This window comes from Carica papaya, chromosome 6 (genome assembly GCF_054855325.1).
Source record: "Carica papaya isolate Zhongbai chromosome 6, ASM5485532v1, whole genome shotgun sequence".
NCBI lineage: Eukaryota > Viridiplantae > Streptophyta > Magnoliopsida > Brassicales > Caricaceae > Carica > Carica papaya.
The window spans coordinates 27,454,713-27,526,420 of NC_142314.1; the positions used below are offsets into that span (position 1 = coordinate 27,454,713).

A 71,708-nucleotide genomic window follows, 5' to 3' on the forward strand; every position below is an offset into this window, starting at 1 on the left:
TGTCAGTCTGTAGGTGGTTGCACCAATCTTGTCTAAGATCTCAAATAGCCAAATGAACTGGGGATTTAGTTTTTCCCTCTTGCCAAGCCTGCTGCTTCCCTTGAAAGGAGTGAATTTAAGAAACACTCGATCGCCTTTCTCATATTCTAAATCCTTCCTCCAAGTGTCCGTATAACTTTTTTGCCTGTTCTGAGCTGTCTGGATGTTTTTTTTTATTTTAATTATCTTGGCTGTCATCTCCTATACAAGATCTGAGCCAAATAATTTTATATCTTCCACCTCTTCCCTGCAGATCGGTGACCTACTCGGTCGGCCATATAATGCATCATATGGGGCCATGTCGATGCTTGCTTGATAGCTATTATTATAGGTAAACTCTATCAAAGGTAGGTGATCATCCCAATAATCCCCGAAGTCTAGAACACAAGCTCAGAACATATCATCTAAAGTATGAATCATACTATCTGATTGTCTATCGGTTTGAGGGTAGAATACGATGCTAAGGGACAGTTTTGTCCCCATGGCTTACTAAAAACTAGACCAAAATTGGAAAATGAACCTGGAATCTCTATCGGATACCACTGTCACTAAACTCTATATAACCTAACAATCTCCCCGATACATATTCTTTCTAGCTTGTCCAATGGGTCGATCATCTTGATAGCCAAGTAGTGAGGAGACTTGGTGAACCAGTTGATAATTATCTAGATAGAATCAGGTCCTAAGCATGTCTTAGGCAACTCTGTCACGAAGTCTATTTTGATATATTCCCAGTTCTATTCCGGGATCAATAATAGCTGAAATACTCTGTCTGAGCGTTGATATTCTACCTTAACCTATTAACATACCAGACACTTAGAGACAAAGTCGGTTATCTCTCTTTTCATCCCGCTTTATCAAAACCGGAGCAGCATACTTTAATACATTTTAGTACTTCCGTGATGTATGTCGAACTTTGAGTTATAATTCTCTATTATGATGTCCATTTTCAGTTTACTGTCACTTGGAACACATACTATGTCCTGAAATTTGAGCAATCCATCATCAGAGACTCAAAATTCTAGATTTACTTCATGTTCTGCATCCTTCCTGAGAGCTGCTAAGGTGGAATCAGTGGATTGAACTTTTTTATTCTTTGGATCAATTTGGGTTGGATAGTTAGGTGCGGCAAATATGCAACACTCTTTAAGTCCTGAAGTCGTATTTGTTGTACAGCCCCTATTGCCCTAGCATTTAGAAACCATTAAGTGAACCAATATACCTACACGTTTTCTGCTGAGCGCATCGGCTACCACATTGCCCTTATCCAGGTAATACAAAATATTGCAATCATAATACTTACGGAGCTCTATCCAATGCCTCTAATGCATGTTAAGATCCTTCTGAGTTAATATATGCTTTAAGCTCTTATGGTCAATATAAATCTTAAAAGTCTCCCGATATAAATAATGGCACTATGTTTTTAAAGCGTGGATAATAGCGGCAAGTTCTAAGTCGTGGATGGGGTAATTCTTCTCATGACTCTTTAACTGCCTACACCCATAGGCCGACCTTCCCATGCTACATCAGAACACAACTCCATCCCAAGAAGGAGGCATCACTATATATTGTATATCCTCCTGTCTCACTCGGTAAAGCCAACACGGGTGCAATAGTCAACTGCTTCTTGAGTTTCGTAAAACTTCTTTCGTAATTCTCGTTCTATTCAAACTTAACGTTCTTTTTTGTGAGTTGGGTCAAATGAGTGACTAGGTTAGAAAATCCTTCCACAAACTTGTGGTAATAACCTGTCATTTTCAGAAAGCTACGAATCTCCTTAAGTAATATCAATTTCTCCCAACCAAGCACTGCCTCAATTTTTTTTGGAGTTCATTGATACTCCATCCCTTGATATAATGTACATAGGAAGGTAGTATACTCAAGCTAGAACCCATACTTGCTCAATTTTGCATATAACTTTTTTTTCCCTAAAAACCTGTAAAACCTGAATTAGGTGGTGAGCGTGTTCCTTTCTAATCTTTGAATAGACCAGGATATCATTGATAAATATAATGACGAACTGACTCAGGAATTGTCTGAAAATCCTGTTCATCAAGTCCATAAAAATGGCTGGTGCGTTGGTTAGTATAAATGACATGAGTAGGAATTCATAGTGTCCATACCTAGTTCTGAAGTCTGTTTTGGGAATGTTCTCTACCTAGATTTTTACCATATGGTAATCTGAATGCAAGTCTATTTTGGAGAAGACTTGTGCATTCTGCAACTGGTAAAAAAAGTCATCAATCCTATGGTGGGGGTACTTGTTCTTGATTGTGACCATGTTCAATCCCCTTTAGTCAATACATAATCTTAACATCATATCCCATTTCCTTGTAAATGTGACTCCAGTACTTTAGTGAGACACATTATGTCGGATAACCCACTATCCTGGAATTCATTGATCTGTTTCTTTAACTCTTCCATCTCAACACGACTCATACGGTAAGCGACAAACAAGATAGGCTAGGTGTCATGCTGAAGATTTATGATGAACTCAACTTCTCTATCTACTAGCAGTCCGTGTAGTTCATCAACAAATACATTCGGAAAGTCTCGGACTACCGAAATCTCTTGAATGTAATTTTTTTATTAGGTTTGCCTAATGTAGAGAAAACAACTGATTTAAAGCACTATGTAATAAGAAAATTATCATGAGGGAATAATATTTAAAAATTTTATTAACTTGTAAATGACTCTTCATTATAAGGGTTGAATACAAGTTTCTTGTGGAAATAATCTACGGTGGCGTAATACGCCGCTAACTAGTTCATTCTTAGAATTACATCAAAGTCCCCCATGTCAATCTTTATTAGGTCGACACTCAATTTCCTATCTGCTATGTCTATGATACAAGTTTTGTATATAACCTCCCCAAGTTGTGTTTGACTCCCAAGAGTAGATACAAATAACACAGAATCAAGTCTTTCAAGTATTACATTCAAGTTTGGTATAAAAGCATGTGAGACAAATAAATATAAAGCACCAGTATCAATCAAAACATGTGCAAGGTAATTACAAATAGTGTACGTACCCTGTATCACGTCGAGGTTGGCTTCAACATTCTTTTGAGTGAGGTTGTAAGCTCTGTTCGAGATGAGAGGTCTGACATGATTCTGATTTTGCGGGCACTCTCTCGCGTAGTGTTGGGCACTCCCACATATGCTGTAGGTATTATTGAAATGATAATAGGGTCGGTCCCCATGATCCTTGCTATAGTACTGGCAAGTCCTACCGCGTGCTGTTACTGGACCCTGAGGAGGAGCCTGCATCACTGGCCTATGCCTCTTGCTTTGTTGAACCGGTATAGTGGGTGTTGGTCTGCGGTGTGAGACCGGAGGTCTAGGATTCCCCACTGCTTGAGCAAAGATGCGAAGGTTCCTCTTCACTAGTTGTACATTGATTAAAATGACTGAGTAGATACTGAGCTCAAATACATACAGCTGTTGTCTGATCTCAGAACGGAGGCCCCACTCGAACTTCCTTGCCTTCCTGCCTTCATCTATCATACTCTTAAGGAAATACTAGCCAAACTCTAGGAACCTTCAGACATACTCCGATACAGTCATATCACCCTGAACTAGATGTGCAGGCTTCATTTCCTTCAAATGTCGAAGGTACTCTGGGAGGTACTCTACAATAAAAGTCATTAGAAACTATTCTTAAGTGACTGGAACGGGTAGGGTGGCCTAATTGAGCTACCACCAGTGACTTGCCTCACCCATGAGCATGTAGGTGGCAAGTACGACCTTTTGTTCAGGAACTACCCCAAGAGTCGCGAAGATATTCTCTATCTCAGCTAACCAATACTCAGTTTCTTCGAAAGAGGATGCCCCTACAAAAGTAGATAGGTTTAGTCTTTTATACATTTCAATGTAGCTTGGGTCCATCATGAGTGGAACTGGATCCGTAGAAGAGGAATTGAATTGTGCTGTGGAGGGACTAGGTGACCATGTGGCAATACTGGATGATACGTTGGAGGCATTGGATTGTACTGTGACAGTGCCGGATGATACGGTGGAGGAGCATGGTTGTACCGGGGTGGCTTCGGATCTTTTTGCTGCAAGGATGGCTAAAATTATGGCAGCGGGATAGGGTCAAACAGCTCCCTCCTTTCCTCTCGGGCCTGTTGGGCATAGATGAATGTCTCCAGCATCTCAGAGAGTTAGTCAACATCCTCCCGAAGCGAACCATCCTGAGCTGCTCGATTTATTGGGGGCCTTCCTCTCCTCATATCCTTGTACCTGCATTTTATAAGGTTAGGGTTGAACGATAGTTTATATTTGACATTTTTAATTTTTTATGTAATGAATAGTTCTAAGGAACGCAACTCTAATACTAAGTATAAAGGTTTGAGACGTTAAAGGAAATGAATTTATAATTTAAATGTGGAAGCGAATAATAATGTTAGGATTTACATTTCTTACATAATAAATTAGAATGTCTAATAGGGATACGAGAATGGCCATACTACAGTGACTCATAAAAAGAAACAAATAAATGATTTAAAGCAAATAGATAAATGTCATAGAGTTTAACCTCCACTCGCTCTTGAAGGGGTCTGAAAGGTAGACTACTTATAACTTTCTTGCTGATCGGGATCTGGATCCTGGTGCTCTTGATATGAAATAGTTAATAGAATGGTGAGTTACACTAACACAATAAAAATATTACGGTAATCACTGATACGAAAAATAGAAGTTGGTAAAAATCACAAAACAACTAATGGAACCCTTAATTTAAGTAAATTCATTTATCATGAAGAAAAATGTTTATTCCATACTTACCGTTACGAGTTTTTTAAAAATTAACATATGAAAATCAATATCGATATAACTTTTCAAATTTCATGCACAAGTGAAAAAAAAGGGACAATTTTACTTTCTTACCTGCTTACTAGTACCCCTGTGGGTCCATAGGGATGTCCCTTTACGCGTGATTAAAATATCTAATTTTATAAATTAACCAGCTGTCCCCATACCCCGTTCAATGATGGTGCCAAATATTCCATCGCCTCGATTCTTCGTCCGGTATGGGAGTGAACCATATCTCCCAAACTCTTTCGGTATGAGACTTCTCAGCCTCATCCAACTGAAGCAACGTTCACGATAGGGTTCCCTATGTATCGGGTTCGTCTACACTTTCCCAAGATATCTAGTAAGCCTTTCACATAAAGATGCCCATCAACAAAACAAACACTAAGCATAGACCAATCTCTCATATCATATTCACATATTAATTAAATGGTGTTTATGTAAACAATGAAACTTCATACCTTAATAACCAAAGTTACCCATATTAATATTTCGAAATGCTAAACTGTCCACTACGCCTCCCAACAGGATCTGGGTTTCCTGAATTTTTCATGCGAGAACCCAAAATACTCATCAAGCACCTAAAAATACAAAAAAAAAATTCAAAATTAGTGTTGAAAATTTTAGGGTTCCAGCATTGCGGCGGCGCCGTGCTCCAATGTCAACTCTGCTGCCCACGGTGGCAGTTCACATCGGCTTGGCTGATTTTAGCTGGTTTTGGCCGGTTTTACACGCATCCTTGTGAAAAAATACGTAAGGAAGCCTCGGTTGTCTAGAAAAATTAAAACTAAACATACGGACGGGGGATCTCTGAGTGCGGTGACTCTGCCGGTGCTCCTTCGCGGTTGGAGATTCTTCTCTGGGTTACCTGCATAGAAAAGAAAGACGAACATAATGGTCAAAAAATCGTGTTAAAGAGAAACAGAAAGGGGTTCATCAAAGGAATTTTAAGGTTTTGGCCGCAGTGGCTCCGCTAGACTTTGCCCGCGATTTCCAGCTCACCCGCTGTGACTCTTGCTCCAATATGGCCACAAAGAGGCTTGGAATCGAATTTCGAGCGAGTATGGAGAAATTTTACCTTTTTGGTAGTCGGTGGTGGCTCTAGTGCGACGGCGATCAGCGGTCGGCCTTCTTCTCCAGCGTTTAGTTCTTCTTCTCCCGCGGGGGCTAACGGTTAGGATTTGGGTTCCCTTGCGAAGAGGAGTTTAAATACTCATCTCCTCTTCGATTTGTATCGTTCGTTTACATGACATGGAGTAAAAAGAACCATTTGATCGTTTTCTGTTTAGGCTGATGACGTGACCATATCTCGTTTGTCATCGCATTTGATCTCGTCCGTCCAATCAAGCCTAAAAGAAAAATGCATCTGGGTCGTCCACGCATACGAGATCAATTCTGGCCCGTCGGATTACTGGGCACACAGATCGCTCGCGTGGCCCCCGGGATGGTGCCGACGTCAGCGTGTTTTGTCACGCAGTGTGCCCTGATTTCCCGTGGCTACTGACTGGACTGTCCCACGTGGTCGAATTTCTTCTATTTGTATTTTGATCACATATTTCTAATTTTTCTTTCAAAAAACACATTCTGAATTCAAAATTTCACATATTTTTTTAAGATTATTTTCAATTTCGTCATTTATTTATTTATTTTTCAAAAATTCAATAAAATTTAAATATAATAAATTAAATAATTATTTTAATATAATTATTTTATAAATAAATTAATAAAAAAATTATTTCAAACCAATTTTCAGGCCTAAATATTATACAAATCATTCAATCAGATCCTAAATCTGCAGCTATCCCCTAAATAGGTGTCGATTGTGTCACTCCCCGCCCCAAGAGGTTTGTGAATATTAAGACATTTCATTTGAGCAAAATCTATTATTAAGATTCTAAGTACTTTTAAATTATTCTTATATTTATTATCATATAATAATTTTTATTATTTACTTTTGTCTGTCTACCTTTAAAATATTTAAATAAACTTCTCATTAAATTTTCGTTAAAATATTGCCTATGGTTCGAGCATGACATCTCATATCTTATTTATTTTGTTTCTTGCTTCATTCGTTTGTGTAACGCCCGGAAAATTTGTTATTTTATTATTATTAAATATTTTTATTAAGAAAAAAAAAGAGCGCGCCACGTCAGCAGCCACGTCAGCAGACCCAGTCAGCAGTCCTGGCCAACCAGGACCTGCCACGTGGCAAGACCACGTCGACAGGGGACGGGCCACGTTGGTGATCTGCGTACGCGTGATCGAACAGTCCAGATCAAGCGTGCGCACGGACGGCCCAAATGCAATCGCACGGACGGCCCAGATTCAATAAAAAACGGACGGCCCAGATTAAATCAAAATGGACGGCTAAGATCAAAAGGCAAAAGGGTATAAATAGAACCCCCACACCTGACCACAAAAACCCTAGCCGTTTGCCCTCGCCGGAGAAGACGAACCAGACGCCGGAGAAGCAGGCTGCCGCCACCCGCCGCCGCACCAGGGAGATTTTCGACCGTCGATCGAGGTAAATTTCATACTCCTGACTCGTTTTTCCACGCTGATTTCTCCTGTGGCCAAATCGGAGCCAAAATCCCGGTCAAACGGCCGAAAAACACGACCGAAATCTAGCGGCGCCACCGCGCCCCTCCTCGGTTTTTGCCTCCGATGAGGCCCTTCCCGGCCTCCGTTTGATGCAATTTTAATATCACCGTGATCACCATTCTTTTCTCTACAGGTTGATCGGAGCCGAATCACCAAAACACGAACCTCACCGGAGAGCCGCCGCACCCGAGAGCACCGCCGCCGGTAAGCTTCAGTTTTTCGTAATTTTTTGGCCCCCCGAGGCCCTAGGGTTGTTTTATCGCAAGGACCGATGCAAGTGTGGCCGAATTCGGCCGAAAACAGTCGAAAACAGCTAACCCGAGGCGAATCGCCGCCGCAAGTGGCGGTGCCGTCGCCGGAGCACGGCGGAGCCGCCGTGCCGGAATTGCGATATGGGCCAAAAAGGGGCCCTGGGCCTAATTTGGGATTTTTTGGAACACGTGCAGGTACCAGTAGTGCGTTTCAGTTCCCCAGAAAAAATTCAGGGAAAATTAGGGACAGCCTATAGGCGCACTGTGAAGCCGTGTTCGGACCCCGAAACGAGTAAGGACCCCTCACCCTATTTCCTATCACGGTATTAAAGTTCAATAATGATAAAACGGTATTTCTTGGATCAACGAATGTGTGAAATTGGTTAAGGTCGCTAATGGAGCCCGAGTCTAGTGTGTTTGTCGGTTAATTGTTATTTGGCCTATTTTACAGTTTTAAATACAGTATGAGGTTTGATGTTTTCATTTTATAGTTTCGTGTGCATATTTTACTGTTTTATTGATTATGGGTTGAATGACTGAGATACCGATGCTGTATGTTGTCTGTTTGGCATAAATTATTGTTTTGCTTGTTTGTATGTGAATTGATGATGCTGACTGAGGAAAAGGAGAATGAAAGATTATGTAGATTGATAATTGTATAATGTGGTCAGCCTGACTAGATATCCTGAGAGATGGTGGATGGACCGGGTCCGTAGGGAACCCTACCGGGATTGTGGTATCTCATACCGGACGGGGTATGGAGACCTTATGTGTTTTGGCGCCCATACCGGACGGGGTATGGAGACGGCCCGTTTCACCATCATACCGGACGGGGTAATGAGGTTTATAGTTTTGGCGCCCATACCGGACGGGGTATGGGGACGACCCTGGAATCTGATTTCAAGTGTTAAGGGCTAACGGGTAGCGGGACCCCTATGGATTCCCATGGATACTAGTAGGCTGGTAAATGAAGAAAATATGTTGTGTAATGATTGAATTACAAAAGGCGTGATAAGTATTATATTATACAGTTTATATGATTTCATGATGATGATAATGTTATTGCTTTCGTATACTGTTTTATGAATTTCACCGAGGTAAGTGGATGGTAAAGGTTTTATTATTGATAAAAAGATTTGTTGTAAATTATGCTCCATTGGTCTTTTTGTGTTTTCTACCCACCTTTACCTCCGTGACGGTGAGATATCGTGATGTCTTTACTGGGCTAGTGTAGCTCATTCTTTATTTAATCATTTCAGATCAGAAAGACATTGTTCCCGAGCCCGTTCCGCAGGAAGACGACGAAGGGGACGCCTAAAGACCCCATAGTCATATTCATAGCTTTTACTTTCGAGTTTCTCCTTTAGTTAGTTTGATCTTTTATATTTTGAGCACGTTTTTAGTTTTAGTGTAAGGGATGTTAATCGAAATTTTGACTTCGCTTCCGCATTTGACATTTTTAATACACATATTTCATTTTAAATTTCCGGGGCCGTTACCATATTTCATTTTAAATTTCCGGGGCCGTTACAGTTTGTCTCTTGTATATTCTTTTTTCACTTCATCTCGTAGTGAATTCAGTTATTGATCTTATTTTGTTTGTGAGATAAATATAACATGCAAATTTTTAGGTGTCTGACCATGTGAACGTAGCAAACTTCCAAATTTGTGAATGATTTTGCCTACTAATTTGGAAAACATAAGAGCCTTGTCCTTCATTAATACTTTTGTTAATCTTTGCATGTAAATGCAAATATTGAATAGCACGCATTTATGCGCTCTCTGAAATGTGGTGCTCTTTTGCGACCTTTATATCTAAAATGGTTTTTTCTAGAATTGATGGGGGGGATTTCATAATGTTAGAAGGTTAATTTTTCCTTCCAGGTAACGTATACAAAATTTTGGAGACCTTCTTTTAATTTTTTATTTAATAAATTTATTTAACTTCTCCTATAATATTAATTTAAACTTAATAATAAATTTGCAATAATAATAAATACGTAAAATATTTTAAATAAATTTATTTTTTATTAAAATTTTAGAAACAACTATTTATTTTTAATGAAGAGTATTTTATCTGAAAGAATTTTAAAATATTTTAGTAACTTGCCATATATTTCTTTGACAATTCTAAACAAAAGAAGATAAAATAAAATTATAAGTAAATTATGGAACATTTTTAATTTTCCCCTATACGCTCCCGCTAGCGCGTGAAACCCTTTCCCACTTGTTGGTTCTCGTTTATCAGCCAACATGTTTGCACCGACGTTAGACCCTACTCAAATCCATCCAAACAATTTCATATGTCGTTGAAGTTGTTTTTAGAAATCAAGGATTCCAAACAACTACAAACTAATTTTCAATCTAGAGCTTGCTCGAAATCTCTTCATTTCCATATTTGTGTTTAGTAAACATTGAGCTCTAGTGAAATTTGCAGACTGAATTGATTCTGGTTATCGCTCGGTACAGAAGATACTCGATTGAAGATTTGTCACCAGATCTTTGGAACTGAGTTTCCAAAATATTTCTGAGGTTTGTGTTGATTGTATTTGGCAAATGTCCAGTTCTGGCTTCCTGTTTGGGAGCCTAGATCGAGGAATGATTTCGATGAACCATGGCTTTTGAATTCAATATTGGGAAATCCATTTCGATAATCATCGTTTTACTTTGAGTTTCAGCGAGTTTGATGGGACTCCGTTGGTCCAAAGTGGGTTGGACATTTATTGCTGGATTATTTTACAAGTAATTTTTCTTTTCTGTCAAAACAAATATGTTTTGGAGGGAACGCGAGAGGGAGAACAAAGATCAGAATGGTGGACCGCCGTGTGGGCAGGTTCGAGTACTCGTTGTTGGGGACTCAGGTATTTGCAATTATTTGTGGTTTCTGTCTTATTTCATACTAGTGACCTGTAAACTATCAGGTCGTTTTTTTTATGGTAAATCTCAAAGGTTTAATTGCTTCTCTTTTGCATGATATTATGACTAATTGCATTCGACTTTAGTGGATTTTTGGTGGTATTCATGTGTTAACTACAATATATAAACATCAAAACATGCTTAAATGAACACAAACTTGGGCAGATTGAACGATGCGGATTGTATTGTTAACCTGGGATACGCTTCAGGAGATAGCAGAAAATGGATCTGCAATATGGTCCTCATCTAAGCATCGTTTGGGAGGAAGTTACCAAAGAGCAAAATGGTTGTCGGTGGAAATAAGTGAAACTTTAGACCTTTGTCTTTTGCTCCTCAAGAAGCTTGTTAGGCCATAATGATCTTGGGATGCAAACAAATTTGATATCAGATATATTTAATCATCCCTTTGTACATCTTCTAATTTGAGAGATCTAATGTGCAAATGTAATTTCGAAAACTTTTGTTGCTAACTGTCATTTTTGTACATAGAATTTGAGCTGAGGACCTCAATCCTTAACCCTAGCCACCTTTTCATCTGGACTAAGCTGAGATGGCTTTGTCTTGTATATAACTGTTCAAAGCTTGTAGATTTATTTGCTAAAAAAAATGAGAAAGATAAAAAGAAAGAAGGGACTTGATTAAGTTGAAGTTGAATGAAGGTTTTAAAAATAGACTGATTTTCTTCTGCTAATCATTGAATAAGAATTTTCTTGTCTTGTCTCATCATTGTTATTGAGGAGATGCACTGTGGGATTGTTTTATGTGTGGCATAGTAAACAAATATTTGGAGAAAACTGTGAAACCTTAGTTTATGGTTCTGGTCTTGTATTAATTTTTTTTTATTTAGAAGAAAAACTAGGCATGAATGTTTTTCCAGCCATGTACAAAGGAATAGGTTATAAGTTAGGAAAAATATCTAAAAGAGCCAAGCACTAAATAGCATCTATATAGAATAAAAGTTCCATATCATTGTGACTCCTTAGAACTCAAGGATACAGAGGTACAACCTATGGAACATCATATCATTGTGACTCCGGCGAGAGTTCAAATAGAAACCCTTAATAGAGGTGTGGATTTCTTCTAAATATCACTCAAAAAGAAAGAGGGTAACCCTTGAACCAAAAAAAAAAAAAGAAAAAGAGGGTCTAGAACCAGTGAGTTCAAACCTTGGAGAAAAGAAGGGGAATGAACCCTCAAGATATTTTGGTTTATGGCAAAGTGCCCTTTTTAGCTATCAATGAGGGTGATGAATGATGTACTTGTCATATTGATTGGTTGTTAATGTTTTAACTATTTTTTTCCTTAATGGATTAAGTACCTAATTAACAGAGATCCATTTGCCATGTTAATACCATGTGAAAACTATGAGGAATATTTCTGATCTAGTTCCATTTTTTTGTGTGCTAGCTCTGCTTATTAAGTGAAAATGAAGAAGACCTTGTTCTTTAATATTTAATAGTCTGCATAGGTCCTGACCTGTGGAGCTTTCATCAGGTGTTGGGAAAACTTCTCTTGTTCATCTGATTGTCAAAGGTTCTTTCATTGCTCGCCCTCCTCAGACTGTTGGATGCACAGTTGGTGTCAAGGTAATTCCTTCATTCTTTTAAGAATGCTCTGAACTAGAGGAGTTAAGATCTTTGCAATGTTCCGTTCTTTTTTGGTTCATGTGCAGCACATAACCTATGGAAGTTCTGGAAGCTCTTCAACAAGCATTAAAGGTGATTCTGAACGAGATTTCTTTGTTGAGCTTTGGGATGTATCAGGACATGACCGATACAAGGAATGTCGATCTCTTTTCTATTCACAAGTTAATGGTGTGTACTAGGGTTCCTTGCTTTTACAGATATCTTGTCTTCTTAATAGCTGTTTGTATGAACTGACTTTTAAGTAGAGGCAAGAAAAAGGGGAGATATTCAGTCTCAAGTTGTTTGCTCATATGCTTTTAGTTTTAGAAATTTGATGTTGACTTGTTCGTTACTGAACAAGTCAAAGCTATTGTATCCAATTGTTAAATAAATGCATCTGTCTGTGCTCTTTGTGTTTTATCTATTAGTGATTCATATTGCAATTTTAGTTGTAGGGGGAGAGAGTTTGACAACCATGGTGTCTCCTGGCTGTATCTAATAACTGGAATAATGCACTGACCATTCAGGAATAATACTGAAGTATGAATATGTGGCAATAATAGAACACACTATCTTCTGCCAGTTCAATAGATTGGCAGCAGATGCATTTTACAAACTTTTTTCCCTTATCTTTGCGTACTCATTTAAGATGCACTTGGTGTTTAGAGATGTTCATTTGAAAGTCGCTCATTTCTATTATTGTCTAATACTATGTTTATTTCATGAATGTTGGAGGTAAATCTAAATTAAACAGATCTCGATACTGTAGGAATCCTACTTCTTCTAGAAGTCTGATACCTAAACAGATTGGCGTCTTAAGGAAAATCTCCATATAGAATCATAGTTTCCTTTCAATAACTGAAAGGTCTTCTCTTTTTATGAGTATGATTTCCTTCTCAAACTCTTTCTAATTTTCTTATATTCGTATTTTGTTGTTGTACATTATGTACCATGAAAAAAATTCAATAAAATAGAAAATTTAGTTTCAAATTTTCATTGTATCCGAGCAGGATCTTTGAACTCAAAGACCCTTTCTTTCTCTATTGCCGATGACCAAATACCGAATGACCACGACAAGAACTAGTGATCTCTTGGAAGGTACATCTCAGTCAAGTGGAATTATTTTATCAAACCACTTGAATCGAAAATCTCTAAAATTTCGATTCACCAGTCACAAGCTAAATGCAAGAAACTATATTAAGTGGTATCAATCAGTTAAGATGTTTAACTACGGAAGAGGGAGAAAAGAATACTTCATCGGAGAAGTTACCTACTGAGGGCCCAAAACCCAAAGTTCCAAACTCAAAAGACTGATAATAATTTGGCTATGTTGTAGCTGATTAACTCCATAACAAATGATATCGATTAGAATTTCTTGTTGTACGGGATGATATACGAAATTTGTGAAGCAGCTGAGAGTTTTATTCGAGTAAAGAAAACATGTTATAAGTCTTTGTTGTTGAATTTAGTCTCCACGACTTGTAGGGAAGGAAGTCTATCCGTAACCCAGTACTATGATCTGCTCACTGGTAACAGGTAACAACTCGATGTGTTTGAGAAACTTGTGTGGAGCTATTCAATGATGCAAAATGGTGCAGAGAAATTTTAGAAAGAATAAGAATTTTCAAATTTTTTATAGGATTAAATTAAAATTTTGATGAAGCTCGGGAAAGAATATTGAGAATGAAATTGTACTTGACATTGTTGAAGTATTTTTGAAGTAAGAAGAGAAGAAAATAGAAAAAAAAAGGTAATGTTGGGAAAAAGATTCACAAGCCCTAAGCCTAAACAAAGCTTTGTCTTGATTGCTGGGGCCCTCATCCCAATTCATACATCCGACAAAAAAGGGAAGGCCTCGATCACTGTTGAAAACCAGGTCATGCTTGTCATAATCTCTGGAAAATTCATGAAAAGCCTGTTGATTTGAGCATCACAAAATTAGTCACGGAGAAAGAAAGTAGGGGAAATTATGTCTCCATTAATGAAGCTATGTTTCTAATTAGGAATCATGCCTATTTAGCAAAGAGAAGATAAAACCCCTCCAAAACATTTTCCCCTATGAAAATTCTATCAATGACAACATAGGAGTCAGGAAAGTAACCTCAAAAGATAATTTCTTTAGTACTCCCAATTCTATTCCAAAAAGGTAAGATACTTGAATCATTGGCTCATGTACGTCTGACCACATGATGGGAAATAGAACTTTATTCTTAGGATATAATTCATGCAATGAGAATTTGATTGTAAAAATAGCGGATGGATCTCACTCAAGAGTGACCAGAATAAGTGATATCTCTATCCCAAAGGAGTTAACTTTAAAAAGAGTGCTTCATGTATCTAATTTGGATTATAACTTGTCAATAAGGAATTTTACCCAAGATCATAACTGTTTTGCTAAATTTTTCTTAAACTTGTTATTAGTTAGGAAACTTGTCCAAGATCATAACTATTTTGTTAAATTTTCCTCAAACTTATGTGAACTTTAGGATTTGGATTCAAAGAGGACGATTGACAATGCTAAAGTTTCCTTTGGGTTCTTTCTCTCAAGTATAATGGACTTTTTAGGAGACTATCCTATAATGTAGTATGTATTGAGTTTCAAGACAATCCAACGTAGACAATTCTAGTACAATTATGTTATGACATTATTAATTGAAACACCCAAACTTTGTATACTTCAAAAATTATTTCCTTCTCTATTTAGAAACAAAATTATGAAAAGCTTCCATTGTGAAGTATGTCAATTGTCAATACTCGTACTACATATCCCAAGTTGCCCTAGAAAACCTGTAAACCTAATACATCATTATGTTTGGAGACCATCTAGAATCAATAAATAGATGATTTGTATCATTTGTAGATGATTATGTAAGAATTACATAGTTTTTTCTCATAAAACAAAATTAGAATTGACCATATATTCAGAAAATTCAACATAGTCAAAACTCAATTCCAAAACAAAAATATAAGTGCTGAAGACAGACACTGCAAAAGAATATTTTGAAGAAGAGTTGGATATGTATCTTGAAAAAAAAGGAATTGTTCCTCAAAGTTCACATGTTGATACCCATCAATAGAATGAGATAGCCGAAAGGAAGGATAAACATCTTTTAGAATTTGCTCATCTCTCATGTAAAGACTCAAAACTTAAGGAAATAGAAATATCGAATTATATCAATTATAAACGGAAACAATTTAGAATTTAAGGTTTACATTCCTTACACAGTAAATCATGATACTCATTAAGGTTACGAGAATATCTTTTTATAGAAGTTCAAAGTAACGGAATAAATAATTAAAACAAAATGAAATAAAAATCCTATGGGGTTAACTTTCGTTGGACAACTCTGATGAGGTTTAGAAGATAACCTTTATTTGCAACCCTCTTGCTGTTCAGGATCTGAATTTTGGTTTTCTTGATTTGAAATGGTTAAATAAGAGAATGAGTTACACCAGTATAGTAAGAATATCACATTTAACATTGATACGGAAAACAGAAGATTGGTAAAAAATCATAAAAGAATCAATGAAACCATTTGCTTTCTTAAATAAATTCATTTAATATAAAAGAATGCAAGTTTCATACTTGCCCTTAAGAGTTTCCAAAACCGGCCTGTGAAATCAATAACCCGAATTGTATTTTGATTTCATATACAAATGAACAATAACAATAAACTTACCTGCTTACGAGTACTTCTGAGGGTCCATAGGGATATCTCCATATGTGTGAACTCAATATCCAATTTCTCGATTGACTGGCCATCCCCATATCTCGTTCGATAATGGGTGTGAAATATACCACTCCCTCAATACCTCATCCGGTATGAGGGTGAACTATACCTCCCAACCCCTTACGGTATGGGATTTCTCAGTCCCGTTCGACTGATATAATGTCCATGGTATGGTTTTCCCTATGTATTGGGTCCGTACACCCTTTCCCAGGGTACCCGATAAGCATTTCATCCACAGATCCACATTATCAACCAATCACACATCACATACCAACATCTCATCTATACCAATCAACCGTAAATCATGCAAATAGACAACATGTAAAATTAAGAAAATACGATTAGAACATTTATTTTAGACCAATCAACAGATAAGGATAAAACGGTTACGTAAACTAATAATTAAAAAGACAATTAAAATCAATAAATTAAAGTACCCGATATAATGGTAAGCAATTAAGACAATATAGAAATAAATGTACAACACAGATAAACTATACACTGACCAATTTCGGCTTTACTGGTGACTTGTAATAAATTTTAGGATTTTTCTAATTTTTACAAACACAATGTTATTAATTATTAAGTTTCAATTTACCATAACGGGAAAAAAGGTGAGAGATTTTTATTCCGGATCGGTATTCGAAACATCGTACGTTTCACTGCACTTCCTGGCGGTTATGGAGTTTCTTGGATTTTTCATGCGGAAATTAGAAATACGCATCACGTATCTAAAAATACCCCAAAAGGCCAAAATATGTGTTTTTAAACTTTTTCGGCCAATTTAGGGTTCCAGCACGGCAGCGTCACCGTCCTCCGGCGCCGCCTCCTCTCGGCTTGGCCGTTTTTTCTAGTTTAGGCCAGTTTTGACCGGTTTTGCATGGAAACTTGCTAAAAACAAAATTAGGGGCCCTCTGTTGGCCGAAAAAGGGAAAAACTGAAACCTTACCGACGGAAGGGTTTCCGGGTGCGACAGCTCTGCCGTTCCTCCTTTGCGGTCGGGGTGTTTCTTCGACTTAACTTGCATCAGAACGAAACAAGGGTAACGATGATTAGAAAACTGAAGGGAACAGGAAAGGGGAAGGGGTCATCAGAGAGGTTTTCAGGTCGCAGCCACGATGGCGCGATTTAGCTTCGCTCAGGTTTTCCAGCTCACCTGCTGCCTTTTTTGCTATGATATGGGTGTGGGAATTCAATTTCGAGTGGAAGGGGAAGATTTTTACCTTTTTCGACGCAGTGGCATCAATTCAGCGGCGACGGTGTCCCTCTGGCGGTTGATCTTCCCTTTGGCCGTCCTCCATCTTCTCCGATTAGTGGTTGTCGGCTAGGGTTTTGGGGCAGACTGAATCCTCTCGATCTTGACCATTTGTTCGTGTCGACATGGAGCGAGAAGAATCGTCCGATTGTTGCCTATTTAGTCCGATTATGTGTGCAAACTTGGGTTGTCCATCGCGATCATATCCAGTCGTCCGATCGCGTTTGAAGAGGAAACGGATTCGGGCTGTTCGTGTGTGCGGGATGCAATCTGGGCCGTTGGATAGCTCAGACACATGGATCGTTTGCGTGGCTCCTGCATGGAAGTGGTGTCAACGTGTCCGCGGCGCGTGCTGACTACAACGTGCTGCTGATGTGGCCGTATTTTTGAAAATTATGTTTTTACCCAGTTTTTTAGATTTCTTTTCAAATAAGTTCTCCTTTATTTCTATTTTGACCCTGATTTTCGAAAATGTTTTCAAATACATTCAAATTCCAATTTTCAACAAAATTTCAAAAAAAAAAATAATTGTTTTAAATATATTTTTTTATTAATATTAAATTATCTCGGGCCAAATTTCTGGGCCCAGGTGTTATATCTCATGTTTACAACACAAGTTCCAAAATTTTCTGAGGGAAGTCGTTCTAACTGCAACATACTGAAGGTAAACCTAAAAAAATGAAAGGGAAAAAAAAACCTTCTTCTTCCTTGATATTCAAGCACAATAATGTGCTTATTTATAGAGAATTTTGGGAAAAAGGATGCCTACAGCAAAAGTGGTAGCACGCCCCACTACCTGCAATTCTAACAAAAAGGGAATATTTCTAGAAAAAATATTTTCCAATTACAGACTGTAAATAATAAATTAACTTCCTACTAAATTAACTTTTTACACTTCCCCTCAATTTAGTTTACATATATGTTAAGTAAATTTAGATTGGAAATGATGTTCTCAAATATTGGTCTCGGTAGCGCCTTTGTGAGGATATCAGCAACTTGTTGATTTGTTGGAATGTGCATAAGGGCTATGGTTCCATTTTCTATCTTCTCTTTGATGAAATGTTGATCGATCTCCACATGTTTGGTCCTATCATGATGAACTGGATTCTTGACCATGCTGATAGTTGATTGATTGTCACGCCAAATTTTCATAGTAGTGTCAGTAGGTATTTTTAGTTATTGGAGCACGTCTTATCCATATTCCTTCATATATTCCGTGGGCGAGAGCACGAAATTCTGATTCTGTACTACTGCGACAGACAACTGATTGTTTCTTACTGCGTAAAGTTACCAAGTTTTCCCAAACATATGTACAATAGCCAGATGTAGACCTTCTATATGTTTTTGAACCTGTCCAATCGGCATATAAAGACTTCAACTTCTCTAGTCACTTTTTTCTGGAAGAATAAGCCCTGTCCTGGTGTCTTTTCGAGGTATCTCAGAATTCTGTACACTGCTCTCATGTGTATCTCAGTTGGTTGGTTCATAAATTGGCTTACTGTACTAATTACAAAGCTGATATCTGGTCTTGTGTGTGCCAGATAGATGAGTTTCCCAACTAATTTTTGGTATCTCTCTCTATGAACAAGTTTGTTACAATCTTCAAAACTAAGTTTTATAGTAGAATCCATAGGTGTGTCAGCTGGCTTACAGCCAAGCATCCTTGTTTCTTTTAGGAGATCAAGTACATATTTTCGTTGTGTTACAGAGATTTCTTTCTTTGATCGTGCAACTTCCATGTCTAGAAAGTATTTGAGTGCTCTAAGGTCTTTGATCTCAAATTTTTTTGCCAAATATTCTTTAGTCTTTGGATCTCCTTACAGTGATCTCCTGTAATAATGATGTCATCAACATATATAATCAAAATTGACTTCTTACTTGAATCACCATGCTTGATGAAAAGAGTGTGGTCGGATTAACACTGCTCATACCCAACTTGCTTTACTGCTCTTGTGAACCTCTCGAACCATGCTCTTGGTGATTGTTTGAGTCCATAGGGTGATTTTTTATGTTTATACACCTTATGAGGGCTCTAAGATATTTCCTCAGATATTTCAAATCCTGGCGGAATATCCATATAACCTTTTCTTCCAAATCACCATTAAGAAATGCATTCTTCACATCTAGTTGAAACAAGGGCTAGTCAAGATTTGATGCAAAAGAAAACAGTATCCGTATCGTATTATGTTTGGTAACAAGGGCAAAAGTCTCTTGATAATCTATCCCATATGACTGTGTGAATTATTTTGCAACAAGCGAGCTATGTATCTGTTTATATTACCATTAGGATTATATTTGGTTGTAAAAACCTATTTACATCCTATCCGGTGCTTTCCTAGGGGCAGTTCAGTCAGCTCCCATGTCTCATTCTTTTCAAGAGCTCTCATCTCTTCTTGAATAGCTGCTCTCAATTCTAGTATTTGAAGGACTTCATGAATTGTTTTTGGTTTTAGAAAGCTTTTATCTAGTTTACTCACAAATGCATGATATTCTGAAGACAAATTGCCAAATGACACATAATCTTGTATAGGATGATTAATGCAAGATCTGATACCTTTTCTTAATGCAATAGGCAGATCATCATCAGAGTAGGGTTTGAAGCATTAATACCTGGTGAAGCCTGGACAGTTGGAAACAAGGTTGAGTCATGACAGAGTTCGGTCTCTTCTGGTACTTTCCGTTTCTGAGCTTTGTTCCTCCTAGTATAGACATGTAACTCATTTACTGTAGGAAATGTGTCCTTAGTTCCTACCACATTCTGATTCAGTTTCATTTTGTGTGGATAATATCTGTGAAGGGCTTGAGTGGACTGGACTAGATGAAGATATGATGGCATCCCAAAGGTGATATTCTTGAGTAACTTTCTCCCCCTAAATCTCACTTTTGGTATAAAATGGTTGATTTTCGACAAGGTTACATCTATGGTGTTGCAAAACCGACGAATATCCGGAAAAAAACATTTGTATCCCTTTTGATGGGAAGAATACCCAACAAAAATACACTTGAGAGCTCTAGGATCAAGTTTGCCACGTAGATGAGAATGAACATGAACATAGGCAGAGCACCCAAAGACTTTAAGTGGTAAAGAATTTAGAATGTGAGATTGTGGAAAAGATTGTGAAAGAAGCTCATAGGGTGTTTGAAACTGTAGTATACAGGAAGACAGTCTGTTTATTAAATAGGTGGTGTAAGTAAGGTTTCCCCCCAAAACTGTTTTGGAATATGTGTGGTGAACATAATGGATCGGGCAACTTCAAAGATGTGCATGTTTTTCCTCTCGGCTGCCATTTTGTTGAGTAGCATGGCACAAGAACTTTGGTGAATTATCCCATTTTCTGCAAAGTAGTTTTTAAGGGTTGACTCAAAATATTCACATGCATTATCGGATCTCAATACTTGTATGGTAGTATCGAACTGGGTTTTGATCATGGTGCTGAATTTTTTGAAAATTGCACCTCCTAATTTTTCTTTCATAAGGAACATCTAAGTGATTCTAGTATGGTCATCAATAAAGGATACAAACCATTTATTTTTGGTTTAGTGATTCTGGGGGGACCCCAGACATCACTGTGAATTAATGAAAAGGGTTTTGAGGGTTTATTATTTAGACTAGGAAATGAACTTCGAATATGTTTAGAGAATTGACAAACTTTGCATTGAAATGAAAGTAGATTTTTATTCGTGAACAATGAAAGAAACATTCTTTTTAAATTCAAGAAATTTGGATGTTTTAAGCGAAAATGTCATAACATAATTTCATTGTTACTACTAGGGCTACTTGTAAAAACTGAATTAACACATACTGCTTTTTGAATTTGTCCACTAGAGAGGGCAGCTTGAAGTAGGTAGAGATCAGGTTTCATCCTAACACTGCCAATCGTCTTCTCCAAGTCCAAGTCTTGAAATTCACACAACGTTGAATCAAATTTAGCAACACAGTTAAGTTCCCCAGATAGCTTACTTACTGATAGCAAGTTACAGTCCAAATTAGGTACAAAGAGAACAGAACGTAGAGTCATCTTTGGTGATATAATAACAGACCCGATTCCAACCACTTTCGGGATAGACCCATCAACAATTTTAATTGTAAAACACTCAGTGCACGGTCTGTAATCTTGAAATAAGGAAGCATTACCATCATATGATCGGATGCCTCAGAATCAATTATCTAGGTCTGTCCACTTGTTGAGCAAGCTGTAAAACTGAGACTATGAAAAGTCTTACCTTTGTGAGAAATAGTCACATTAGCAGAACTCCTGGAGAATAATTTTTGAAGCATCTCAAGCTGCTCAGGAGTAAAAAGACACTTTTCCGTTGCTGCTGAGGGAGCTTCTTCACTGGTTTTTGTCACCAAATTTCCCTGAAGCTCGGTCGCATTTTCTGGTCTTGAAGGCTTTTGGTCAGCTCGCTTTCCATGGAGTTTCCAGCACCGGTCGCGCACATGGCCGGGCTTCTTACAATAATCACAGAAGGGCCGACCTTTCTTGCTTCGACTATCCAGACGTATTGTGAGGGCAAACGCGTTCTCAGCTGCAGTCGTCGCTGTCTATCATTCTCCCATCATGACTTTCTTCCGACTCTCCTCTCGTCGGACCTAAAAAAAAAACTTCACGAATATTGGGCAACAGTTTCAAGCCCAGTATTCAGCCGCGCACGTCATCGAGATAAGAGTTCAAACCTAGCAAGAACTTGAAAATCCGCTTGCGTTCTGTAATTACTTGAAAGGCTTTTGCATCATCCGTACAACTCTATCGATGCTCCTCAAACATATCAAGTTGTTGCCAACTGCGAGTTAGGATGTTATAGAATTGAGTCACAGTATATTCACCTCGTCGCAGATCATGGAGGGCGGACTCAATCTCAAAAATGGCTGAAGTATTCTCCTTTGTTGAGTAGGACTCTCTTGCGGACACCTAGATTTTGTGAGCTGTTTCATAAAGGAGAAAATTTTCTCCAATTTCCGACAACATGGAATTTACCAGTTACGACATTACAAGGCTGTTCTCCATCTTCCATGTTCGCGCATTGGGGTCAGTTGCTGGGAGCGGCGTTGCTTCACCGATGAGATACTCCTCACGGCCTTTGCCCCGGATGAAAAGCAACACTGAAGATGAATAATTGTTGCTGTTTAGTTTGTAGCCTGTAATCAGATATGAAGACTACTCAACCAGGCCTTGGTTGAGTTACGAAGGGAAGAAAGGCCCCGAAGAGATCTCGGGTGGAGAAGACGACGTTGCACCGGAAGCCATTTGCAATTCTGGCTAACCCGAAAACAATGGGCAAGGATCAGAATGGCTGCTTTGCTACCATGAAGGTAAACCTAAAAAAATGAAGGGGGGAAAAAAACCTTCTTCCTTGATTATTCAAACACAATAATGTGCTTATTTATAGAGAATTCTGTAACAGAATTTTAGGAAAAATGATACCTACAGCAGAAGTGGTGACACGCCCCACTACCTGCAATTCTAACAAAAAAGGAATATTTTTAGAAAAAATCTTTTCCAATTACAGACTGTAAATAGTAAATTAACTTCTTACTAAATTAACTTCCTACACATACCTTATTAATAGAATGTCTTCGTGGGTCATTGAGTTTCAAGCACCTTTCTAAGTCATACTTCAAAGCTTTCCTATCACATGCTTCTATCTACTTTATCAACAAAGTCTTTGGTTGTTTAGCACATACACAATCATCACAGAAGCAAACTAGACTGCAAATTAACTAAATGTATCTTTGTCGAGTACTCATCAAATCCTAAACTAAAAGAGATATAAATGTTATTCACCAGTTATCTAAAAATTCTATAACAATATAGATGACACCTTTCATGAAAACTTACCATACTATAAAATTGGTATTCAGGGGGATAAAAATAGACAAAAATCCCATTTGGGACTCTACCACTAATAATCTTGATCCTCCAACTAACCAATTCGCTCCTTAGAATACACATATCAAGATGATAGACTTAGATCTGGACCCACTCATCGCACTGAAAAACTTAAACTTTGGGTCTATACTGATGGAACAAGAACCAAGAAGAGAAAGAGCCATGACAACTTGATTAGAGTCATAAATATAATCTGTATTTAGATACAGATCCAGAATCACTAAATACTTCAGGTAATACAATTTTAGATCTATCCCTTGATTGCGTATATAATAATGATGGACTTATTGCTCTAAGAAAAAAGAGAAGCATACACTGATTATTCAATTCACAATTTTGTTTGAAAAAGAGGTTTGTCTTCAACTCACCAAATATTTATTAGCAATATTGATAAAATACAGATACTAAAAACAATACATAAAACATTAAAAGTACCCAAATTGGAAACTGTAATAATGGAGAAAATCCAAGTGGGACTTGGCAAATAGAAATTATCACTAGGAAAGCACCTAGTCGGCTGTAAATGGATGTTCACAATCAAGCATAATGTTGATGATAGCATCAACAAGTTCAAAACTTGATTAGTAGTCAAAGATCTTGCTCAATACTATGAAATTTTATTATGAGACATTTGCACCAGTAGCAAAGTTTAATACAATCCGGATACACTAATGTCTCTAGTTGATAATTTGGATTATATTCCAATTGGATGTGAAGAATGGTTTTCTTAATAAAAAACTAGAGGAAGAAATCTATATGGAGATACAATCTAGATTTAAAAGCCAAGTCGTTAATAAAAAGATCTGCAGAATAAAAAACTCTTTATATGATTTGAAACAATCTCTAAGAGTATGGTACGATAAATTCACTAAGACAATCAAAAAGTTAGATATAATTAATGACAAACAAATCATACGATGTTTGTCAAGTATGATTCTTTAAGAAAAATGATAATTTTTATCGTATGTGTAGATGATATAATAATTACAAGTGATGACATAGAGGAGATACTCGGACTCAAAAATATCTTAACTAAATAATTTGATATTAAAGTTCGAATCTTAAATACTTATGGAGAATAAAAATTGCTATATGAAAGAAAGGAATCTTAGTTTCTCAGTGAAAATATGTTGAACCTTTTAAAAAAGACTGGAATGTTTAGATGCAAATCCCCAGAAACACTAGTGAGTTCCAATGTTAAACTAGGAAGTAAAATTGATAGTGTTTAGTTAATAAAGAAAGATATCAATGTCTAGTGGGTAATTGATTTATTTCTCACATACTTGAGTAGATATCAATTTTTCATTGTAGTTAGTCAATTAATGAATAACTGAACTTAATAACTTATAAAGATAGTGTTTCGGATTCTCAAATACCTAAAAATGATAGCTAGATAAATACTATTTTTCAAGAAAAACACAAATCAAGAAATTAAAATATATACTGGTATAGATTGAGCTGATTTTATAATTGATAGAAGATTATATATTAGTTACACTTTTTATTTAAAAAAAAAAATGATTGATAGAAGATTCACTTTTGGATACTATATATATATATGGAGAAATCTAGTTACTTTTGGAGAAGTAAGATGCAATTAGTAGGATCAAGGAGTAGTGTTAAGGTTGAATTTAGAGCCTTAGCTCATGGTATCCCTGGAAGAATATGGGTAGAAAGAATTTGATCAATTGAGAATTTCCTCTTTAGAGCCTATGAAAGTGTTATGTGACTATTAATCCACAATAAGCATTGTAAAGAACCTGGTTCATCATGATCGACCTACGCATTGGGAGATTGATAGACAATTTTTTAAAGAGAAGATAGAGTTAGAAGCACTATCCTTGTAGCACATTTAGTCTTGCCATCAAACTGAATATCTTCACCAAGGCGTTACCTAGGAAAACTTTTGAAAAACTATGTTCCAAGCTTGATTTGCTCAATATTTTTAAACCAACTTGAAGGGGAGTGTAGGAATCCGACTTCTTGTAGAAGTTCGATCCCTGAACAAATTGGTATCTTTCTCAAGCTCTCTCGTATCTTTGCCTATTTATATTTAGTTGTTGTAAATTAAGTATTATGAAAAAATATTCATTAAATATAAAATTTAATTACAAATTTTCAGATACTAAGGAAGATATTTAAAACAAAAATCTGGGAAAAATTCTTTTCTTTGCTTGCTGCCTGTGAATGCTATTTTCTTTATAGATTTCCTACGGACACTATCTTGCCCTTGTATCTGTTGCAAAAACTGCATCCAAATGATTGTTTTCAAAATTTACATGCAGGTGTTATGTTTGTTCATGATCTTTCCCAGAGAAGGACAAAGACAAGCTTGCATAAATGGGCAGCTGAAATTGCTGCAACTGGGTCATTTTCAGCTCCTCTTGGTTCTGGTGGACCTGGTGGCCTTCCTGTCCCATATGTTGTTATCGGTAATAAAGCTGATGTTGCTGCAAAAGAGGGTACAAGAGGAAGCAGTGGCAATCTTGTGGATGTAGCTCGTCAGTGGGTTGAGAAGCAAGGTTTGCTTCCATCAAGTGAGGAACTTCCTCTAACTGATTCTTTCCCAGGCAGTGGAGGTCTTATTTCGGTAAGCATACTGACAAAAGCTGGAGTTACTTTTACTTCTCTATTTACTGCTTCTGACAAGAACTTGTGAGGAAATTGGGATGCATTCTAAATTGAATAACTGTAGACTTAGTTCAAAGTATCTATTTTTTTGCTATGATGTTAGACCCCTAATATTAGTAGTTGTTCTTAAAGAAGGTGGAGGTCCTTGTTTTCATCTTTCATCCGTTGCATCCTTGTGATGTAGCATAGCGTAATAGGGTTAAAAAGATAGGAAAGAGTGATTGACCGTAACATCCAGCAAATGAGGGTTAAGCTCTCACTTCTGCTGATCATTTCTTGTTGGTCTTCTGGCTATGACTTTTTGGGATAACACTGGTTTCAGATTGAGGTTTTGAATGGTGATCATTGATATGGCCAGGGCTGTCAAGTTCCAATGGAGCAATAATGGTAGTGAGTGCAACTAATTCCTGCATTAGAAGCTATGACTAGGTGGAGGCTCTGTTGGATTACTGTGAGGCTGACAGTCGTGTGGCACACCTCCCAATGGGGCAAGAGTTCTTTTGAAGCTGATACAATTGAGTTTGCTTTTGCATTTCTCTCTTCTGATTTGTGGCTGGATTTTCAGACGATTTTAGAGTGTTGCAAATTTAGAGTTTGGGAAAATTGATACCAAATGCCAGCACTCTCTACTTCTCTAAATTCATGTAGCATGATAGAATATTATTTAGAAAGAAAAAGGGAGAAAGTCAAATTCACAATGTCAAGAATTGACAAGCAGCAAAATTCCAGGTTTATTGCAACTACAATAAGAGGACTATTAGGCACTCAAAACCAGAGAAATTTCCATGTATTTTATTCATATGGAGTCTGAAAAATAATGTTGAATCACCCATGTACAGATAGGTGTCCTGGTGAAACTTAATAGTGAACAGAGAAAAGGATTTTTCTGTGTATTATTTCATATGAACCTTCACGCATATATACTAGCGAATAATTCATGAAATGGGCTATATATGATTACATAACTAAAAAGAGAATATTTACATCAAGGAAAGTGGGGATCCTGGAATTGTGGCAAATGGTCTGTAATTATGATAGTGTCCCTCGGAAATAGTGCATAAATGTCCTTCATGTCCAGCTTGTAAATCAATCAATGGAAATTATTTACTTCCAAGGATTTTGGTGAAGGCGTCAGCAAGTTGATTTGGAGAAGTCATATGATAGATGTTTAGAGTATCGCAGTTGATCTTTTCCTTGATGAAATATTGATCAATTTAGGATTACATGAAATACTAATTGCTGCTTTGTTGTCACACTAAAGTGAATCGTTTCTGTCTAATTTCTAATAATAATTTCTGCCACCCAAGTAGTTTACCTGCCTATTGCATAATTTCTTTACAATTTGCTTCTACTCTAGAGCTTGCAAGCACATTTTTTTAGTTTACCTGCCTATTGCATAATTTCTTTACAATTTGCTTCTACTCTAGAGCTTGCAAGCACATTTTTTTTTCTCCAATTAATCAAGCCCAATGTCTACCTCCTCTCATCAAGAGATTCAACCCAATCTGCATTGGTGAATCCTTCTACTTTGAGGTAACCATGCTTGGAAAATAGTGGGCCTTTTCTAGGAGCAAAGTTCAAATATCTAAGTAGAGAGGGCGATTGGTGGGTTCCAGGGTGAATTTTCTAAAACTCAAACCGATCTGCAATACTTTTGCAAAACTTGAATTCGTCTTGAATCTGGTTCATTATTTTGTTTTTTATTTTTATTTTTTTAATTTAGGCAAGCCTAGATTTTTCGTAAAGAAAAAAGCTCAAACTGAACCAACTGTCTATTCTTTTGTGGGTTGGATTTATATGAGTACTCTAGCTCGCTCACGTCTGCTCTGACTCGCTCTGAATGGACTCAATCTAAACCTGCATTAATCCTGATTTACATCAAAATATATTCTACCAAAATTTTAGTTGATTCAGTTACATCCATATCAATTTCAAATTCTACATTCAGACCCCAATAATTTCAATGTAAGATCAGGTTACATAATCCATATTTAAATTATATGATATTACATAGTCCACGTTTAAATCACAAAATTATAAATAAAGTTCCAACAACGTAATCCACATTCAAACTACAAATTCCAAACTTGAGAGTTAGTTTTTAGTATTTATGTTCTTAACTAAAATTAAACAAAATAAATTATATATAACCTGGTTTGCTTCGAAATATTTTTTTTAATTCTGAACTAGAACCCTACCTGACCTGGGCAAGCATACAACATTAACCCAGCCCGAGACAAGATTTATTTGAAAAAGTTTGGAATGATATGAGAAAAATTAAATTTTTTTTTATCGGAAAAATTTATCTCTAGGTTGGTTGTCGGGATTTGAATTTGGCTATGGCAATGATATGAAAAATTGCAGCAAGAAATTTCTAAGAAAATCTGTACAATGGAAATGGTGCGGTGGAAGCCGAAACTAGATGGTCTGGAATTTTCTTGTTGGGTCCTCTTGAGATACCTTGTTGAGATTCCTTTTTTGGCTAAAGGAATCTCTATCTTCTTAGAGTAGTGACAAGGCAATAGAATTGGAGTGTGATAAAGGATGAGGTGATGGATATGTTCATTGAGTTCCACAAAAATGGAAATCTTGAGAAAAACTTCAACTCCTCTTTCTTGTTTTCATTCCCAAGTTGAAGGGGCAGTTAACCTTTGTGAGTTGAGACTGATTAGTTTGGAAGAGTGTATTTGCAAGTTGATTGCTAAAGTCCTGAAGCATAGGATGAACAAGTTGTGAAATCTGTGATGGATCCTCAGCATGTTTTGTCCTTGGATTGGCAGATTTTGGACGTCTCTTGTGGAAAATGGAATGGTGGATGCTATTTTAAAGAAAGGGGAAGTTGGACTTCTGTACAAGTTGGATATAGAAAAAGCATATGACACGTACTTGGGTCATTTTTCATATACATGCTTGAGAAGATGGGTTTTGTGGCCAGATGGAGAAATTGGGTGTAAGCTTGTATGTCTACTGCTTCCCCCACAGCATTTGGTGATGTTGGACCATCAGAATTTTCCTAATTTATAGAGATCTAGGAAAAGGAAATTCATTCTCATATGGGAGCGTTCAATTGTTTCCTTATTGAGCAAAGGAGTGAGCATGTTCAATTGTCCCAAGGTTGGTCGAGGAGTTGGAAAGAGGAATTAACACCTCATGTTTGTTGATGATATGATTTTGTCCATAAAACAAAGAAGGGAATCCTTCATGAACATAAGGTGTATTCTCTTGTGCTCTCAAGCTGTTTTCCATCCTTCAATTGGGCAAATCAGAAGTGGTTCCTTTGAGGAATGTTGTTAGATCCAACGAGTTTGTTACAGCTTTCAGCTACAAGATCACATCTTTTCTAATTAAGTACCTTGATGTCCCTCTTAGTGGTAAATTTAAGGAGGTTGAGATGTGGGATTCTATTTTTACCAAATGTTAAAGAAACTATGCTCATGGACATCTACTTATCTCTATTTCCTGTTAAAGAATTGAGTCTTTACAAGCAGATTCTCGTGGGTGAATTTCTTGGGACTAGATCACTATGCTCACGGACATCTACTTATCTCTATTTCCTGTTAAAGAATTGAGTCTTTACAAGCAGATTCTTGTGGGTGAATTTCTTGGGACTAGATCACTATGCTTACGGACATCTACTTCTTATCTCTATTTCCTGTTAAAGAATTGATTCTTTACAAGCAAATTCTCGTGGGTGAATTTCTTGGGACTAGATCAAACAGCCCTGCACAAGAGGTTCCATCACTAAGTTTAGCAAAGTGTTGCAATGTGGTGCTGGCATTTTTATCCTCTACAAATGCCTTATAAAGGAATCTCATTGCTGCTGATATTGGTCTTTAATAATAGTTTCATCACTAGAAGGGGTGGAGTTTTGTTTGGCTTTAGCAAACAGCCCATGCACAAAAACATCCATCACTAAGTTTAACAAGGTGTTGCGACGTTGTGCTGGCATTTTTATCCTCTACAAATGCCTTATAGAGGAATTTCGTTGCTGCTGATATTGGTTTTTCCAATAATGGTTTGATATCTAGAAGCTTGGAGCTGGATTAATATAGACTGGAATAACATTCAGAATTGCTTGAAGTTTGAAGTTTGCTATTTACGATTAGTGTATGGATGGGTCTTAAAAGATATCTTTCTGAGCATTTGTTAAGCTGCAAAGGATAGAGAATATAAACTTACACAGTGCTCTAAGGTGAATGGTAGTGTTATCTAGTGGAGCATCCCTATCCTATGTAATATTAGTGAATGGGAATGGATGAATGGGTCACCCTTCTATCAACTTCTGGATTCGTAACCATACAGCTAAATGAAGATTGCGTCCCTTGTAGCGCCCGAAAAAGGGCCGATAAAAAATAAAAAAAAAAAAAAACCACGTCGGCAGCCACATCAGCAGGCCCGGTCAGCAGTCCCGGCCAACCGGGACCTGCCACGTGGCAAGACCACGTCGTTCCAAAAAGGGCCACGTTGGCGATCCGCGTAGACGCGATCAGACGGCCCAGATCAAGCGTGCGATCGAACGGCCCAGATTTAAGCGCACGGACGGCCCAGATTAAAACAAAATGGACGGTTGAGATCAAAAGGCAAAGGGTTATAAATAGAACCCCCACACCAGACCACAAACCCTAGCCGCCTGCCGCTCGCCGGAGAAGACGAACCAGAAGCCAGCCGCCGCCACCCGCCGCCGCACCGGAGGAATTTCCGACCGCCGATCGAGGTAAATTTCGTACCCCCGACTCGTTTTTCCACGCTAATTCCTCCTGTGGCCAAATCGGAGCCAAAATCCCGGCCAAACGGCCGAAGCCCAGCGGCGCCGCCGCGCCCCTTCTCGGTTTTTGCCTCCGATGAGGCCCTTCCCGGCCTCCGTTTGATGCAATTTTTATATCACCGTGATCACCATTTTTTTCTCTACAGGTTGACTAGAGCCGAATCACCAAAACACGAACCTCGCCGGAGAGCCGCCGCACCCGAGAGCGCCGCCGCCGGTAAGCTCCGTTTTTTCGTGATTTTTTGGCCCCCCGAGGGCCCTAGGGTTGTTTTCTCGCAGGGACCGATGCGAGTGTGGCCGAATCCGGCCGAAAACGGCTGAAAACAGCCAACCCGAGGCGAATCGCCGCCGCCAGCGGCGGCGCCGTCGCCGGAGCACGGCGGAGCCGCCGTGCCGGAGTTGCGATTTGGGCCGAAAAGGGCCCTGGGCCTAATTTAGAATTTTTTGGAACACGTGCAGGTACCAGTAGTGCGTTTCAGTTCCCTGGGAAAAATTCAGGGAAAATTAGGGACAGCCTGCAAGCGCACTGTGAAGCCGTGTTCGGACCCCGAAACGAGTAAGGACCCCTCACCCTATTTCCTATCACGGTTTTAAAGTCCAATAAATGATAAAACGGTATTTCGTGAATCAACGAATGTGTGAAATTGTTTAAGGTCGCTAATGGGGCCCGAGTCTAGTGTGTTTGTCGGTTAACTGTTATTTGGCCTGTTTTACAGTTTTAAATGCAGCATGAGGTTCAATGTTTCCATTTTATAGTTTCGTGTGCATATTTTACTATTTTATTGATTATGGATTGAATGACCGGGATATTGATACTGTATGTTGTCTGTTTGACATAAATTATCGTTTTGCTTGTTTGTATGTGATTGATAATGCTGACTGAGGGAAAAGGAGAATGAAAGATTATGTGAATGGAAATTGTATAATGTGTTCAGCCTGACTAGATATCCTGGGAGATAGTGGACGGACCGGGTCCGTAGGGAACCCTATCAGGATTGTGGTCTCCCATACCGGACGGGGTATGGGGACGACCCGTTTCACCCTCATACTGGACGGGGTAATGAGGTCTATGTTTTGGCGCCCATACCTGACGGGGTATGGGGACGGCCCTGGAATATGATTTCGAGTGTTAAGGATTAACGGGTAGCGGGACCCCTATGGATCCCCATGGATACTAGTGGGCTGGTAAATTAGGAAAATATGTTGTGTAACGATTGAATTACGAAGAGTGTGATAGGTATTATGTTATACAGTTCATATATATATTTTCATGATGATGATGATGTTATTGCTTTCGTATATTGTTTTTATGAATTTCACCGAGTTAAGTAAATGGTAAAGGTTTTATTTTCGATAAAAGGATTTGTTGTAAATTATGCTCCATTGGTCTTTTTGTGTTTTCTACCTACCTTTACCTCCGTGACGGTGAGATATCGTGATGTCTTTACTGGGATAGTGTAGTTCATTCCTTATTTAATCATTTCAGATCAAGAGGACATCGTTCCCGAGCCGGTTCCGCAGGAGGACGACGAAGGGGACGCCTAAAGACTCCATAGTCACATTCGTAGTTTTTACTTTCAAGTTTCTCCTTTAGGTAGTTTAATCTTTTATATTTTGTGAGCACGTTTTGGTTTTAGTGTAAGGGATGTTATTCAAATTTTGACTTCGCTTCCGCATTTGATATTTATAATATAAATTCCATTATGAATTACCGGGGCTGCTACATCCCTGCTTGGAAAATCAACCGAAGTTGTAAACTTTCAGTGAAATCATTCTACTACCACAAATTCTTGAACCAGATACTGCATTGCTTGCCCCCACTGTGGAAGACCAGGTAGTTCCCTGTATTGCCTTTTTGTGGTGCGGCCAATCTGTGGGAGGTCCTCAATTTGGATAGTGTGGGGGGAAAAACCAATATAAATGCCTGTTTTTTGTGTTTGAGTGGTGGGAATCCTTGAGGCATCTTCTCCTTTCTTGCTGTGAGGTTAGAAGGCTTTGCTTTGGTCCTTATTCTTCTTATATTCTTCTTATTCTCTCGTGGGTGATGCGTGGTGATATCAAGGAGGGAATTTGGGTCTTGGACGGAATTGTCTCCGAAGTCCAAGAAGAAGATTATCTTCCAATTTGATTTCTCTATCTTTTGGGTTATTTTGAATGAGAGACATATGAGAGCTTTTGCAAATTTATCCTTATATATATTTTTTCTAGTTAGAGCTAGAGGTTGCTGGTTGAAGATTTTTAGTATTTTGCTTGAAGAAAAACCCGTCCAGAATAGGACTGATTTATCTTATAAATCTTATGGACAGTCTTTCAGATATTTACAAATATGTCCCTATTTGGGCAGCACGTCATTGGTGCTTTGTTTGTTATGTCTTTTCTTCTCTTCTAAAACATAAAATAATGATCTCACCGAGTAAATAGAGTGGCATAGTAAATGCTATTTGTTGCCAGCCCAACCTGGTCAGGCTTCATTTGTTTTGGTTTACATGATGGCTATTTGGTGTCATCTTATGCATTGAAAAATTTGGATGCAAGTATGGTTCAATTTCAGTCAAGGTGACTCCTGTATTGCCTAATCAGTCTACTGCATTCCATGTTTCACTCAAGACATTAGTATCTTATGCAATTTGTGTCTGTTTGTCATGTACTATAATGATTATCTCTGCTATGAATTTGAAGGGTGTGTTGTAATATTTAGATGTTCTATTTTATGGGAATTTAATGATGATTACATATTGTGTAATGATTTAGGGATTCAAAGTTTTTGATGAAGTGGGATTGATTTCTGCCGAGTTGCCAATTCTGAAGGTTAAACTGTTTTCGAGTCCATGTTTGAATCATTCATATTTAGTACCTGATGTCACCTACCTTTTTGCTTGACGTCTATGCATATCTCTGTTATAGATTCAAAGCGTATGTTGTGGATTTAAGATGAGAATGGTGTAAGCTATTTTGGGTGGCTTGTGTTAACTCACTCTTCGTCGAACTAAGAATTAATGAGAAATGTTTGCTACTGGTAATTCAACAAATATGCAAAATCGTACGGGTTCCAAAAAGAAATGTATGTTCTGGAGTAGTATATTTATGCTATATGTTTGGAACTAGTATATGTGCTATAGATAGTGTTTGATTCTATAATTTTAAGTCGTTATTAAGTTTTCATGTCAAATCGTCTGGAAACAGCTATTTTCTGGTAACTCCCTAAATTTGATCAGATAAATGTTTTGTGGGAAATGTAGGCTGCCAAGGAAGCAAGATATGACAAGGAAGCTTTGACAAAATTTTTCCGCATGGTATGTTGCATCGTCCTTGCTAGATCTTCTGTACTCTCTCCCTCCCCCTTCGCCTTCCTCCCCACACTCCATTTACATATAGAATTACAATAACTTCAGCTTCCTATTGTTTCAGTTGATTAGGAGAAGATACTTCTCAGATGAATTACCTGCTGCAAATGCATGGTCTATTTCTCCTGTTCAGAGACCTGTGCAACGCTTAGATGAAAATCTGAGTGATGAGGATCAATTTTACAAAAAGCAGAGGTAGGTTGAAGTTCAGATTCTTTGTACTTTGAGCTTCCATATATTTTGTTTTCATTAGATGAAAGACAGTTCTTCCAACTGGTTTTGTTCACCTGAAGTTTTAAGCCCATAATATGCTTGCAGTTTGACCGGAGACCCTTACAAATACAACATGCTACCACCTCTTCCTGCACAACGCAATCTCACACCACCTCCCACGCTTTATCCTCAGCAGCCAGTTTTGGCATCTGAGAGTTACAGTCTTCCGAGATTTTCAATCGCCAGTTCCCAAGAAGTAAACAGCATTGGAAGGTCGAAGCGAACAGATATTAATGTCTAACAGATATTTGTTGCCTTGAAGAGTGTTGATTTGTTTGTAAAAGCTGATCTCTTTTTGTTTTTTTGTTTTTTAACATACCCAGAGGCTTTCGTACTGCTAAGTGTTCCTGGGTTATACAGTTATAATGATTTGTACGACCTCTAAGTACAGGAAATTCTTTCAAAAGTCTCCTCGTTATTTGCCCTTAGAAAAACAAAAACATAAAGCCAATTCACAATGAGATATATTGATGTAATGTAGTAGTTTTACACAATTTATATCGATTTTTCCCGGATGAAATGGTAATATAAATTAACGTTTTGTATTCAGAGATTCATTGAAATCATTTATATTCTAGATTATTATATTATCATTTCATGTTTAAAATGCTAAGGACTACGTTTATCAAGTGATCGAGCGACTGTCTAAATTATTTTGGATAGGAGGGGTGAAAATCTGTAATTAACTATGTACGAAATGAGTACTGAATAAAAAAAGTTACAAAATTTGCAATGAGTGTAGAGCGGTTAAATATTTAATTACATTTAATTTTATGTACTCATAATGGTTATTATGATGTTATTTTATATTTATTATTAAATATTATTTTATTTTAATTTACAATTAAATTGTTTAATTAAATTTTAATTATATATTTAAATATTTTATACAATTAAAAAAAAAAAAAGGTAAAATGAGTGAATGAGGGTAAAGTATTTATTTGACTGGACTAATAGTAAGTACTGCATTGAGTAAAACATATATAATTTACATTTTCTTTTTCTTCTAAAAATAGATATACTCATCTAACGTTTTAGCTAGTATTTATCTATTTGAATAAGAAAAAAAACAAAATAACGGTAAAATTTTTTTTCAAAGTTTTAACCTAAATAATATTTGCTAGGGGTTATCAATTATAGCTTAAGCATATATGCAAAGAAAAAAAGTTGGTAGTTAAAAAAAAAAAGAAAAAAAGCTACAAATATTTTTTTATCAATCAAGGGTGATGGTTTAATGTGTTATGGCATATAATTAACATTAAATTTTATCTATCCTTTTAATTAAAGAACTTTTATTGATTATTTATTAAAACTACTACTATATATGTCATATCATATTAATTCAAATATCATATCATATATTTTTATCTATCTAATTAATTTCAATTAACTCAATCTCTATTCGCTGACAAACATATTTCATATATAAATATTTCTTCTTTCATAATTTTTTTTTTTTTTGGGTCAAAATGTTTTTGTTTTCTCAGCTCCAATTGACTTCAAATTTCGCACTGCTTCTCCTTTCTTTCACTACCTTCTCTAGTATGGATTTTCATTCCCGTAAAGGATTGAAATTGTAAATCCCATGTTCTTTCTTTTATTTTTTTTCTTTAATTTTAATCAAATAATCAATTTTTTATTTATTTACTGAAATCTTCAGAATTAATTTTAATCAAATAATGCTCACTTCATTTTTTATGCTTTAATTAGGTTTTCTTCTTTTTTTTTTTTTTTGTATTTTATCAATTTTTTTTAATTTTGACTTCTATATTTTAATTTGACACTTTCCTTTCTATTGATAAATTATAATAATTCTTTTCCAATTTCTTATATTATTCATATTGCTCAAAAATTTTATTACACATGAATATATAATTTTCTACTGAAGTATGTATCTTATTTTTTTAATCGTTAGTTACGTTCGTTGAAAATAATAAATTAATTTTGTTAAATATATTATTTGAAAATTATTTATTTATATTTGCATAAATATATACTAAATAAAAATCCTATTTTTGTTGTTCTTTTTTTTTTTTTCCCCTTCTTAGATTAAATATGCTTTATCTAGTTGTAAGTATGTTACTACAGTCCTATTAATGTTCAAACATAAAGAAAATATCTCAAGTTTGTTACATAGTAAACTTTCGGCAAAATCATTTTGAAACTCTAGACCTCTTATATAATTGGATTATGTAACACCCCCGGAAATTTAAAATGGAATTTTATATTCAAAAATATTAAATGCGGAAGCGAGGTCAAAATTTGAATAACATCCCTTACACTAAAACCGAAACGTGCTCACAAAATATAAAAGATTAAACTACCTAAAGGAGAAACTTGAAAGTAAAAACTACGAATGTGACTATGGAGTCTTTAAGCGTCCCCTTCGTCGTCCTCCTGCGGAATCAGCTCGGGAACGATGTCCTCTTGATCTGAAATGATTAAATAAGGAATGAGCTATACTAGCCCAGTAAAGACATCACGATATCTCACCGTCACGGAGGTAAAGGTGGGTAGAAAACACAAAACGACCAATGGAGCATAATTTACAAAAAGTCCTTTTATCGATAAATAAAACCTTTACCATTTACTTACCTCGGTGAAATTCATAAAACAATATACGAAAGCAATAACATCATTATCATCATGGAAACATATATATATGAACTGTATAACATAATACCTATCACACTTTTCGTAATTCAATCGTTACACAACATATTTTCCTAATTCACCAGCCCACTAGTATCCATGGGGATCCATAGGGGTCCCGCTACCCGTTAATCCTTAACACTTGAAATCATATTCCAGGGTCGTCCCCATACCCCATCCGGTATGGGCGCCAAACCATAGACCTCATTACCCCGTCCGGTATGAGGGTGAAACGGGCCGTCCCCATATCCCGTCCGGTATGGGCGCCAAAACAATAAACCTCATTACCCCGTCCGGTATGAGGGTGAAACGGGCCGTCCCCATACCCCGTCCGGTATGGGCGCCAAAACACATAAGATCTCCATACCCCGTCCGGTATGGGAGACCACAATCCCGGTAGGGTTCCCTACGGACCCGGTCCGTCCACCATCTCTCAGGATATCTAGTCAGGCTGAACACATTATACAATTTCCATTCACATAATCTTTCATTCTCATTTTCCCTCAGTCAGCATTATCAATCACATACAAACAAGCAAAACGATAATTTATGCCAAACAGACAACATATAACATCAATATCCAGGTCATTCAATCCATAATCAATAAAACAGTAAAATATGCACACGAAACTATAAAATGAAAACATCGAACCTCATGCTGCATTTAAAACTGTAAAACAGGCCAAATAACAGTTAACCGACAAACACACTAGACTCGGGCTCCATTAGCGACCTTAAGCAATTTAACACATTCGTTGATTCATGAAAAACCGTTTTATCATTTATTGGACTTTAAAACCGTGATAGGAAATAGAGTGAGGGGTCCTTACTCGTTTCGGGGTCCGAACACGGCTTCACAGTGCGCTTGCAGGCTGTCCCTAATTTTCCCTGAATTTTCCTCGGGGAACTGAAACGCACTACTAGTACCTGCACGTGTTCCAAAAAAATCCCAAATTAGGCCCAGGGCCCCTTTCGGCCCGAATCGCAACTCCGGCACGACGGCTCCGCCGTTGGCGGCGGCGAGTCACCTCGGGTTGGTTGTTTTCGGCCGTTTTCGGCCGAATTCGGCCACACTCGCATCAGTCTCTGCGAGAAAACAACCCTAGGGCCCTCGGGGGGCCAAAAAATTACGGAAAAACGGAGCTTACCGGCGGCGGCGCTTTCGGGTGAGGCGGCTCTCCGGCGAGGTTCGTGTTTTGGTGATTCAGCTCCGGTCAACCTGTAGAGAAAAGAGTGGTGATCACGGTGATATAAAAATTGTATCAAACGGAGGCCGGGAAGGGCCTCATCGGAGGCAAAAACCGAGAAGGGCGCGGCGGCGCCGCTGGGCTTCGGCCGTGCATTCCGGCCGTTTGGCCGGGATTTTGGCTTCGATTTGGCCACATGAGGAATCAGCGTGGAAAAACGAGTCGGGGGTACGAAATTTACCTCGATCGGCGGTCGGAAGTTCCTCCGGTGCGGCGGCGGGTGGCGGCGGCCGGCTTCTGGTTCGTCTTCTCCGGCGAGTGGCAGGCGGCTAGGGTTTGTGGTCTGGTGTGGGGGTTCTATTTATAACCCCTTGCCTTTTGATCTCAGCCGTCCATTTTGTTTTAATCTGGGCCGTCCGTTTTTTATTAAATCTGGGCCGTCCGATCGCGCCCACGCAGATCGCCAACGTGGCCCTTTTTGGAACGACGTAGTTTTGCCACGTGGCAGGTCCCGGTTGGCCGGGACTGCTGACCGGGCCTGCTGACGTGGCTGCCGACGTGGTTTTTTTTTTTTTTTTTTTTTTTTTTCCCTCCTCGGTCCAGGCGCTACAGATTACTAATGACCTATTAAAGAATATTGATATATTTATCTAGCTTCTAAATTTCTAGAAAATATCTCAAGTATGTATCTCATTCACCTACATAACAATGTTTGCTCTAATGCTCCTCATGGTTATGTAACACCTAGAAAGATAGATATACAAAGTAAAGCAAAGATACAGAAAGATGAATGATAGACTCTCTTATTTATCTCTAGAATATTTTTGTAATCCATAACATTGGTATTTGTATTTGTGATAGTTACAAACTATCAAAATATTTATTTTCACTTTTGCTTATATTCATATAATCTCTACACATCAATAATGTTATTATGATCTATTATAAATTTAGTCCGGGATAATTTTACATTAATAAGATAATGTTTTAAAATAATTTAAATTTTTATTTTTATGAAATTTTTAGAGAAAAATGGATTCGGAGATGAAATTAAAAATAATTTTTAAAAAAGGGATGAAATTGTAAATAGAAGGGGTATTTTTAAAAGATAAATTTAAAACAGAGAGTCAAATTGCAAAAAGGTTAAATACGGCCACGTGGGACGGCCATGTTAGCAGCAACAACGAGTCAGAATGCATCGTGTAGCAGACACATTGACATCAGTTCCACATGGGAGGCCATGCGGGCGATCCGCGTGTCAGGGAATCCAACTGCCCAGATCACATCCCATGCGTGCAGACGACCCAGATGCATTTCCTCTTTAGCCGTGATCGAATGATTGAATTTGATTAGATCGTGTGACTCAGATTATTTTCCCAAATGAGAGAGGTCCAACGGCTACAGTTGAGCGACGTTGCCTCGAACGGATGACTTAGATCTAATGGAGAAGCATTTAAACTCTTCTTCGTAGGGAACCAAAACCCTAGCTGATAGAGGGGTGACTGGAGAAGAAGAAGAAGAAGAGCGGTCGGGAAGTGAACCCAATGCTGGAGAAGGAGACCGGCCACCGGAGCCACCACCAACGCTGAAAAAGTAAGATTTTCCTCTCATTCGCTTGGAATTTAATCTCAAATTTCTTTATGCCCATATCGGAGCCAAAAGGTCGACGGGTGAGCTGAAAAACACGAGTAGAACTCAGTCGAGCCGCCGCAGCCGAAATCTGAAACCCTCTCTGATGAGCCCCTTTTTGTTTTCTATTTTCCTCAATTTTTTGACCATCGTGTTCCTTGTTTTTTGCTAGTGCAGGTTAGCTGAAGAAACACCCCGACCGCAAGGAGGAACGACAGAACCGCTGCACCCGTAGACCCTTGCGCTGGTAAGGTCTCGGTTTTTCCTTTTTTTAGTCGACAAAGGCCTTCTAACCTTGTTTTTCACAAGTTTCCATGCAAAATTGGCCAAAATCAATTTAAACCAACAAAAAATGGTCAGACCGAGAAGAACCACCGCTGTGGACGGCGGAATCGGCACTGGAGCTTGGCGGCGCCGCTGTGCTGAAACCCTAAATTGGTCAAAAAAGTTCAAAAACACTTATTTTTCTCTTTTTGGGGTATTTTTGGATACGTGACTCATATTTTGATTTTCATAAAAAAATTCGGGAAACCCGAGAACTGTCAGGAGGTGTAATATAAAATACATTATTTCGAATACCGATTCGGAGTAAGAATCTCTCATCCTTCTCTCTGTTATGATAAATTGAAGCTTAATAATCAATAACATTGTGTTTTATGAAAATTAAAAAAAATCTTAAAATTAATTACAGGTCACCACTACTATAATATGAGCCACCCCTGTAACGAGAAGATTCAGTGTCACTCTGATACAATCATGTTCCTCCCCTATATCATCCAGCATCGCCACAGTACAATCTGATGCCCCTACTATACAACCAGGTACCGCTACAAGGCCACCTGGTTCCCCCCAAACATAATCCAGTCCCTCTTCAACGAGACTCAGTTCTACTCATGATGGACTCATACTACATTGAGAGGTATAAGAGACTAAACTCATCTACCTTTGCGGGGGCATCCTCATTCGAAGAGTTTTAGTACTGGTTAGTAGAGACGAAGAAGACCTTTGCAACTCTAGGGGTGGTTTCTGAATAAAAAGTTGTACTTGCCACCTACATACTCGTGGGTGAGGCAGGTCGTTGGTGGCAGTTGAAGCAGGCCACCATGCCTATTCCAGTTACTTTGGAATAGTTTATGGTAGCCTTCAATGTAGAGTACCTCTTAGAATATTTTCGTCATTTGAAGGAAATAAAGTTTGCACACTTGATTTAAGGTGAGATGACAGTATATGAGTATGCTCGAAGTTTCTGGAGTCGGGCTGGTATTCTCTTGAGAGTATGAGGGATGTAGTTAGAAAGATAAAGAAATTTGAGTGGGGCTTATGTCTTGAGATCAGATAACAACTGTATGTGTTCGATCTCAACACCTACTCAGCAGTTCTGGCCAAGGTGCAGCTAATAGAGAGGAATTTTTGTATCTTTCCTCCAGCAGTGGGCCTTTACAAACACCTTATTGTATAACATCATCATATGGTCTATTTCTTTGCCATTGATAAACAATTCTACAAATGGTTCTTTTTTTTTTACTTCGCTAATTGTTTATTTAGGACTTACCAAGGTTGATGAGTGGTTTCTTATTGTAATACTAATTGTCTTATAGTTGTTTCTTTAATGAAACTTTCTTCCAACTGTGAGATATACAATTTTTTTTTTCTTTTCCTATGTAAATAATATTTTTTTCTTCATTACAAGTCGTCCTCTACATCTCTCATATATGGTCTTTTCCCTCGCTCTAAAACTACTAAGTGTGAGGTGAAAATCCGTTGATTTTATTTTTACTTTCCTCTCCCTCTTTCACGGGTGTGTATGAAAATTTCTCTATCAAAAATCCGATGCTATGTACCTTCATGTGCTACATATTTGAGCTACTTCATATTTATTGTTTTAACTTACTACATTAATATTAAACCACTTTTTTATTATCCATAAGTAACTCATTATTTTGTTGTCTTATACATAATTAGTTCCACATACTAAAAAATTTTATAACGTGAAAAAGAGCCTTAATTGCCTCAAAATTGGAATATATATATATATATATGTGAGTTAAAAGAGAGTATAATATTATGAAGTAGAATAAATTTTAATAGAATTGAGTGAGTTGTATAATCTCACTAAGAACAATAAAGTTGCAGTTGAAAAGGAGTGAAATTCAATCAAAGTGCATGATAATTTATAAAAAAGAAACTATTTTAATTTAATTTTTTTTAAAAAATATATAATTTACCCTTCATGTTGTTTCCAAGTTAGTCTTTTTGCTTTTCTCAAAAATATATGAGGTTCTGAGTCCTGTGCCTCAAGCTGACGATTGAAGACTCGAGAAGAAGAAAACCTTCTCACTACCCACCCTGCCTGTCTTCCTCGCTGCAATATCTGTATACTCGGCCTTTCACTCCTCTGAACAAATAATCTCCGGCCAGTGCCGTCCAACGTCAGCGTTCCAGCATCGCCTTGTTCAAGCCTCCCTAGCTGCAGCCGCTGTGTACTGCCATCGATTTTGCCAAGTTCATCGCTACGTCTCAATTGGCTTTATTATCGGTGAAAGACTTATTCTTGTTTTTGTTTTTTCTTTGGTTACTGTATATTCTGTAATTTCTTTCCAAATTTTTGTTTTTATCACAACGGGTTTATGTTCTTTTTTGCATCGGTGTCTTCATTACTTGTTATACTTCTTCATTGAACAATTGCTACTTGAAAAAAAAAAAAAACTTTCCCTATTTTTTTATTGTTGTTTTCTCGCATATTTGTATTTCTGTGTGTGTCTGTGTTGCCGGCTTGGGGTAATCAAATTTATTAAATTTTGGCATCTCCTTGATTTATGGAATTTGAGCTACTCTGCTGAATTCAGTCGAGCATGTGGATGGATTTCTTGTTCTACAAGTAAATAATCTGTGATCATGGGAGTGAGTTCGTGTATCATGAGGCGTTCATGTTGGAAGTTCTTTGGCTTCAATGACACTCTTATTAAAATTTAGATTTACAAGGTTGTGTATGTTTACTTTCATGATAGGATCTGTAGTGGTATTTGTAGAAGAGTTCTGGATTCCGTTCTATTCCCTAGTGTTCAATTTAGTAATAGATCTACTTGCTTTAGATACCTCTAATTGGGAATTGGATGTTGAATACCTGGTTCTTTGAAGTAAAAAGTGTGGGTTTTGGAGATAAAGTTATATTCCATTTACTCGATAGCACTTCTCTCAGTCTCTTGGTACCTTTTTCTTCTCCATTAATCTTCTCCTCATGTAGCCACAGGTTGTTGAATGTTCTCTAGGACTAAATTGTCCCAGACAATACTTATGGTCCTCTATTTTATTTTGCAGAATTACCTATGACTAAAGTCTTTCTAGGCTTGCCAGGACCATGGGCAGATGACAACTATGAGCCCTCTGATCATTATACAACTAAAATTGGTGGATTGCCTGTATGTTGGTGATTGACAGTTTATTTTCAAATTCTCTTTTTTATTCCTTTCCAGAGTTATTAATTGCTGTTTATGAATTATTATTTTGATTCTGTACCTTAACAGGACTGGCCTTTTCCTGTGGAGGCTTTGGGATCCAATTTGCTTGCATGCAGTGCTTGTGGAAGTAAACTCTGTCTTATAGCCCAGGTTTTACTTCCTTGAAGAATCAGTGATAATCTTTCTGTTTATGGTTGCACATTTTTTGTGAGCATGCACTGAGCCAGAAAGGTCCCTGTTTTCCATTGTTCTTTCCAGGTTTATGCTCCTATTTCAACTGAAACTTTGAAGATTGATGAACGTGTCATTTTTGTTTTTGGCTGTATAATGCCTAAATGTGGGAGCTCTCCTATTAGGTGTGTATTCTATTCTCTGTTTATCATTCATCAAATCTGCACAATAAATCATATATTGGACAGAATAGTAGTAACTAGTATGCATTTGTTTGCTACTATGCATGCAGCTGGAAAGCTCTTCGTGTTCAGAGAGCTGAAAATAAAAGGGAATCACATGGAAACTCACAAGAAGCCAAGCCTTCTGCATCTCCTGTTTCAGTTTCAAAAACTAATTGGTGGGAAGATTTAGATGATGATGACGAGGATATAGATTTAGGGAATCTGGGTAGAGCACTCTCTGAAGCTGCAAGCATGGCTTCTCATACCCAGAAACAAAGAAGTAACCAGCAGTTTGAGACTGTTGTGAAAGATTCACGTTTGGGCTCACAAACAAGAGTGGTAGATATCTCCATGCCAGGTATCTTTCGATTCTGCAATAGAACTCAACATCTTATTTCTCTTCTCTGCGTTTTACTTATGAGTCAATATTGTTGTGATAATATATGATAGCTTCACTTTTGCTTTGTCCATTTATAATATCTTCAAGAAGAAAGCATGTGGTGCTTTTTAGGTATGTCATTTTTCTTTTGGATGTTTTATACACGGTTGATTTTGTTTCTCATTGCAGTGGGGCCTTGCTTTTATCTTTATACTCACGAACAACCACCCTCAAGGGATGCTCTTTCTGTTTCTTCAAACTTCTTGTCATTGTCTATTAAGGATAAACAGAGTGATACTGATGACCATGAACAAGAAGAAAAATGGGAAGAAGAAAAATATGAATATGATAAAGCTTTGACTGCTGATAGGACTTATCTCAAGTTCAAAAAACAGTTGGATTCATTTCCAGAACAGTGTTTCAGGTACTCAGCCTTGAGTTACAGAGATATGATTGCATTGAGGGACTGTGATACTTTTACCTGTTGGGCACTCACCTCTAATTTTTTAAAGATATTTTCCTAATAAATCCTGCATATGCTAGCAACTGCATAAGTTTTTCTTATTTTTTAAATTTTCAGTTTCAGTTCATAAAATTATTTTGAGAAGCTTGGAAGAGTTACAGACCTTTTATAAGTTCAGCTATTTTTACTGTTTACAGTTAAATGTTCAAGAATGAAATATTGCCCGCTTGATCAGTTGTCTTCACCTTACTTAGAAGATTTCTCTTCATTGGTTTTCCCTGTGTAAAATTGGTGTTCAGCTTGATTGTCTCCCTACCACTACCCCTATCTTTAGGGAACTAAAAAATAGCGAGGGTCTAAAGAAGAGAATTATATAAATGTGGATCCTTCATACAATTCCTCAGGCCCATGATGTATTTACTGCTGTTAATATTGATAATAAAGGGCAAATTACAGCTCACCTGCTAACTGGAATTTTGCTTTTTTCAAATTAATCCCTTAAACTCTTTACAACTGGAAGCATGCAACTCGTGATCCATCAGGGAATAACCTTGACAGTTGACTATCCTTCCTGGTAGCATAATCAGTTATATCTTCTAGTTTCTTTCTAAATGATTTTTATTTTTCTTTTTATGCTCAGATACTCATATGGTGGCCAGCCACTTTTGGCTACTGCAGAGGCTGGAGACCCTGGGAAGTGCACTTCTTGTGGAGCTTCAAGGCATTATGAAATGCAGCTGATGCCTCCATTGATATATTTTCTACAGGAAGCAGCTGAGGATTCTCAGAAACATTCAGTGGATAAGTGGGATTGGATGACACTCATTATCTATACTTGTTCCAAGGTGAATTTAACTCCTGATTTACTCTAATGATAATTTATTCCTTTATGTAGGACAATTCGAGTTAGTTTGCCTACTTAGAGTTTTGAAATAAGTTTAGGAATTTGGAATTTTTATATACTACATCTAAATATTAAGCTGAAATAATAAAAAATTAACTAGGAGTTCACACATAGGATCCCTCAACCATCACACCTAAGCAAAGGTTCTTAAGCCTCAAGCTTAAGAGATAATTACATCACACAATAAGTATATTTATAAAACAGTCAGAATACTCATGCTTAATCTCAAAAGTGAAATCATAAATTTATCTCTAGTGCTTAAACATATATTACCTAATCTTACTATAATTACAGAATTTTAATGGAAAAGTTATAATTTAAAAAATTTAAACTATAAACAAAATTTTATAACTATTGAAGTCTTATTCTTACCAACGCTATTATGACAAACTGTAGATTAGCAAGAAATACAATTTTTAGTCCATTTAAAAGATACAAGTTAAATCTGTAGATTAGCAAGATATAAAATTCTCAGTCTATTTAGGAGATACAAGTTAAATCCATTCTTCACCATTCTCCTTTAATTGGAGAAAACTCAGCCATGGATTTAAAGTGTCAGATGATGAAAAACTCAATTGTGAACCATTCTAGAAAAGTTTTGGCAGACTTTGCAATTAATCATCCTTCTTAGAAGCAAAAATAATGAAAACAAACAATTGATTAGGACTGTGAAACTCTGGAGGTGGATGAAATTGATGTTTACAAGTTTAAATTTCACATTCATCCTCGAGCCGGATATCATTAGATCCAATTGGATTCTTGATGTCGTCCTTGCACTAGTAGGTCGTTTCACTTGTAGGTCCTCCGTCAAAGTCATGGTTCATGAGTTATTTGTGCTTTTCCTGCCTCCTCATCTGAGACATCCTCGGATTAAGTTATGCTGGTATCCATCTTTAGGTTATCATCATCTAATTTTTGTTGGTTCACCATACCATCGAGTTGTCCACAGTTTGATTGTAATGGTTCCAATTTTTCAAGCGTTCTTCAATCGTTTTATCATTTCTTTGACTTTTGCCTCATATGATCTTTGATATATATGTATCTCCATTGTAGTCATAGATTTCAAAACCATATCCTTTTGGTTACATGTAAAGCTCTATATGTTATTGTCCTCATCATGGTTAACGTGCTGATCATAATGCTAAGGTTGGCCTAGAAGGATATATGGAGACATCCTATGAACTATATCATATGGATAATCAGTATAAGTACCATTGCTAATAGAATTAAGAGATGGTTGAGCTGTTGAGCTCATACTGTTTGTTCATGCTTCTCTATTTTGTCGTGGGTTGTGCCAAAGATCAAGCTGTTTAATGATAGAAAGAAAATTCATTTGGTAATTCTCGTAAATTACAAGCTTCTCATTTTTATTTCCAGAATGAAGTAGCATTTGGAAAATTAGAGATGGCTTCCAATCTATTTTCATTTTAAATCCTCATATGTGCTTAATTATAGTCAAGAAAGACGTATCAAGTGTACCATTAGTCGAAGATTGTTCATTCTCTTACTGAATATTCAGTTCAGATTTCCAGAAAAAGGATTGTTGAGCACAAATCTGATTAAATGGAAAGAAGAGAGCATGTCAAAAACACTTTGAACTGATTTGACCTGATGAGAAGCTTGTGTGGAAGAGCCTGAATTGTTTGGGCAAATATGTTTTAGCCAAATATGGGCAAGTGCAGTGAAAATGGAACAATTTTTGATGAAACTCACTTGTGGTAGCAGCCTAGCAGTTGGGGCTTGAGGTACATGTGCTGGTTTTCAGCCATAGAGTGCCTTAATCCTTATATATTTGTGTTTTCCTGTGAAGGAAGTTGTAGATTGGGGGTCCATCCAACGTTTCATGGCCCTGATGGTGGCGTTTCAGTTAAGAAATAGTAATTCAAGGTTCCAATGGTGAGTAATGTGCTTTTCCTGTGTCCTTTTTAGCAAGGAATCCAAGAGAGGGCTTGTGGAGGTTGGTGTTGAAAACGGCTAATAATTGTTAGTGAACTATGGTTGGCATCTAACTTGGGGGAGGGAGTGGCTGCAGTTGTGATTTGTGTTTTTTTTGTGGTTAAGTATCTATTTGGATGTAAGGTGTTGAGAGTTTTGTGAGAGGAACATTAGCTCTAATACCAATTAATATAGGACAAACTAGGGCTAGTTTGCCTACTTAGGATTTTGAGGTAGATATCAGAATTCCTAGGTATCACATCTAAAAATTTCGATGAAGTAACATAAAGTTAACTATGAGTCACACATAGAATCCTTCAAACATCCCTCCTAAAGTGAAGTTTCTTAAGCCTCACAATTTAGAGTTGATTACATCATAGCAAAGCTAATCAGACAACTCTTAAATAATTTATTTACTAATGGCTGATATGAAAAGTGGGACTAGATGGTATTCATAGTGCTAAAATGTGAAATCCTAATCTAGACTGAAGTTAAGGAATTCTAACAGAAAAACTAAGTTAAAAGAATTTAAAATATAATCAAATTCTAATACTACTAAAATCCGAAATTTACCAATACTTTTACAAGAAATTATAGATTAAGCAGAAGTGCGATTCCTCCTCTGTTTAGCGGATACAAGTTAAATCCATTTTGCTAGTGGCATCTCAGTGAAGTCCTTCTACATGCACTTGGACTTCATTGACAATTTCAGTTTGGTTGATTTGCCTTTATCGGAAGGGCGCTGAACCTAGTCCAATATAAGGGAGAGGGCATCATTCTCTGGGATTAACTGATTTCTGGTTCCTTTCACTTTGCTGAGCTATCTCTAGGCTTGATTTAGAAAATACTCCCTTTCTTACCTTTTGCCACTTCCAATTTGCTTGGTTTTGGATGTTAGTAAAGGAGGGCCAAGGTCCATTTTATTTGAAAAGATGTGGCGCAAAGCGGAGGCTAAAAGTGCTTGTGGTTTCTTAATTGGAGGAAGAGAAATGCACCTGGTTTTGCCAATTTCAAAAAGTCTTTTTGTTGATGAATTGTGGGCTTGACTTGGTATTTTGAGGGATAAGGGGAAGGTGAAGGTTATTTCTCTTATCCCTTTAGATACTTTGTGGATAACTTGGAAGGAAAAGAAATAAAAAAATGCCTTTGAGAATAATTGTTGTCTTTTTTTTTTTGTTGATAGAATTCATGTATGTTCCATACATTTTTTTTCCAAAGGCCAGTTTCTCTCAATGACCGAAGGTCTGGAGGACTTAATTAAAATCTTGACTTCTTTGCAGTTATGCTCTCTTGTGCTTCTTGAATTTGGGTGGCACCACCTTGTTACTCTTAAATGTTAATTCACTTTTTTCTTTTAAGAAAAGAATTGCTAACATTTTATATTGTATTAGAATCTAAAAGATGGAAAAAAGAAGTTGGATATCCTAACAATTTTCCTATTTAAAGCACTATGGACTTAACAAAGGGGATGCATCTGTGGTTGATTATGGCTAATGAAGTGGTTGATTATGGTCACCAATCAACCATTTTACATTCATTCTTGCAAAAATGGAGAAAAGAAAAATCACAATCAAGAAGGGTTTATAGGGGAAAAGCTCTTATGTTTGGAGAAGGGAGAAAGGACCTCTTATACAAGCTTGAGATGGAGAATGGGGGTTAGACATATGAAGTTTATGACTATATCTCCTGTGACTTCTTGATCTATGGTTTGTGGCAGGTGCGGTCAGAGGCCTCTGCATAGTCTGCCTCCTCTGCAGTCTTGTTTGATGTGGGATTTACTAGTTTTTTTCAGATCCTCTAGGGTTCTGAAGCAATGTTCTATATTCTCACCTTTGCTTCATCTTAGTCAAGGAAGCTTTTAACGGAATGGTGCCTAGATTTAGAGGAAAATACTTGTGTCAAAGCTTGAGCATATGCGACAACAGGGACGGGGCTATGAAACTATGCAGTTGCTTTGCAAGCTGAGGAGGGAACATCTCCTTGGTATTTGTTGTCTGCTTTGTTTTTTAGACACTTTCAGGTTTAAGGATTAACCTTAATAAATGGAGAATGGAATTACTGGGGATTATGTAGGAATTCACACAGGTTTTAGGGGGTTTAGTTGTTTCTTTTCCTGTCAAGTATTTGGGTTTCCTATCAAGTATGTCGGTTGCACCATGGTTATCTGTTTTTTCCTGGGATTGAGTGAATCTCTCAACCATTTCTCTGGTTCCTAGAGGCTTGAGAGCTGCTGGATTTCACTCTTAAGTTAGTAACCTCTGTTGGGTGGTCAGTATTCTGTCAATGTTGAGTCGAAGGTCTGGGCAGCTTGAGGGTGGACAAAGCTAAGAAGGATCTTGTTTCCTGATTTGTTCAGCTATTTGGATAAAAAGAAAACAAAGAGCCTTTGAGGATGTTTTCTCTCTTTTGATAAAAATCAGAGATCATTGGTGTTGGGCTTGATGTGTTTTTGTCTGAAATAAAGATGCTCCTAGGGAACTTATAGGTATTTCGCCTGCCTCTATCAGGAATTCCTTTGGTACTTGGGTGGCAGCTCCTTGGTGTCTTGGGGATGTTCTCTTTTTCTTTAAAATCGAAAAGTTTAATCTAAAACATTTAATGACATTTTTGGTAATACATTTTTTATCTAGTGGCATTTCACATTTAAAGACAGAACGATGTATGTTGGGCTATTTTTTGATGTTAATTCTCTAAATATGTGTTCAGACATAGAAAGATGTATGTTCGGCTATTGTTGGGGACAAACGAACAACGTAATTCGTTTGTAAATGAATTCTTATGTTTGTCATCTATGTATATTTCTGTAAATTAAAAAGACATATTATGTGTGTGAAATTCTTTTGTTCCAAAGACACCCCAGTTGATGCAGAACTAGCAAATGGTGTTCAATTCACTGTTTTATAGCCGCTTGAAACAAGCACATTCCCATATAAATGGTTTTGTATGAAATAGTATAATATTATTTGTGTCCTTCCTTGTTTCTACTTTTTTAACAGAACTGTTGCAACTCGGTTTACGAAGATAAGTTCAACAATGGTGATTGGATTGTGGCTACCGAGACTGTTGTTGTACAACATGAGAATACTGTGAACGAATATACGCAGCTTGGCTATTTCTTGTAATCTTTGGCATTTTGGCTGTGAAGTTGGTCTCCAAATTGTTCTAGATCACCATTTGTTACTAACAACTTAGAGAAGGGAAAACTCTAAGGTAGTTCCGAGGCTATTTGCCTCCGAGGCACTTTAGAAGCATCGGTATGAAGTGTTTGCGTACCTCTTTTCGGATAATGCTACAATGCATTATATGCATTTTGTTTGGAAGTTGTAAGAGAGATAAATTAAAAGTAATAAACTATTGTTTTACTTCCGGAGGTGTATATATATATATATTCATTTTATTTAATGATAGAGAATCATGAATGTAAAATGCTTTGGAGGCATTAAATCATTTTACGGATCTTTCAATTTTATGAAATATTAATTTGCAGATTAGTTTGTTAACCTGTCCCCATACTTTTCTAATTTACATTTTTAGCTCAATTCCTTATCTGGCACATTCTCTGTAGCATCATCTTTCATCAATCCCCTGTTTTTCTTTAGACAATAGTTTTAACATTGAACAAAAAATTTCTATTTAAGATATCTACTTCTTTCTCGCCTAACCCTAATATTTAATTCCTCAAACCTTGATGTGAGTTCAAGTTTTAAGTAATTGATGTTTATCATTTTACTAATTTAAAACTATAAATATTTATTACTATATAGAATATAAAATTAATATTTATATTTCGTTTGCTCGATTAATATTTAAGATGTCAGTTGATAATTTATACTAGTTTATGACTAAAGCTCAGTAAGAATTCGCTATAGACCATAAAATATAATAATCAAGCCACCATATACAGTAACCTAAATTTATTTAACTATAATTTATCATAAACATAAATTGTACTAACCGACTTACATGACAGAAATATAATAATTTAACTATAATTCATAGTAGTTACTTACAGACTAATTTAACCATAACCACAAGTTAAGCCTACATATTGTTATCCACTTAATCAAGAACAGAGACAGAATTAACAGCCTTCATGGATATATATCATAATCAACTTATAAATGTTCACCCAAACATTCTTATGGTACAAAGCAAAAACACACAAGTAAAGGAATGTTCTCCTTGAGATTCAGTCACTTCATATACTGAGATATGGATCATGCAAGAGCGAGGAAATAACAGTTGGCTCTACGCCCCCAAAAAAAAAAAACACGAATACAGCATCGACACAGTATACAAGGGCTCCTACTCGAATTTCTTGATCAGTGATAAGTCAGTCAACATTTTCTCAATAGCCTCATCGTCATGGGCCCGTCCCTTGGTCTGCATGACAAGCAATTATCAATGAATGAATTCAAGTTGATTTTTTTTCCCGATTATCTTAGTAAGCATCTTTCAGTTGACTAGTAGAGTTGATAGAGCATCATCGTCACTTCCACTTACAATTGCATGCAAATGGAAAATTACATTCTTAAATAAGCATACCTTTATAGAAGGTACCATAGCTATAGCTTCCTCTACAGTTTCAGGACATAGATTGCCGAGAACACAAAGCTGCACAACAAAGAGCAGTACAAATTTGAAAGTAAGAATCAGCTGCATCCTAAACATAGCCTCCCAAGTCATGAGACCACTTTACCTCGAATTCAGCCAACTGGTACCTACTAAGAATTCTGAAGGTGAGTTAAGATTTACATTGTTGACACAATGTACAGGAAAATATGAAAGAGATAAAGATGGGTTATGTAGAAGAATAAACTGAAATATTATTACAGCACTACCCTTGTTATTATGCCGGATAAACAATACATAGTTTTTATGAGTGTCACTAGGACAAGAATAAGGAAACTAACAGTGGGAACTTAACTATAGAGAAAAATTGTTATGTAGAAAAATAAAAACATATGGAGCATAGTAAAATATACTCTAACAAACTACGACAATGTGGATGTTTGGAGCATTTGTAGTCTGTGTTATGAATTTTAAAAATGCAGTTAAAGTAGATGTGTACTAAAAGTGCTTCTAGTTAAAAGAATAGTTTAGTATTTGGTAAAAATAACTGTAAAAAGTGTTGTCATTTTAAAAAAGCATAAATTGTGTATTTGGTGAAAATAACTTTTGATATTTCAAGTATAAATCTTCAGTAAAAACCAAAACCATTTTCTAAAGCCTACACATTGTAGTTTTTGTGTCTAAAACCTGTCAAAAGCATATTTCGGTTTTGATTTTTGCCAAAAGCACTTTAAATTTTACCCATTTGATTGCGAAAGTATTTTCCAAACATAAAAGCCAAACCTAAAAGACCAGCCAAAAGAGGCCCAAACAAATTTAGAAATTTTGTGAAAATCATTTGCAAATTCGCATTTGGTTAACTAGAAGATGTAAGAAAATGTATCAAGATGAGAAAAATTTGATCCCATATGGAATATCATATGAAATTCAAACAATACATCCCAAATTTCATAGTTCCTAAGAATATCGAACATATTATTCCAATTCCACATCAAATTCCAAATGAGATTACCTTTTAATTGTTACTGAGGGAATTTTCATCATCTTCTAATCGAATTAAGAGTTGATATGCAATCGAAAGTTTTGGATTTGTTCCACAAATAGCCTATGTAGATAATATTCTCATTCCATAACAAGTACAAAATTGATAATTCACTGCAAGATTAGCAAATAAACAAAAGATACTAAATGCTCAACATTTCAATCAGTGTTAAAAGATCCCAAGATCATGTCTAAATGCCAAGTCAGACGCACCATTCAGAAAAATAAGTGAAGAATGACATGAAAGGGACTTTAATCAGGGTGCCTCTAACAGAATAAAGACCCTCATAGGTTTAAACATCTGCAGCTAGTGTCAACACATAAAGTTCTCCCCAATCTACGTGAACATGCAATGGGAAGATTCATTTATCAGTTCCTGTTGTACCTCATGTAACCAACATAAACTGGTAAATGGTAACATGCCGAGTTGATGACAAATATGTCTGATCCTCAAGAAACAGAATACATACTGTTAATTAGATCCCATTCAACAATTATCTTAATATACATAAAACTTGAAATACATGCTCTTAGAGGAATGCTAAGAAAAAAAATCAAATATGAAAAACCTAAATAGCAGCAAAGTAACAATGAAATCCTAGTCTCTATAGGAAAATTTTAGAAAATAAAGAATCCTACTTTTAGAAGACTCATATTTTCTCCAGCATCACCCACCCTAGATTGCTAGATGAAATCATCATATAATGAATTGGTTAACTGACAAAAATCTGAATTTTTCTCAAGTTTATCACTGATGAAAAAATCAATTACATGCAACTTTTTTAGAGGTCTTAACCTAAGAGAATCATAAAAAATATATATAATTAGAAGGAAATCTGCAAAAACATAAATATAAGTACACTATCATGCAAATACACAGACAGAAAGTCCTATTCTTTCCAGAAACAAGGATACTCTCGAACTTGCCTAACAGCGTCTGGATTTTTATAACGGCTGAAGCGCTTCACATACTGCAGTGACTTCTCAAATACTCTGGAACAAACAAGAAAGATAATAGATCACACTATGTGAGAAAATATATTAAAAACTTGCATCTAAATTTTTCTGAATCCCTTCACCTGCAAAGTGATCCATCCTTAGTAGCAATATGTTAAGAGAAGGGCCAAAATATAGCAGTGTCACTGCTCTTTCATCACCTCTAGTTAAATCAATGGCAATATGCCAGTGCAATACGAGGCTCAAGTTACAGTAGGAATTAAAAGGTATCCGCTAAAAATTTGTCCTAAACTTATAGCTCTTAAGAGTGAAATTAAATTAGTCTTAAAGAACTCCTGGCCAAGATAATATTCCCTAATCTGTAATCGAAAAGAAGCAAAGACTAAAGACCTCCACTGTTCAAGTTCTATATGTGCATCAGGCCACCAGCTTTGAAATCAACGAGTAGATTATCAGTTCAGGTCCTCATAATTATAAAAATAGATAACAAAACTTAGATACCTGATTTCAAGAAATTAAAAGCTCTAACATGACTCTCTGTTATGAACTGTTCGTCTCTATATGTGTCTATTTGAATAAAGAATTTAACTAATCGAAGAGCGCAGATATGCTAAGATTCACTCCAGAGCTCTGACTCATGTTGAAAGGGGAAGCAGGTCTATGTGCTACTGTGAACTATCTCCGACAAGTAAACCTCAAGAACTAATAGTTATAAACTGAACTGATTAGTTCATTGTGTGAATGTACAAGATGAGAAAATCTGATGTTTTTACACCCATACCTTGAATTCGGCAAATAACTTAGAGAATATACCATGAAGATAATATAGGAGACGGAACGTCTGTTCTTGTACACAAAATTTGTGGATAACAAAAGAAAAAAAAAAGAAAAGAAACTTAATGTTGAGCATAGACTTAGCATAAAAGAAGGAAATTAATACAGACTGCAAAAATCAAATTAATGAGGCATAAACTTATGTCATGACTACTAAAAACACGTTGAATCATTCAAAAGGAAAGATTAAGTATAAGAAACTTTTAAGATACTCACTGGGAAACTTGATTCATGGGATCTTCAGACATCTGCTGAATCTGCTCATACTTATGTTCAAGAATTAGAGCAACTTCACAGTTCATTAAACACTTTGCCTTCAGAAATTCTGTTCAGAAAACATCCCCAACCCGCGCAAAAGAAAGAAAAACAATAAAACACTCAGCCCCAGATTTAGTACGTAATATAAAACCAAATTCTAAGCATGGCTTTAGTTTTTTGCTCCAACTGATTGGTGTTTATGCCTTGCAAAAGGATTTAAACAGAAGAACAAGTTTACCAAATTGATTTGACCACACAATAAATGCAAAGTATAAATCTGTAACCTAAATCAGAGAGCTTAAGTCAAAAACTGTTATCCTCTCTACGAAATTCCTTTTTGTTTCTCTTTTTTGAACTTCAAGCTTATTTCCATTCAAGAGGCAATTCGCCATGTATAAATTTACATCCATATCTATGTAAAAATAATAATAATAATAGTAAAAATAAAAAGAAAAAGAAGAATTAAGGGGGAATGACCATCTCCAATTTTAAGCTCGGCAGCATTTTCTTCTTCTTCTCCAGACATATTGAAACTGAGAAACGAAGAGAGAGCGGTCAGCTAGGGTTTAACAAGCTCAGGGAGAGACCAATGGCAAGATTATTATGCTTTTAGCATGTTTTTCTTTTCCTCTGTTTGAACAACGCTGACCTTTCTTCTTGACTAAAAAGAATCACTTTTGACTTGACAAAATTCAGAGTAATCTTACGTGTAATTTCTACATTAGGAAGATTAAAAAAATAATTCAAATTAGAAATTTATTTGACCAACAAAATAAATGGAATATGATTTTTATCAATTTATATTCCTTATATAATAATTTTTCAAAAATAAAATATCATAATAATCAACGTTCTATAAGTAATAGAAACAAGAAACTCATTAAGGAAATATTAAAATTCAAAAACTTTAACGGCCCCGGAAATTAAAAAAAAAAGTGTATATATTTATTTTAAGTGCAGAAGTTAAAATAAATTATGATTAACATCCCTTATACAATAACCAAAACAAATTAAGGTATGAAAGAATAAACTAACTTAAAGGAAATACTATGAAAGAATACTGTAAGGAAAACTAATAAATTCTTTGGCTTCTACTCGCCGTCTTCCTGCAGAACGGGCTCGGGAACCAAAGCCTCCTGATCTGAAATGGTTAAGTAAGGAATGAGCTACACTAACCTAGTAAAAACATCACACTATCTCACTGTCACAGAAGTAATGGTTGGTAGAAAATGAAAACAACCAATGAAGCATAATTTATACAAACTCATTTATGAATAATAAAACTCTTTACTGTCCACTTACCTCAATGAGATTCATGAAAATAATTTATAAAAACAATTACATCCTAAATATCATAAAATCACGCACACTAGTATCCATAGGGGTCCATAGGGGGTCTTCGCTACACGTGAACAATTCACATTAATAACTTAATTCCAGGGTCGTCCCCATACCCCGTCCGGTATGGGCGCCAAAACTATAAACCTCAATACCCCGTCCGGTATGGGCGCCAAAACACATAAGGTCTCCATACCCTGTCCGATATGAGAGACCACGTTTCCGGTAGGGTTTTCTATGGATCCGGTCCGTCCACCATCTCCCAAGATACTTAGTGAGGCTGTAGACATTATCCATTATCAATTCACATACCTTTTTACCATTTTTCTTAATCTCAATTATCCAATCAAACACAAAATACGTAAACCAGTAATGGACACCAAATAAGACAACACAACATCGGGTTCACAATAATTCAAGTATAATAAATGAAACCGTGATTCATGTATATGAAACCATAGAATAAACACATCAGGCACCATACTGCATTCAAAACTGTAAAATAAATCAAACAACACCTGACCGAAAATTTATCAGATTCGGGCTCCATTAGCAACCCTAATCAATTATACATATATATTAATTTATAAAATACCGTTTTATCATTTATTAGGCTTTAATGCCGTGATAGGAAATAGGGTGAGAGATCCTTACTTGTTTCGGAGTCTGAAATTAGGTTCTCACTGCGCCTACGGGCAGTCCCTAGATTCCCTGAATTTTTCTTCGGAAACTGAAACACACTTCCGGTACCTGCATGTGTCCACAAAAAACCCAAAATTAGACTCAGGGCCCTTTCAGTCAATATCGAAATTCCAGCACGGCGGCTCCGCCGTGCTCCGGCGACGGCGCCGTCGCCCACGGCGGCGATCCACCTCGGGTTGGCCGTTTCCGACCGTTTTCGGTTGAATTTGGCAAAACATGCATTGGTTCTTGTGATAAAACACCCTACGGCCCTCGGTGGGCCAAAAAATTCCAGAAAATCGAGACTTACCGACGGTGAAGCTCTCGGGTGCGGCGGCTCCTCCGGCGCGAGTTGCAATTCAGTGTTTTGCTCCGGTCAACCTGTAGAGAAAAGGACGGTGGTTACAATGGTATAAAAATTACATCAAACGGGAAACAGGAAGGGCCTCATCGGAGGCAAAAATCGAGGTAACTTGCGACAGTGCTGCTGGACTTTGACGGTGTTTTTCGGCCAATCGGCTAGTGGTTTGGCTCGATTTGGCCACAGGGAGGTTCGGCGTCGAAAAAACGAGCCAAGGGGAGAAATTTTACCTCGTTTGGCGGCCGAAAAGTCCTTCGGTGCGGCGGCGGGTGGCAGCGGGTGGTTCCTCCGGTGGCTGGGTTGTCTTCTTCGGCGAGGGTTCTGGCAGCTAGGGTTTGGAGTTGGGTGTGGATGCGATTATTTATAACCCTCCTCTTTTAATCTAAGCCGTCCATCATGATTTAATCTGGACCGTCCGATTGCGATTAAATTAGAAATAAATCTGGACCATCTATCGTTATGCGATCTGAGCCGTCCGCACGTGTGAGATCTGGGCCGTCCACGCGCGTCTTTGATCTGGGCCGTCCGTGCGCACGGGAACGGATCTGGGCCGTCCGATCGCGCTCACGCGGATCGCCAACGAAGTTCCAGTTGATGAACATTTTTTGGTTGGTTTAGGAATAAGGAAAGATTGGCTGGCAGAACATTTTTGACAACTATAATTAGTTTGCAGTGTTTTTAAATGAAACTAATTTTTACATCTATGATCAACTACATAACTCGAGCTTAGTTATCTTGTTAACTAAGAGTCTTTCTTATAATCAACCTACTTTCTAATTTACAATTAAAAGTTTTTTGTGATTATTTCATTCTATTTTTATTTTATATTTTTACGTAAAGCATATTGATATTGAATCTATAAAGAAAACCCCATTGCTGCTTTTCATTCATTGGTCAAGGAAGAAAGTCAAGCTCCAATTCCTTGTGGATTCGACCCTATTTAGCGATACTACAATATTATTTTATTGTTTGAATAGGATTTTATTATTGGCGGAATCGACATTCGTCAAATTTTGGCACTGATGTCAGGTAATTAAGATTAACTGATTATTTTTCTTTTTTATGATCAGGACTGATCGTGGAGAACCATTTTTTTATGATCTTAAGGTTGAGAAGATCGCCAAGAGTTTAAGAAAACAAACTACACAAAGAAGACAAACTCACCAAGACAACACCTCATTTGTTGCAACTGAATCAGAATAGATGGAATAGGGATGCACATTGAGAGAGTTGGCAACCCCACCTATAAATTAGCAACCCCTCTGCATCACCTGCCTAGATTTGGATGTTCTTTTTGAGTTGAAATCTGGTTTGATCCATCTACTACCGAAGTTTTGAGGTATGAAAAATTAGAATCTACACAAACAACTTAAAGAGTTCCATGTGGTTTGCTCAAGTATGAAACCACAAGGTGTATCTGAAGAGCAAATCAAGCTGCGAGCATTCCCATTCTCCTTAGATGAAGCAACCAAATAGTGGCTATATTATTTATCTCCCGAATCATTCACAACTTAGGCGGAGATGGTAAAAGCCTTCCTAGATCATTTCTTCCTCGCCACCCAAGCTATCGGTATAAGAAGAAAAATATGTGGAATCCGATAGAAGGATTCTGAGAACCTCCATGACTATTGGGAGAGGTTCAAACACCTTTGCGCAAGCTATCCATAACATGACATATCAGAGCAATCTTTGATACATTATTTTTATCAAGGATTACTTCTATCAGAAAGAAGGATGCTAGATATAGCCAGCAAAGCTGCTATCGTGAACAAGATACCATAACAACCGAGGGAGTTGATATTGATTATGGTAGCCATTTTCCAACAGTTCAGTGCCACATGTGACACCCCTAGAAGGGTGAACAAGGTAAGTATCTCTTGTCATGAATCCCAAATTTTTGAACTAACCAATTTGGTACAAAATATGGTTGTAAAAAATACCCAACGAGCAAGAGTTTGTGGGATTTATGCCCATTCAGGGCATCCCATGGACATGTGTCCCACATTCCAAGAAGACGACCATCAGCAAGTTAATGCAGTGGATGGATTCCAAAACCAACCGTAAAAAAGATACAACTATTTTTGTAACACGTATAATCCTAGTTGGAGAGACCATCCAAATTTTAGCTATGGGCCACGACAACAAAACTACCAACAATACCTGACTAGGCCACCACCGCCGTCACAAACAACACCCTTTAAGCCAAGTACATCTCTTGAAGACAGTTAAATTTTTGGCTACTAACATGCATCAATTTTAGTAGGAAACTCAGTAATTCTAATGGGAAACTAGAGCTAGTATTTAGAATTTAGGGACCTAAATGAGTCAATTAGCAATATCCATGAGTAAGTTGGAATTCAAGGGTAAATTACCCTCACAGACTGATAATGCTTGGAAATAAAATCATTATCACCCATTTTTGGGCTGTTGAACTTGATGGTACGTCATCTAATCCAAGCTATTTTCTGTGTTTTGTTGCAGTGTAGGATACGAGGGCAAAATAGAAAAAAATAGCATAAATTTAGGGACCTAAATGAGTCAATTAGCAACATCCATGAGTAAGTTGGAATTCAAGGGTAAATTACCCTCACAGACTGATAATGCTTGGAAATGAAATCGTTATCACCCACTTTTGGGCTGTTGAACTTGATGGTACGTCATCTAATCCAAGCTATTTTCTGTGTTTTGTTGCAGTGTGGGATACGAGGGCAAAATAGAAAAAAACAGCATGAAGAGAGGAAGAGTTCATGAAGAGGATCATTAGCACAGAAACAAGCCTTGGGAGAGGCTTGGGTCCTGCTCCAGACAGTCTAGCCTGGAGCAAGGCTAAGAGTCATGCACAATAGTCAATTTAAAAAGAAAAAAGGTGCACGTTTAAAATTTAAAAATAGATCCTATTCAAGCACAGATTTGCGGATAAAAAATCATGGAGATCAATATGGAAAGCTATGGATATGCCAGAAATTAAGGGAAGATTATAAATTGGGAGAGAAGGGAAAGCCTAGCCCTTTTGGAGGATAAAAGGTGAGCTGCGTCCAGTAAAAAGGGGACCTCTATTCTTTCTAATGCGTACACAATAACTTATGTTGCTTCTACAATTTTTCTTATTCATATTTCTTATTCTCTTTACTCTCCAAGAACTCTTTTGTATTGAAAAGCCCACCATGAGTGGCTAACTCATTTTTTTCCTAGTTGATAGATCTAACAAACTTTAGTAATGCATTTATGAGATCTAATCAAACTAATTTGGGTTTCATTTCAGAGCTAGTATTTATTTACTTCCTGCACCTATATATATTTGTTATTTTGAATTCGTTTGAACATTGCCCATCATACGAGAAGAAAAACCGCAAGCAACTAGTTGAACTCCTCAAATTCATAATTGTTTGAGTGGTTCCGGCACCAAGCAATGATTAGTGCGGCATTGAAGAGGTAAGTAATCTAGTTGACCGATTCACACGGATGAATCTAACAGCTTGAATCAGGTCCTTCTAGCTGTCAAGGTCATTGATAAGTTAAATCCTGTGGACGTTCCTAGGTCTGCATGACAACGAAGAACCAACTAACAAATATTTCTTGGTTGGTTTAGGAATAATGAATGATTGGTTATCAGAATGTTTCCAATAATTATAGCTGATTTACCATATTTTGGGTGAAATGAATCCTTGCATCTATGATCAATTACAATAATAGAGTTAGCTATTTCGTTAACTTTGAATCATTTTTATAATTACTTTAGTCTATTTGAAGCTAAGAGTTTGTCTAATATTATTTTGCTCATTGTTTATTTTATATTTTGCGTATTGAATTCTATAAAACCCCTTTTGTTTGTTTTTTATTTATTGGTTAAGGAAGAAAATTTATTTCCAATTTTCTGTGAATTCGACCCTTCTTACCACTACTACAATATTATTTTATTGGTTAACTAGGAATATATTTTTGGTGGATTCAACACCCGTCAAATTTTGGCGCCATTACTAGGGAGTTGAGATTAACTAATTATTTTTCCTTTTTATGACTAGGATTGATCGTAGAGAGCCACTCCTTTATGATCCAAAAAATGAGAAAATCGCAAAATGATTGAGGAGAAAGACCAGAGAAAGAAGGAAAACATATACGAACAACACTTCATCTGCAGTACCCGAGCTAAAAAACATGGAACAAGAATGTACATTGCGGGAGCTTACAACATCCCTCATAAATTAATAACCCCTCTGCATCACATGCTCAGATTTTGGTGTCCCCTTTAAACTAAAATCTTGTTTAATCCACTGGCTCCCTAAGTTTCAAGGTATGGAGAATGAGAACCCAAATAAACACCTCAAGGAATTCCATGTGGTCTGTTCCAACATGAAACCCCAAGGTGTGTCTGAAGAACAAATCAAGCTGTGAATGTTCCCATTCTCCTTAGATGATGTGGCTAAAGAATGGCTATTTTATCTATCGCTCAGATCAATCACGACGTGGGCGGAGATGGTGAAGGCCTTCCTAGACTATTTCTTTCCAGTATCTCGAGTAGCCAACATTGGGAGAGAAATATATGGGATCTGTCAAAGAGACTCCGAGAGCTTGCATGATTATTAGGAGAGGTTCAAATGGTTATGCGCAAGCTATCCGCAACATGATATATCAAATCAATCTTTGATACATTACTTCTATGAAGGGCTACTACTCTTGGGTGGAGCTATCAGTGTAGGCGCCATCATCAACAAAACACCATGACAAGCAAGAGAGCTACGATCAATCATGGTAGCCACCTCTCAACAATTCGGTTCCACTTGCGACACTCCTCGCAGGGTGAATGAGATAAGTATATCCTCCATTGAGTCTTAAATTTATCAATTAACTCACTTGGTGAATAACATGGCTACAGAAAACACTTAGTGAGCAAGAGGGTGTGGAATTTGTGCACATTTCAAACATCCCACGGACATGTGCCCTACGCTCCAAGAAGATGATAAGCAGTAAGTTAATGCTATTGGCGATTTTTCAAGTACACTGCAAATAAAATATGATCCTTTTTCTAACACATACAACCTTGGATGGAGAGATAACACAAACTTTAGCTATGAAGCATGGCAACAAAATTACCAACAATATCTGAATAGACCACCACGGGCGCCGCAAGCAACACCTCTAAAACAAGGTATGTCGCTTGAAGAAATCATCAAACACTTGCTACTGACACCTAAAAATTTTAGCAGGAAACGAGAGCTAGCATCCATAATTTAGAGACCCAAGTCAGCTAATTGGAAACTTCCATGAGTAGGTTAGGATCCTAGGGTAAATCCTCTCAGATAGAAGTGAACTCGAGGCCAAGCGACAGTGCAATCACCTTGCGAAGTGGGAAAGAACTACCAGGGATCCCTGCCAAAACAAGCCTTGGCCGAGGCTTAAAAAAAAAAGCAAAACTAGAATCATTGTGTAAGGCCGCTGAGTCAGTAGTAGATGACAATGTCCCCCCAGTTGAAACAGGCTCTGATCGTTCCAATTTGATTCTAATCCCCCCACCATTCTCTTAGAGATTTGCCAAACAAAGAAAAAAAAAAGAGAAAAAGGAAATCTTGAAGACGTTCTGCAAGGTTGAAATCAATCTTCCCCTGCTTGACGCTATCAAACAAATACCCATATATGTCAAGTTCCTAAAGGAATTTGCATCAACAAGAGGAAACTACGCAACAATGAAAGGGTAAGTATGGGAAAAATGTCTCAGCTATCATACAGAGAAAATTACCCCACAAATACAAGGACCAAGATATGTTCGCCATTTCATGTAAAATAGGTACCTTTGGTATCAGGAAGGCTATATGCAATCTCGGGGCCTCCATCAATGTGATGCCCATGTCCATCTACTCTAAGCTAAGTGTCATATAATTGAAAGAAACTAGAGTTATCATCCAACTAGCGGATAGATTCGTTGTCAACTTTGAAGAAGTCTTGGAAGATATGCTAATCCAAGTGGACAACCTTATCTTTCCAACTGACTTCTATGTATTGGATATGGAAGATGATAAATCCCCAAATTCTTCTGACCTCCTACTAGGTAAACACTTTCTCAACACAACTAGAAAAAAATAGACGTTCAAAATAGAACCCTCACTATGGAATTCGATGACAAAATTGTAAGGTTTAATATGTATGATGCAATGAAATATCCCTCTGACTTATCTTATGTCTGCAGCATTGATGCCTTGGAGGTCCTAAACCAACAACATTTTAATCTAAGCCATGGGGATGAGGTGAACATTGCACTTTGCAATAACTTAAATGTTGACAGCTTAAAGGTACTAGAAGAAGACCATATAGCTAGTCAGGAATTGTAGGAAGCCATGTTCGAGTTGGAATCCTTTAAATAGGTAAAAGGTACGACTCCTCAATTAGGTCTCCCCATTGCTCCCACAAGGATTCTCTCCTTTGTTTTGCAGGCTCCCAAGTTAGAGTTAAAGTCGCTATTCGAACACCTCAAATACATCTTTTTAGGTGAAGGAGAGTGTGACATCCCAAATATTAATTAAGGCATAAGGGTGCCAGATACAGAAACAGAGTACGAGTGTATAATAAAATTGTATGCAATGGAACAAATTATTACAAATTCCTTACCAAAATATATAAGTTCCAATTACACATATATATAATTAAGGCCAGAAGTGGCAACAAAATACAAGATATTAAAAATACAAAAGGGCCACTTCTGTCATTATGCGATTGGACTAATCAGAGTGCAAGATAACTCATGCACTCAAAGTTTGTGGATCCACGGGATCTTCATATACTTCAAGGGGTAGGTCAGTGGTCGGTTCCTTTTGTGGAATGACAAGATCAAATATAGATAACGACAATTTGCTCAGACATATTTTCGGCATGCCAAACCAAGATACGATCTATGACCATGACCATACCTACCACAATGATCCTATAAGATATTCTATAGCAATTACAGTACTTAGCCAAAGTTGACTCCTAACAGATATTCCTGTCACCACTCTCATCAAAGGGTACGCCGTCATCCACAAAGAGCGATCCTCTCATATCTTTTCAAACCAGATGGGGGAGGGGAAAATAGATACCCCTCAGAGATAAAAAGTCTAATGAGATACTTGATACATTATGCATGTCAATACAGATACATATATTTTTTGAACCATTCAGGCTCATTCTCTTTCTCTTTCTTTCTCTTTTTTTTTTTATTTTATATTTTTAGGCAAATATCACCATATTTATATTATTTAATTTACATGCAAATCATCAAGTGTCTATAAAATCACATAGTATGCTTGAAATCAAGAACAAATCACTTATTTGAACTACTAAACACGGAACATGCAAAACACAAACACAAACTTCATAATTTTAATTTTTTAGAAATACTCCTTAAGATGTTTAAGAAAATACTAAATTTCTTACTGAAATCTCGAAGTTTTCCTACACTGTTCTTCTTCTTCTTTTCTCCTTCTCTCACTAGATTACTCCCTCTCTCTCTAAGCTCTTGGAAGATGGAAGAATGAAATAGAAGTGATGAGGAAATTAAAGAAAGGGCTCCTCATTTATAGAAAATGGGGACCTTTAGATTTGCGCCAAATGAAAAAATCTTGTGAAGAGAGAGAGACTTGAGTGGAAGATGATTGATTTGACATAATACGACGACGATGAAAAAATGGAGAAAACATTCCTCCATCGGTGGTGGCTCATCACCCAAAGCGACGGCACACCGCCCAAGGCGGCGCATGATGCCCAAAGTGGCAGTGATACATTGCCTGAGGTGGCAGTGCACCTCGCTTAGGCTTGATGCGCACTGCAGTCCTAGCCTACAAGCACTGGCCTACCATGCCGCGGGCAGGGCCTATAGCGCGTAGAGCGCTGTGCGTAGGCCCCAGGTGCGCAATGCGCAAGCCCCAAGATAAAACACGCGCACATGACCTGCCCTGTGCCTCGGACGGATGAGACATGCACACAGTGCACATGTCCTGTGCTTGGTTGCGCACGCATGCACGTGCACAATGCGGGATGTTTGTGCGGGTGGCCTCTTTTGAGGGTGTTTTCCCGCGGGATTCCCCCCTTTTCTGTTTTCTCTTAGAAATTATTTTTTTAATAATAATAATAATAATAATAATAATAAAGTATAAAATAAAAATAATAACAGATAAAATTAAATAAAATTAAAAATAAAAATAAAATAACGAAATCAACATAAAATTAAAATTACAAGTTTAAGTCATGAATTATGATATAAAACTGCAAAATAAATTTAAATAAGTTCAAATGGCCTTGAGACCCGAATAAATAGGTGTTTTCCAAATATAAATTTAGTGTGGTGGCGAGTAGGGTGTTACATTCCCCCCACCGTAAAAAATTTTGTCCCCCAAATTTGTTTCGAATAGGTCTAGGAACTTCTCACTCATCTCAGTTTTCAATTCCCACATTGCCTCTTCTGGAGTGTGGTGCTACCGCTGCACCTTCACCATGGGGATCATCTTGTTGCGTAAGACTTTATCGGTCCAACCAAGAATTTTCACAGGGAGTTTCTCGTAAGTCATATCCGTTTGTACATGCATCTCATCATGATGAATGATATAAAAAGGGTTAGGGTGGTACCTTTTGAGCATGTAGATGTGAAAAATATCATGTAGACCCACAAAATCTCGAGGTAGAGTAAGGCGGTATGCCACGGATCCAATATGCTCCACGATCCAAAAACGTCCCACATAACGGGGGCTCAACTTCTTTCTTTTTTCGAACAACATTTTTTCTTTCTACGAAAAAATCTTAAGGAATACTTGGTTTCCAACGATGAATTCTAGGGGTCTTATGTGATTATCAGTGTAATTCTTCTGGCGACTCTGGGTGGTAGCCAAGTTCATACGGATGATCGCAAACTTCTCATTAGTCTCCTGGATGAAGTCTAGTCTCAATTGGTGCTGGTTTTTGACTTTGCTCTAATAAGTGGGGGAATGGTAGAACCTACCATACAGGATTTCATACAGAGCCATGCCAATGTTGGAATGATAACTATTATTATAAATAAATTCATACAGGGAAAGATACTTATAATAGTTATTGCCAAGGTTGAGGATGCAAACATGCAACATGTCTTCCAACGTCTAGATAGTGTGTTCAGACTGAGCATTAGTTTGGGAATGATAAACAATGCTAGAGTACAATCTAGACTCAAGCACTTCTTGAACGTTGTCCCAAAAGTGGGAGGTGAATCGAAGGTCTTGATCAGATACAATGGATGATTGAATACCATGGAGTCGAATAATTTCATTGACATAAAAGTGGGCTAATTTGCTAGTGGAGTCAGTGGTCTAGATTGGCAAGAAATGGGCGGTCTTGCTTAGTCTGTCAACGATGACCTAAATAGCATTACGACCAGAACAAGTCCTGAAATCCATGGTTACATGCTCCCACTTCTACTCTGAAATCGGGAGGCCTTATAACAAACCGTCGGGTCTTTGGTGTTTTGCCTTGACTCGTTGACAAGTAAGGCATCAGAAGACATAGTCAACAATGTCTTTCTTCATTCCTGGACGTCAGTATTTACGTTTTAGATCTCGATACATCTTGTACTCCCAGGGTGGATGGACAGTTTGAAGACATAGGCAACCTTGGGAAAATCCGTCCTAACAGCAACAGGGATCCAAATTCAGTCCTGAAATCTACATAACCCATCATTTGAATGTCTGAAATCAGGAAATTTATCAGAAGAGAACTTACTTAAGTTTTTGGTGATTTCTTGGTCCGTGGACTGAGCTTCCCAAATCTTCATAAAAGGATCAGGCAAAGCTCGGATCTAAGCGAGATAGGTACCGTTGCTATAGTAGTTAACGTAGAGTGTCTGTATAGTGTCTACTAACTTCTAACTGGAGCCTACGGTTTGAGCTAATACTACAGACTCCTTTTGACTCAGTGCATCAGCGACTATATTCCTTCTACCGGGATGGTAGATGATCTTGCAGTCGTAGTCCTTCAGGAGGTCCATGTATTGTCTCTGTCTCATGTTCAAATCCTTCTGTGAGAAGATGTACTTTAAACTTTTGTGGTCAGTGTAAATTTTAAAGGTATGATCAAACAGGTAATCACACCATATCCAGGTTTTGAGTAGGGTAGTTTTGTTTATGGGGTTTCAACTATCTGGATCCATAAGCGACTACTCTACAATACTGCATCAAAACGCATCCCAAGCCAATATGAGACGCATCGAGGTAGACCTGAAATCTTCAAGTATTGTCGGGGAGGATCAACATCGGACTAGAGGTAAGACGACACTTCAATTCCATAAAGCTTTCACCATATTCAAAATCCTAGATAAAAAATATGCCCTTTCGAGTGAGTCAAGTCAATAGAGTAGCAATCTTAGAAAATCTGTCGATAAATCGCCGGTAGTAACCTGCCAAGCCAAGAAAACTACGTATATCAGCTATATTGGTAGGTAGGTTCCAATTGATAACTGTTTCAACCTTGGCCGGATCCACGAGTACATTAGTTTATAAAATTTAAAAATTAAATTTAAACCTAATTCATTCGAAGATCAAAGCTTAAAATTTAACGAGTTTAAATGGTCTTAGGGTCCAAATAATTATAGATTTTACGGAACTATTTAGTGCAAAGGTTTTCGGGGTGTTACATTCCCCCCCACCTTTAAAAACTTTTGTCCTCTAAATTTTTCATAAATAAATGAAGAAACTTCTTTCACATTTCACTCTTCAGTTCCCATGTGACCTCCTCTAGAGTGTGATGTTGCCACTACACCTTCACCATCAGGATCCTGTTGTTGCGCAGAACTTTATCAGTCAAACCAAAACTTTTCGCGAAGAGCTCTTCGTAAGTCATGTCTACTTGGACTTGCATCTCTTGGTGAGAAATGATGTGAGAAGTGTCAGGGTGGTAACTGTTAAGCATGGAGATATAGAAAACATCATGCAGACCTGCAAACTCTGGAGGTAGAGTGAGGTAGTACACTACAGGTTCGATACGTTCCATGATTAAAAAGAGTCCCACATAAAGGGGGCTCAGCTTACCCTTCTTACCAAACTGCATTTTATCCTTGTAATGGAAGATTTTGAGGAAAGCATGGTCACTAATAGTAAACTTCAGTGGTTTCCTACGGTTGTCAGCATAGCTCTTATGGCGACTTTGAGCGTTAGTGAGGTTGTAATGAATAATGGCAACTTTTTCAATGGTCTCCTGAATGTAGTCATATCCCAAGTGACTCTGGTTCCCAACTTCGTTCTAACAGGTAGGAGAACGATAGGGCCTACCATACAGGGCTTCATATGGAACCATGCCGATGCTGGAATAATAACTGTTATTATAAGCAAATTCACACAAAGAAAGATATTCATACCAGTTATCACCAAAATCGAGAACACAAGCGTGCAATGTATCTTCGAGCATCTAGATGGTACATTCAGACTGATCATCTGTCTGAAGGTTATAGGTGGTATTGAAGTACAATTTCGAACCAAGGGCTTCCTGTAAACTGTCTCATAAATAGGAGGTGAATCGGGGGTCTTTGTCTAAAACAATAGAAGAGGGAACGCTGTGGAGATGAATAATTTTTTCGATGTACACGAGGGCTAACTTGCTGGTAGAGTTTGTTGTTTTGATAAGCAAGAAATGAGTTATCTTGGTCAACCTATCAATAATGACCCATATTGCATTGCGACTAGAATAGGTTCTAGGGAAATTAGTGACAAAGTCCTTGGTCACATACTTCCACTTCCATTCTGAAATAGGGAGGCCTTACAACAAACTGCCAGGTCTCTAGTGTTCGACCTTAATTCTTTAGAAAGTAAGGCATCAGGAGACATAATCAACAATGTCTTTCTTTATTCCAGGCCACCAATATTGGCGCCTCAAGTCTTTATACATCTTGGTACTTCTGGGGTGAATAGACAATTTGAAGGTATGGGTAGCCTTGAGAACATCTGTAGTGACAGCAGTAGGGACCCAAATTCGATTTTTGAACCAACACAAGCCATCGTTGGTGAGCTTGAAATTAGGAATTTATCAGAATTAAACTTAGAGCTTTGGTTATCTTCAGGTCGGTGGATTGAGTTTCCTAAATCTTCATGAAAAAATCATGCAAGGCCTGAATCTAGGCGAGGTAGGCACCGTTGCCATAATGATTAAGGTGAAGTACGTGCATTGCATCAACTAGCTTCCAACTCAAGGCCATCATCATGGCCAACAAAGCGGACTCCTTTTGGCTCAAAGCATCAGCAACCACATTTTCTTTATCAGGGTGGTAGAGGATCTTGCAGTCATAATCTTTCAGGAGGTCCATCAAGTGTCTTTGTCTCATATTCAATTCTCTATGCAAAAATATGTATTTCAAACTTTTATGGTCAATATAAATTTTAAATGTTTGGCCATAAAAATAGTGGTGCCATATCTTCAGGGCAAGGACAATGGTAGCTAACTCCAGGTCGTGCATGGGGTAATTACACTCATGGGGTTTCAGCTATGTGGATCCATAAGCGACTACCTAACTGTGTTGCATCAAGACACATCCCAAACTCACGTGAGATGCATCATAATGAATCTAAAATTATCCAGTATTGTCAGGGAGGATCAACACTTGAGCAGAGGTGAAGCAATACTTTAACTCGGTAAAACTTTCTTCACATTCATAATCTGACACAAAAGCTACACCCTTCCTAATGAGGCGGGTCAACAGAGTTGCAATCTTGGAAAACCCATTAATGAACCACTGATAGTAACTGATTAAATTAAAAAAGCACGTAACTTGGTGACATTTGTTGGCTAGCTCTAATTAATCACAGTTTTAACCTTAGATGGATCAATAGAAGCTCCTTCACCAAAAATTACATGGCCAAAGTAAGAGACTCAATCCAACCAAAAAGAACATTTACTGAATTTTGCATATAAGTGATTCCGGTGGAGGGTCTCCAACACTCGGGACAAGTGGTTTATATGTTCTTCGCGGTTCTTTGAATGCATAAGGATTTCATCAATAAAAACAATGATGTATTGATCTAGTACATATAAGAAAACCATGTTCATAAGATCCATGAAAGCAGCAGGGGCATTAGTCAGTCTAAAAGGCATAACCTTGAACTTGTACTGACCATATCGACATCAAAATGCCATCTTGGGAATGTCTTCTTCCTTCACTCTCACCTGGTAATACCTCGATTTGAGATCAATCTTCAAAAAAATCATAACAACTTGTAATTGATCAAAGAGATTATCAATACAGGATAAAGGATACTTACTTTTCACCGTCACTCGGTTGAGTTCTCTGTAGTCAATACATAGTAAGAGGAAACCATCTTTCTTCTTTACAAATATCACTGGTGTACCCCAAGAGGAATGTCTGGGATAAATAAATATTTGCCCAAGAAGCTCAGAGAGTTGGTGCTTAAGATTAATAAGTTCAGTGTGACTCATATGATAAGCGAGCTTTAAGATTGGTTGAGTTCCTAAAAGCAAATCGATGGAGAATTTTATCTCTCATGGGGGAGCTAGACCAGGTAGTTCCTCTGAAAAGACATCCAAAAAGTTACAAACAGTAAGAATTTCATATACGCTGGGGTCGACATCCATATTTCTATTTATTCAAAGATTAGAGAATAACAAACAAAATTTTATGAAATTTTATTTCATTTTTGGTGAATGAAGAGGTACAATTTTACTCTCATAGTTAATGATTGCTTTATATTTTTCTAACCAATCTATTCCTAAGTTGACATCAAATCCGGATAAATCTAAAAGTATAAGATCTACTAATAATTCTACTCCTGAGACTTTTATTTTATAATTTTTATACACATAGTGAGATTTTAAAAGACATCTAGAGGGGGTTTCTACTGCTAATACCTCATTTAAATGTTTTGGCTTAACATCTAATTTATAAGCAAAAGAAGAAATAAAAGAGTGGGTAGAACTTGTATCAATTAGAGCTTGAGCAGTAGTGTCATGGATAAAAAACATATCTTGAATGATAGCAGGAGTGGTGAGGGCACTGGGCTCATCAAGATAGTAAACATGACCTTGGGCCACTAGTCTAGCCATGTCTTTCAGCTGCTAGGAACATTTTTTCACGAAGTGCTGAGTGTTTTCGCACTTGTAGCAGGCATTGTTTAAATGCTGACAAGGCTGATCACTATGAAAGTGCCCACAAGTTAATATGGTTGGGTAGGTCGGGTAGGGTGTCTAGTAAGTGGAGGCAAAACAGGAAGAGGGGAAGCTCGCAGTCTTTTATCAAGGTGGCTGTTAACTAGGTCAGGCAATCTTCTTCTTGGTTGTTGGGGTTGGTGTTGCTTTTGTTGGGTATGAATTCGGGCAATGTATTGATGCTGGACTGAGATAGAATCTTCAGCCAACTGGGCATATTCCAGCACCTCGGTATAAGAGCTGGGTCATAGTATCATGACCCGGTGGTATATATCGGCACAAAGGCTCTTTAGGAATTTTTTAGCTTTACAGCTTTTAGGGATGACCATTAGAGGGACAAACCTAAATAGCTGGATGAATCGGGCTGCATACTGGGAAACCATCATATTTTC

At 37.3% G+C, this 71,708-nt stretch overlaps 4 protein-coding genes across 8 annotated transcripts; 2 read left to right on the top strand and 2 right to left on the bottom strand.

Moving 5' to 3' along the window:
* The first annotated feature begins 9,897 nt into the window (after nt 1-9,897).
* LOC110806911 (small GTPase LIP1) lies at nt 9,898-34,682 on the top strand. Of its 4 annotated transcripts, XM_022031900.2 has the most exons (9): nt 9,901-10,234; nt 10,381-10,563; nt 12,113-12,204; nt 12,291-12,432; nt 25,406-25,710; nt 33,268-33,324; nt 33,756-33,809; nt 33,925-34,055; nt 34,179-34,682. In XM_022031900.2, the coding sequence occupies exons 2-9, from the start codon at nt 10,473-10,475 to the stop codon at nt 34,372-34,374; spliced, it is 1,068 nt and encodes a 355-aa protein (XP_021887592.1). In that variant the 5' UTR covers nt 9,901-10,234; nt 10,381-10,472; the 3' UTR covers nt 34,375-34,682. The 4 variants fall into 4 exon arrangements, with proteins under 4 accessions (XP_088062702.1, XP_021887592.1, XP_021887591.1 ...); XM_022031899.2 differs by having other exon boundaries at nt 9,901-10,563; XM_022031901.2 differs by lacking the exon at nt 33,268-33,324 and having other exon boundaries at nt 9,904-10,563.
* Nucleotides 34,683-41,830: 7,148 nt separating this feature from the next.
* LOC110806913 (programmed cell death 2 C-terminal domain-containing protein) lies at nt 41,831-50,635 on the top strand. The gene is made up of 8 exons (XM_088222802.1): nt 41,831-42,137; nt 42,920-43,020; nt 43,126-43,209; nt 43,318-43,415; nt 43,523-43,812; nt 44,023-44,257; nt 44,937-45,141; nt 50,132-50,635. The coding sequence occupies exons 2-8, from the start codon at nt 42,928-42,930 to the stop codon at nt 50,255-50,257; spliced, it is 1,131 nt and encodes a 376-aa protein (XP_088078928.1). The 5' UTR covers nt 41,831-42,137; nt 42,920-42,927; the 3' UTR covers nt 50,258-50,635.
* Nucleotides 50,636-51,213: 578 nt separating this feature from the next.
* NRPB4 (RNA polymerase II, Rpb4, core protein) lies at nt 51,214-55,443 on the bottom strand. 2 transcript variants are annotated; one of them, XM_088223146.1, is made up of 7 exons: nt 55,275-55,443; nt 54,756-54,864; nt 54,487-54,546; nt 53,664-53,741; nt 51,835-51,868; nt 51,681-51,749; nt 51,214-51,518 (listed from the first exon to the last, which is right to left on the bottom strand). In XM_088223146.1, exons 1-7 carry the CDS (start codon nt 55,321-55,323, stop codon nt 51,441-51,443), a joined length of 477 nt encoding a protein of 158 aa, XP_088079272.1. In that variant the 5' UTR covers nt 55,324-55,443; the 3' UTR covers nt 51,214-51,440. The 2 variants fall into 2 exon arrangements, with proteins under 2 accessions (XP_088079272.1, XP_021887597.1); XM_022031905.2 differs by lacking the exon at nt 54,487-54,546 and having other exon boundaries at nt 55,275-55,439.
* A 12,477-nt stretch (nt 55,444-67,920) lies between these two features.
* LOC148253470 (uncharacterized) lies at nt 67,921-69,463 on the bottom strand. The gene is made up of 4 exons (XM_088223388.1): nt 69,320-69,463; nt 68,986-69,168; nt 68,532-68,693; nt 67,921-68,361 (listed from the first exon to the last, which is right to left on the bottom strand). The coding sequence occupies exons 1-4, from the start codon at nt 69,461-69,463 to the stop codon at nt 67,921-67,923; spliced, it is 930 nt and encodes a 309-aa protein (XP_088079514.1).
* Nucleotides 69,464-71,708: the final 2,245 nt, after the last annotated feature.

What these genes read in the sequence shown, in the direction of transcription:
- LOC110806911 (XM_022031899.2), top strand. Translation starts at nt 10,473, where the DNA reads ATGTTTTGGAGGGAACGCGAGAGGGAGAACAAAGATCAGAATGGTGGA. An exon ending in ACTCGTTGTTGGGGACTCAG is followed by an intron (nt 10,564 to 12,112) that starts GTATTTGCAATT and finishes AGCTTTCATCAG; the next exon opens with GTGTTGGGAAAACTTCTCTT. An exon ending in GATGCACAGTTGGTGTCAAG is followed by an intron (nt 12,205 to 12,290) that starts GTAATTCCTTCA and finishes GTTCATGTGCAG; the next exon opens with CACATAACCTATGGAAGTTC.
- LOC110806913 (XM_088222802.1), top strand. Translation starts at nt 42,928, where the DNA reads ATGACTAAAGTCTTTCTAGGCTTGCCAGGACCATGGGCAGATGACAAC. An exon ending in CTAAAATTGGTGGATTGCCT is followed by an intron (nt 43,021 to 43,125) that starts GTATGTTGGTGA and finishes GTACCTTAACAG; the next exon opens with GACTGGCCTTTTCCTGTGGA. An exon ending in AACTCTGTCTTATAGCCCAG is followed by an intron (nt 43,210 to 43,317) that starts GTTTTACTTCCT and finishes TGTTCTTTCCAG; the next exon opens with GTTTATGCTCCTATTTCAAC.
- NRPB4 (XM_088223146.1), bottom strand. Translation starts at nt 55,323, where the DNA reads ATGTCTGGAGAAGAAGAAGAAAATGCTGCCGAGCTTAAAATTGGAGAT. An exon ending in CGAGCTTAAAATTGGAGATG is followed by an intron (nt 54,865 to 55,274) that starts GTCATTCCCCCT and finishes TTTTCTGAACAG; the next exon opens with AATTTCTGAAGGCAAAGTGT. An exon ending in ACCAGTTGGCTGAATTCGAG is followed by an intron (nt 51,750 to 51,834) that starts GTAAAGTGGTCT and finishes TTTGTTGTGCAG; the next exon opens with CTTTGTGTTCTCGGCAATCT.
- LOC148253470 (XM_088223388.1), bottom strand. Translation starts at nt 69,463, where the DNA reads ATGGACCTCCTGAAAGATTATGACTGCAAGATCCTCTACCACCCTGAT. An exon ending in AGAAAGACATTGTTGATTAT is followed by an intron (nt 68,694 to 68,985) that starts GTCTCCTGATGC and finishes CTATTGTTTTAG; the next exon opens with ACAAAGACCCCCGATTCACC. An exon ending in CGCTTGTGTTCTCGATTTTG is followed by an intron (nt 68,362 to 68,531) that starts GTGATAACTGGT and finishes GACTACATTCAG; the next exon opens with GAGACCATTGAAAAAGTTGC.